The sequence below is a fragment of the Malaclemys terrapin genome, chromosome 12 (genome assembly GCF_027887155.1).
Source record: "Malaclemys terrapin pileata isolate rMalTer1 chromosome 12, rMalTer1.hap1, whole genome shotgun sequence".
Lineage (NCBI taxonomy): Eukaryota > Metazoa > Chordata > Testudines > Emydidae > Malaclemys > Malaclemys terrapin.
In genome coordinates this window covers 3,661,282-3,732,260 of record NC_071516.1, presented here as the reverse complement: position 1 = coordinate 3,732,260, position 70,979 = coordinate 3,661,282, and the positions used below count along the sequence as shown (strand labels likewise).

The window sequence follows — 70,979 nt, the reverse complement described above, 5'->3', positions numbered from 1 at the left end:
CAGGGAGATTTGCTGCCAGGGAAGGGCAAGCAGCCTGAAGGGTGAGATGCTGCCGGTGAAGGCCTCACTGGGTCTCCCGTGAATTGTTGTATTTCCCACCTGTGACCAGTTCTAGGTGGTACTAGCCTACTTCAGGCTTCTGGAAAGTGAAGGTTTCTGGTGCATTATCCTTCTGCACTCCGCTTCAAGCCAAACTTTCTGCTGCTTGCAACCCCGTTATCTGGATTATGCTGCCAGAATCCAGCATAATCCAGGGGTGAATCTAGCCCAGTGACTGTTCTTGAGTGGGAGAAGGCACCTGACTTCAGGCTCATGCATTGCAGGGTACTCCAGGCAGGCAGGATTTGGTATAACTGCACCCTGGGTTGAATGATACTGCTTAGTAGGTCTGTCTGTCTTGCACAGACAAGTCTTTATACACACATGCTCTGCAGTCTTCCCTACATAACTTTGCCAGTGCTCCTCAGCTCTGACCAGCCTCTCTCCCGTTCTGTTACATTTGCAGCATACAAACAAAGAAATAGATAAAAATATAGAATACTCTTTCTTGAAGGTTGCAATGTATCACTACTTTATTTCTTAAAATCCAAAATCTTAACACACGAGAACCAAAAACAGAGAGAGACAAAGCAGACTGCTCCCTACAGCAAGGCATAACTCACCCACTTTGCTCTAGGTAGGCTGGCTTTTTGCAGACTGACTCTCTGATAGATCCAGATTGCAAGCTTCCCTACAGAGCCCCCTACCCTGCAAGCGGGACCAGGAAAACTCTTGAAATTTCAAGTGATAGCTTACAATTTTAACAGTTTTTAATCCACCACATACCCAAATCCTGGATCACCTAAACAGTGACTGTTAATTGTGCCATGTTGCATGGAATCTTGCTATTCCAGATATGCTTTCTCACCAAAATTAGTGCCCTTTCGGTGTCTGAGTTTCATTAATCTGGTAGGATATTTTTGTCAAAGGACGTTTACAGTATCTCTTTATTCATTTGGATTGGGGTTGAGTACATTGTTTGTTCATAAGGAATATGAGCACTGGAGGTGCAGTTCTAATGTGTTTGGTTTACAGTATTCTAGCTGAGAGCAAATCTGCAACAGAGAGCAGTTTGGAAAAGATGTCCATCTGCTGTCTGAGCTGTGATTTATTTATATTTTTTGGTAAAACTAGAACTGTCAGATTAATATCCATTGCTGTCGTGGCCTCAGTAAATGCCACCAATCATCTTCTACAACTGTAAAATCAGCCTTAGTAAGCTAAGTACCCACTCGGGCTGCCTTTGCCAAATACATGAGAGACAGGCTAGAAGGTGCTGAATGTGGCCCAGGTTATGCTACAAAACCAGCCATGTGTAAACATAGCTGTGAAAACAGGGCTGTGGCCAAGCGATGGTCTCATATGATTTATTCTTGACGGCAGCCTTTTTGTCTGCACTGACAAACACGAAACACTCCCCTCTCCCCGCCAATTCACGGATGCAGGTCCATTGGTGGCACCAGCAGTGGAGGCTGGTCATGTAGACGGGGCTTTTACCAGCGTGTTCTCTTCTTGCCTGATCCCTGTCTACACTATGGCATTTGCTGTTGCCATGGTGATGCTGCACCTGTGGTGTGAATTTATGGTGATAATCTACCTGGGTAAATGAGGCCTATCAGCGGAGAAACCCAGTTCTCTAATGTGGTTCTAGGGTTTTTTTGTTTGCTTGTTTTTCTGCACACAGAGACAAGAATAAGCCCTGGTATAACAAGGTTTGACCTCAATCACCGCGGAGTTATTCGGTGGTAAAGTCAGCAGAACAGAAATGTTTTCTTTAAAAATACATAAATAAATAAAGGGACCCAAGAGCATCCTAAAGCTCAGAAACCAAAAGGAAAAGAAACCTCACTCTCCAGATAGATATGAGATTTCAAAATAGCCATGTGTATAATATTAATATATAATATATAAACTATTTTAATATCACGATTGATTGGTGCAAATGCTGCAAATAGTTATTACTAGAGGTTGATCCACCTGAAGGTACCATTGATATAGTGAGAACACAAGTCCCTGTTCTGTTTCAAGGTCCATGATATCAAGTGTGCAGAGGAAAAACTAAGAGTACAAAACTCAGGTCCTGGCAGGTAAGTGAAAAAGCCAATGACTTTAACCTAAATCTTTAAAATCAGCATTCATTTGTAATTATGAAACCCAAACACACACTATGTTACTATTTTGGGAGTCTTAAAATCTTTACTTCCTAAATTTAATAAGAAAGAGAGTGCTTTTCTCCTTACCTGGCACTTGGATAAGAACAGAACAGAGCATTGTCTTTCGATAACTCTGCTGTGACATGTATACTGAGACATCTAGGGTTAAAATTCTCCAGTAGAGAGAGCCAGAGATACATGCATGCATGCAAATGTACAACCACTGTGCTAGGGTGATTGCATATGCAGATTGGGTAAATGAGCGCTCATGCAGATAAATGAGTGCTCTCGTGACAAGTGAGATGCCTACCTGGCAGCTTGCACGTGCATTTACCCAAGCATGTGTTGTAAATGTGCATGCTGCCCTTTGTGGGGCACCTCGAGGCAGGATTTCCAAAGGAGACTGCAGGAATTAAGCAGCTGCTGTGGAAATTGAATGGGATTTGAGTTCCTGTCTGCTTTAGGATCTTTTGAAAATCCCAGCCCTGCACTTTGAAAATGTGGCCCTTATTTCCATGGAAAGTGACAATGACCCTGTGACAGCATTTTATCCCGTCATACCAAATGACAGAGGTAGATTTACTAGGTTTTTGAGTGGACATCAGTGTAATCAATCTATCTGAGATATGTCACTCACACTCACACTCACACTCACACTCACACACTCTCTCTCTCTCTCTCTCTCTCTAGCATCTGAGCACTTCACACTCTTCAATGGCTTTATCCTCACAGTACCCTGTGAGATAGGGCAGTGCTAACACACACACACACACACACACACACACTCTCTCTCTCTCTCTCTCTCTCTCTAGCATCTGAGCACTTCACACTCTTCAATGGCTTTATCCTCACAGTACCCTGTGAGATAGGGCAGTGCTATTATACCTGCTGGATAGATGGGGAACAGAGGCAGAGAGAGACTAAGGACCAGTTTTTCAAAGGGATTTAGGTGTGTAAAGATGTGGATAGGTGCTTGGCTGTAGTTTCAAAAGCACCTAGGGGCCTAACTCCCATCTGCATTGATAGGTGCCTAAATACCTTTGAAAATGTGATCCTAAGTGACTTGCCCAAGGTCACACAAGCTAGTTTGTGGTGGAGCTGGGAACTGAACCATGATCTCCCAAGTCTCAGGCCCTAACCAGTGGACCATCCTTCCTCTCTCAATAATAATGATAGCAGTAAATATGCTGATCGTCACTACCTGCACCATTAGTTTGTTGCTACATTGAGTGTCCTACAAGCAAGGCCCTGCCTACCTATGAAAATAGATTTTTAAAATTAAAGAAAAGCCTGTTGCTTTTAGTTCCAAATTGACCTGAGTGCCTGACACATTCTGATTGTAGTGACTGAAAGGTGATACCTGCTTCCATCTGTCTGGCAAAGAGTGTGTTCCGCATAGCTGGCAGGAAGACACAAGAGGGTGTGGCAGAAGGACCAGAATAACCCTGCCAGAGATACTCTAACACCTAACTCCGGCAGCTGATTGTCTATCTGTGGCACTCCTAGGTGGAGTGATACCCGATGGTATCGTTACACCCTGCAGCAACTAGGTTTTGTTGGGTTTATTTTTCCCCAGCATAATGTAATTTGTTTTGCTTCTTCAGACTTGGAGTTTTGGTCCAGCATCCCCCAGGCTCAGGGGACCAGATTCTCTGCTGACAATGCATCTGTGCCAATGTCCACCAGCTGCGAGACAAACTCCGAATGCTCAGTGAGCAGGCAGAGCCTACCTCGTGTGAATCCCATGGTGGTAATTCACAGGGGTGATGTCAAGGTACAAAAAACGTAGTGTAATTTTTCTTTTTCTTTTCTGTGATTATCAATAGCTGAGGTTAGTGCAATGTGAAGGACTGTAACAGTAGATCTATATTTTGTTGGTGAACCTCTCCTTTTGGCATTTCATTCAGCACAAACAGTGCAACAGAACTGGTCAGTTCCACTCTCCGGTTCTAGTCTAGCCTTGCAAAATTCTGCTTGGGCTGAGCAGAATAAGTGTCTGACAGGAGTAAAACAGGGTCCTTGTCACAAACACCATGGTACAGGCAGGTGAGCAGACTTTGTGGCTGCGCAGGTCTCATACACTTTCCTAACAATCTTGGGTGTTTGAGTCCCTTTCCAGTTCCCCTGCACTATCACAGCATTTGCAGAACAGGGTGTCTTTGGTCTTGCGGATAGGTTCCTCTGTCATCTAAGGGGGTATACTCTCCGCTCCATACGCAGGACCTAGCCACGCTGCTTACTGTACAGTAAGTTACAGGGAGGATGGCGGCACATGCTTAAATATCCACTCCAAGGGCTTGTCTCCAAGCCAAAGATGCACCGCTTTAATGACACCTCTCTAGTTAAATCTGCACCACCCCCTAGTGAGGATGCAGTTATGTCGGTATGAAAGAGCTTATAGTGGTATAGCTTACGCTCGCGACTCTGCTGGTAGAGCAGTCTCTTCCGAGAGTAAGGATGGCTCAGAGGTTAGGGTGCTGGCCTAGCACTTGGGAGACCTTGATTCAAATACTGGCTCTGCCATAGACTCTTGGGCAGGTACCTTAGTGTCTTTGGCCCTCAATTCCCATCTGTACAAAGGGGACCCTAGCCCTCCCTTACAATACGGGGTGATGTGAGATTCAGTCTCCTGCGGAGCATGAGGTGCTCAGATATCCCAATGAGGGGGGCTACATAAGTACCTAAGATAAAACAGACTGTTTGGGAATAAAAGGCCTGGATAAAACTATCCCATGCTAGGGGCTGTACTGCTTTAACTAGGGGGGGTAAAAGAATCACACCCCTAATCAAAATAGGCCAGGCCAAAGACCTGCCTCAGCAAAGCACCGGTAACTATGGACTTAAGTCTCAGTGATTTCAATGACATTTAATCAGGGGGTGCTGTTCTTCCCCCCCCCCCTTCCAATGCATGCAGTAGGGTGGAATTCCTCTGGCCCATACAGAGGTGTCTGGCTCCCAGGAGTGACCTAGTCGTGAACAACAGCCTGTAAATAACGAGCGCCACTCTATTTGCATAAGAGACCGATGAGGCTGACAGCGTGACGTTGACTCACTCAAACCCTTGATTACATTTCTTTGACAGCTGGGAAACGCGCCAGGTTTCGTTTCTCCTGCTGAAGTCTTGCTGGCCTTGATTACAAACCAGGAGCAACCCCCAGCTACTACACTAGTCTACAAATAACAGGCCCCAGGGCCCATGGGCTGCCGGCTAAGATGTATGTTCAGTTTCCTAGCAGCTTGCAGCATATGCTGCCATCAGCAGGATGGTATTGATGGGGGAGGAGGACTGCAAAGTCCCCCTCGCCCTCCCATCCTCCTCCTCCAGCTCTGGCAGGTGGAACCTTGCCCTGGCAAGTCTGTTCTCCTTCGCTATTCAGTATTCAGCACTTAGGAGCTGCTGGGTTCTCTTTACTGTCTTGCAACATTGTGCTCTCGTATCAAACACAGAAACAGCCTGCGTAAGAACTGAGGAAATGCTGCGTCCCTCATCCCTGGGTCTCCGCAAACAAAATCCCTCCATCTGGGAGGGGTGGCAGGGAAAACTACATCAACACAGCTTCGGAGGCTGCCTGTTTTCTAGCTGCTCAGTGTGAGGAATGGAAACAGAAACTTCGAACTTCCTGGAGTGTTTCTTTTGCTTCGTGTTTCATAACAACCAAATTCTGACTCGCAGTGACTCAAGGTCTTTTTTCAGAATCTCTCTCCCCACCCCCTTCTTTATGAAATCACCCGTCAGGAGGTAGCTACTCCCCTGCTTGTTCTGTTTTCAAGAACTGAACTGTTGAGCATCAAGCTCGGAACTGTGCAGCATTTCCGTATACCTTTGCAGCCATGGTGGAGTGGTCCTTTAGTGTTTTCTCTCTTGGTTCCTATGGCCACAGTCCTGTTGAGCACACAGCTGGCCAAACAGCAAGACACCTCAGCCATTCACTTGCTTTCACTTTGTGCCTCTCTGGGTTTCGGGCGGTGTTTGTAGCCAGCTTTTGAAGCAAACATGAAGACAACGTTGTCAATGCCAAAGATTTGAAATAATGAGTCAGGCCTCCCCACCCCTGAGTTATGGGACTAGCTTTAAAAAAAAATGTGATTTCTTAATAAATGCTGGGGGTAGGGTGACCAGCCGTCCCGATTTTATAGAGACAGTCCTGATTTTGGGGGATTTTTCTTATATAGAAAAAAGCACCTTTTTCCCCCCTATCCCCTGTCCTGATTGTTTACACTTGCTATCTGGTCACCCTAGTTGTGGGGATGTGGGGGAAATTTTTCTTCTGTTTTCTTGGGCCTATACAAGTCACTTTTCCAAGCTTTTCTCCCGCATAAGGAGGCCTAGAAACTTTTGTTTTTTAAAGAAAGCTGAGATTCTTCCCTAATCCCATGACTCCAGGAGCTGGGGTTTTAAAAAAAACCACCCAAGATTGTGCGCTTCATGATAAAATCATGAGCGCTCTCAACATTGCTGAGGCCTTGCACGGTTTGCAGCCATAATCCCCCCCAGGAGGAGCGCCACTGGAGGCAGCATGAGTGGAAGCTATTGCATGTGCAGGACTGGGATGACGTTGCTGCTGGTGGAACTGCCCCAGCTACAACAAGCAGAACGCTGTCGGGGAATCTCATTTTGACATGGCTGGCTCCTGGACTGGTTCCATGGGGTAGGGGGTGCTGGCGGCTGGACTGTCTCCCCAGCCCAGGAAGGATGCATGCCGCACCCAGAGTCTGTTCGGGCCCTTTCTTTGTTCTTCAAACACAAAGCAACACCACAAGCTATTCCACTGACCCAAGCAGGCTGCAGGAACCTGGAGGCCTTTCCCCTTGTATCTCTCCCCACCTCCAGGACCTGCCATAGGAAACAACCTCCTTCCTGCAGCCTTTAAGGGAGCACTTCTAGCTCTTTATAGGACTCACCTGACCCCTTCCCAGCTGGGTTTAATAATCTTTTCTCCCAGCCCCAAACAGCTGTCCTTACATGGCCTCTGGCTGTGAACAACCAAGGGGCAGTCCACCCTGCTACAGGGGGCCTTAACACTGTTCCTGAATTAAGCACCATTCTGGACCATCGATAAGATCCTGTCTACAGGGGCCACCCTTGGTGGAAAGGGTTCCCATGACATAGCTCTGCTGGTTGGCTGGGCCTTATACATGAGAACTATGTCCCTCATTCTGGACTATTTTGTTTTTGAGTGGGACCACAGTTGGGCCTGCACGTCCCTGCATGATACATAATCACGTGTCTGTGACTGGCTATTTACACAAACTCCTCCGCCATAGCTCAGCTGATAGTGGGGTGTGTATTTTGCACTTAGTTTGTTTGATTATTCCCCTCCTCCAGGCAGTTACAGACAGGAAAGTTACTGCAAGGATGATACAGTGGGATTGTGTATTTATTCCGCTACTAGATCGGCTTTGCTCCCTTTATAAGTCCAGAAAGGAATTTTCATTGCTTCTCATTCTCCAGGGACCAGAGAGCCCAGCCACCCTCTTTCTGCCTCTTGCATCATCTCTCTTCATGAAGTTGCACAATAGGAACTTCTCAGCTGTTTTTTTGTTAATGACGCGCAGGGCAGGATGGAATCCAGCTCTCTCTGTCATAGCTGTGTTGATGCTGCAGGGCTAACAGGCGTAAACAATTAAACATTTAGTGCCGGCAGTACAGTGAGCAGCCAGGACCTGAAGGTGCACAGGAAGCAGCTATCATTGGGGTCACGGCAGTTGGCGTTTTCTTCAGTAACTTTTCTGATCATTATGATTTGTATTGAGGTGGCAGCTAAAGGCTGCTCTGACCCAGGCCCCCTTTGCACTAAATTCTGTAAACAACACCCAGGTCCCAACAGTGGGAAGGAGGAAAACATTAAACTCTAAAGGCACTCTGTGCCCAAACCTGCCAGGGACCGGGCACCTCCTGAAGTGGGAATTGAGGGGATTTAGCTCCTCTCAGGATCCAGCCCAAAATTGTTTTGTGATTAAAAGTTTTACAGATCCTGCTATGAACAGGCATGTTGACACTGAGGCTTGTGCTCAATTCGAAGAAATAACTTCGGCTTGGATTTGAACTTTCCTCTGCAACCTTGTGCAATAGTGCTGGTGGCACTAAGAAATGGAAAACGAAACTGATTTATCCACAGAAGGGAAACTGATTGGACCTTGTCTACATGCAAAAACGATCACTTTACCTGCACTGGCATAATTAAACTGCTACAATCCACTTAGTGTGGATGCAATTACACCAGTAAAAGGTGCTTTGAATTGGGTCCCTGAAATTATTTATTATCTTAGAAGGAGAACCAATTGTCTTGAAGAGAGGCTGTAGGACTAGACAGGAGGGTGTTAAACTAGTAACAAAAGGAGAGGGTGAAAAGAGGGAACAAAAAAGCATTCTTTACAACAAAATCAAGATGTTACAAACAAAATTAATTAAGACACCAAAATAGGTGAAGAGAAGAAATTCTTAAGTTGCCTATACACCAATGCTAGGCAGACAGAAATTCCGGGGGCCAGGGCCATCATCTCTGAGGGGGGGCGTGGCAAATCTGTCACTTCCGGCACCACCCATGCCAGCCTGCAGGGCCCCCCAAAGTGCAATGCCCAGAGCGGTGCCTGGAGAGGTGCCCAGAACGGCCCTTTTAAATCACCTGGGCCCCTGGGCAATTGCCCCATTTAACCCCCCTGTCGGCCGGCCTGATGCTAAGAGCCTGGGTAATAAACAAGAGGAATTGGAATTGCATATTTATGAGTATAAATTTGATCTAGTTGGTATTACTGCTAGGAAGGTTCATCTTCAAAAGGGGAGTGGGAGTGGCATTCTATGTCAAAATGGCATTAGCTTTTCTGAGTCACTTATAACTTGGAAGCAAGTATCAGAGGGGGAGCCGTGTTAGTCTGAATCTGTAAAAAGCAACAGAGGGTCCTGTGGCACCTTTAAGACTAACAGAAGTATTGGGAGCAAATGATCTTGAATGCTTATGGATCAATGTCCCAATAGATACCCCATCTTGTGGTTTATTAGTTGGCATCCACTACAGACCACCAAATCACATTAGAGAACAGGATGACTGGCTCATAAGGAGCCTATCTATAATGTGTAGGGGGGGAAAGCTGCATTATTTTGGGGGGCTTCAATCTGAGTGACACATGCTACTGGTCTCATGCTGCCAGAACAAAACATCCTCGGATTTTCTCACTATTCTAGATTTTATATATTAGATGTCTCTTGACAGATAAAAAAGGAACTGATCATACAACTACAAATTAATGGTAGCTTAGGTACACGTGAACATGACTTGATCACATGTGTTCTGTGCAAACAGAATAAAGTCCAAACCAGTAATATATATACTTGGTGCTTCAAAAGGGTCAATTTAAAAAAGCTGAAAACAATTATGAGCCAAAGCAGTTGAGAAAAAGAATTTAAACTGAAAAATGTGATTGATAATTGGGAACCATTTCAGAACATTTTACTAGATGCTCAAAAAGCCACACACACAAAAAAAAAAACTGACTTAGAAGGGCAGTGGAAGCAGATATATATAAAAATACCTCTACCCCAATATAACGCGACCCAATGTAACACGAATTCGGATATAACGCAGTAAAGCAGTGCTCCGGGGGGGCAGGGCTGCGCACTCTGGTGGATCAAAGCAAGTTCAATATAACGCGGTTTCACCTATAACGTGGTAAGATTTTTTGGCTCCCGAGGACAGCATTATATCGGGGTAGAGGTGTGTGTGTGTGTATGTGTGTATATATACATATATATATATATATATAATAAACAACTGGAAGAAAGGGGAAGGTGAAAGCAATTAATTTAAATCAGAAGCTCTGAATTGTAAAAAATTGATAAGGGAAGCAAAAGGACAGGAGGAGAACTCAATCATCAGCAGAGTTACGGACAATACAAAGAAGTTTTTAAAGTATATTAGGAACAAAAGGAATCATAACAATGGTCCACTATTAGATGGAAATGGTAGAATGTTCAGTACTAATGCAGAAAAAGCAGAAGTGATCAATAAATATTTCTGTTCTGTGCTTGGGGAAAGAAGCTAGATGATTTAGTCATAATTGATGAAAATTACTACTTTCCATTCCAACAGGAACTCGGGTGGATGTTAAACAGCAACTACTAGACGTTTAAAATCAGCAGGTCTGGATAACTTACATCCAAGAAAGTTAAAAGAGCTGGCTGAGGAGCTCGCTGGACCATGAATGTTAATTTTCAAGAAGTCTTGGAACGCTGGGGAAGTTTCACAAGACTGGAAGAAAGGTATGTTGTGCCAGTATTTAAAAAGGGTACAAGGGACAACTCAGGCAATTAAAGGCCTGTTAGTCTGACATTGATCCCGGACAAAGTAATGGAACGGCTGATATGGGACTCGATTGATAAAAATTAATTATAAGTAATATAACTAATGCCATTCAACATGGCTTATGGAAAATAGACCTAGTCAGCTAACGTGATTTTTGTTATGAGATTACAAGGTAAGGTAATAGCGTTGATGTAATATATTTAGACTGCTGTAAGGCATTTGACTTGGTGACACAACATTTTGATTAAGAAATTAAAATGATACAAACTCAAATGACACCCAATGGCATACTAGGGTCCAATCCAGACCAATGAGTAGTTGGGTCACCCCTGCCTGCCCTGTACCTGGGGTGCCCTTTGCAATGCCTTTGATGCTGTAGCCTCCAGCCCGGACTGCTCACAAACCGTCTCCAGCCTGTAAATCGCTCCCAGCTATGTCTGTGTGTACTGCAACCAGGCAGCCACACCCTGACTCCTACCAACTGTAAAGATTACCATGGGGTGACCCCTCCTCTCTGTCCCTGTCTGTCTCTGGCATCTCACCCAAGTCAAAGAAAAACAGCCATTGGACCTGGTGGCAGGGAGAGCGTGGCCCTGACCTGAGAGTTTGGTCACTAAGCTGCTGGAGCATGTGGTGAGAAACTTTGCTTGAATCGAATACAGTTTAAGTTAAGCCCTCGTAAATGTTTTATCGTTATTTTCTTGTAACTATTTCTGACTTTCAATGCCTCAATACTTTTACTCTCTTCAAATCTCTCTTTGTGGTTGTTAAACTTGTTTTATTGTTTTATATAATTCAGCGTGTTCAGGTTGAACTGTCTGGGTGACTCCATTTGGGGTAGCAAGTTGTGTGCATATTGTTCCTTACAGGAACAACGGACATAATGTAGTCATACTGTCCAGGAGAGGGCTGGGCAGAACAGGACATACATTTCTGGGGGGAAATCTGGGACTAACAGTGTGCTGGGCTCACACGCATTAAATGAATTACACCTCAGCTAACTGATAGGTCTCAAATGTAACCATAAGCGGCGAATCAGCATCAGGCAGGTGTGTTTTCAATGGGGCCCTGAAGGGATCAGTTCTTGGCCCTATGCTATTTAACATTTTTATTAATGACCTGGAAGAAAACACAAAATCATCACTGATAAAGTTTGCAGATGAGACAAAGTTTGGGGGAATTGTAAATAATGAAGAGGACAGGTCTCTAATACAGAGTGACCCGGATTAATTGGTAAGCTGGGTGCAAGCAAACAATATGTGTTTTAATGCAGCCAAATGTAAAGTCACACATCGAGGAACAAAGAATGTAAGCCATAGAATCATAGAAGATTAGGGTTGGAAGAGACCTCAGGAAGTCACTTAGTCCAACCCTCTCTTCAAAGCAGGACCAACCCCAACTAAATCATCCCAGCCAGGGCTTTGTCAAGCCGGGCCTTAAAAACCTCTAAGGAAGGAGATTCCACCACCTCCCTAGGTAACCCATTCCAGTGCTTCACCACCCTCCTAGTGAAATGGTGTTTCCTATTATCCAATCTAGACCTCCCCCACTGCAACTTGAGGCCATTACTCCTTGTTCTGTCATCTGCCGCCATTGAGAATAGCCGAGCTCCATCCTCTTTGGAATCCCCCTTCAGGTAGTTGAAGGCTGCTATCAAATACCCCCTCACTCTTCTCTTCTGCAGACTAAGTAAGCGCAGTTCCCTCAGCCTCTCCTCATAAGTCATGTGCTCCAGCCCCCTAATCATTTTCGTTGCCCTCCGCTGGACTCCCTCCAATTTGTTCACATCCCTTCTGTAGTGGGGGGCCCAAAACTGGACACAATACTCCAGGTGTGGCCTCATCAGTGCCGAATAGAGGGGAATAATCACTTCCCTCGATCTGCTGGCAATGCTCCTACTAATGCAGCCCAATATGCCATTGGCCTTCTTGGCAACAAGGGCACACTGTTGACTTATATCCAGCTTCTCGTCCACTGCAATCCCCAGGTCCTTTTCTGCAGAACTGCTGCTTAGCCAGTTGGTCCCCAGCCTGTTGCGGTGCATGGGATTCTTCCGTCCTAAGTGCAGGCCTCTGCACTTGTCCTTGTTGAACCTCATCAGATTTCTTTTGGCCCAATTCTGCAATTTGTCTAGGTCACTCTGGACCCTATCCCTACCCTCCAGCATATCTACCTCTCCCCCTCACTTAGAGTTAGGGTGACCAGACAGCAAATGTGAAAAATCGGGACGGGGGGAGGGGGGTGTAATAGGAGCCTATATAAGAAAAAGATGCAAAAATCGGGACTCTCCCTATAAAATCGGGACATCTGGTCACCCTACTTAGTCATCCCTGAACTTGCTGAGGGTGCAATCCATCCCATCATCCAGATCATTAATGAAGATGTTGAACAAAACCGGCCCCAGGACCAACCCTTGGGGCACTCCGCTTGATACCAGATGCCAACTAGACATCGAGCTGTTGATCACTACTCGTTGAGCCCGACGATCTAGCTTTCTATCCACTTTATAGTCCATTCATCCAATCCATACTTCTTTAACTTGCTGGCAAGAATATTGTGGGAGACCGTATCAAAAGCTTTGCTAAAGTCAAGGTATGTCACATTTTAAGGAAAACTTGCCTTAAAGTGATAGAGCTCCTTCAGTCTATTTTGTTTAACAAAGACCGAAGATTAAGGGCTGGCTTAATCACAGTCCATAAGCACCTACATAGGGCACCAATATTTAACAGTGGGCTCTTCGCTCTAGTAAACAAAGGTTTGAACAAGATCCAAGGGCTGGAAGTGGAAGCGAGACAAATTCAGACTGGAAAAAAGGTGCAACATTTGAACAGTGAGGGTAACTAACCACTGGATCAACTCACCACGGGTTGTGATGGGTTCTCTAGCACTGGCCATTGTTCGATCAAGATTGGATTTGCTCTAGGGCAACAGGAATTAGTTCAGGGAGGGTCTAATGCAGGTGGTCAGACTGAGCTCTTCTGGCCTCGGAATCTATGGATCAAACCTCCCAGGTTCTGGACCCCAGGGACCATTTGTAACAAGCTGGCAGTGGCAGGGGTCCTGGATTCCATTCCCCGTCAGCCAGCCCAGGCATTGTACCTGCCCGGTGCTTCAGTTCAGGGCGTGGGGGAGCTCTGGCTAGGCAGGGGTGTATTCAGCTCTGTGGGGGGCAGTGCCTATGCAGGGACTGTGTGGGTGCAAAAAGAAGAACAGGAGTACTTGTGGCACCTTAGAGACTAACAAATTTATTAGAGCATAAGCTTTCGTGGACTACAGCCCACTTCTTCGGATGTGTGGGTGCAGCAAGTTGGGTGTTTTCTGCCCCCTCAGGGCCAGGTTATTTTTGATGGAAAGGCAAGGAGGGCAGCGGTAAAGAGGAGGGGGAGGGGAAGAAGCTGCCTGGAGCAATGGGTTGGATGCAGGAGGGAAGGAGGAACAGGAGGGCTGTGCAGGAAGGAGACTGGGTGCTGCTGGCTCTGACTTGGCCTCACCCTAGGCAGGAAAGGAGATGGGGGTAGTCAGCCTGGAGTGAAGTGGGCTGGTTGGTGCTGGAGACAGGTGGAGGGTGGCTGTGTATGCAGAGGGTGGTGCTGACTGTGTCTCTTCCTGGGGCATGGAGGGGGGCCTGTGCATGCAGGGGATGGGGCTGGCTCTGCCCTCCGGGCTGGAGGGAAGCTGCTGGGTGGGTGGGTTTGCTGTGGTATGCAGGGGGCTGTGCTGGGGGGGCTGGCTGTGCATGGAGGGGGCAGTGCTGGTTCTGCCCTCAGGCTGGAGGGAGGCAGGGGGTGGTGGCTATGCATGCAGGGGGCGGTACTGGGGGGGGATGGCTGTGTATGCAGGGGTGCTGGAGGGGGGGTGGCTGTGTATTCAGGGCTTGTGGCTTGGGGGCGTGGCTATTCATTCAGGGGGCAGTGCTGGGGGGCGAGGCTGTGCATGCAGGGGTACTGGAGGGGGGGTGGCTCTGCATGGAGGGGGCGGTGCAGGGGGGCGAGGCTGTGCATGCAGGGGTGCTGGAGGGGGGGTGGCTCTGCATGGAGGGGGCAGTGCAGGGGGGCGTGGCTGTGCATGGAGGGGCAGTTCTGGGGGGGCTGTGCATGCACAGGGCGGTATATGGGGGGGGGTGTATGCAAGCGGCATGGCTGTGCATGCATGGGGCGGGGCTGGCTCTGCCGCCCCCCCCCCGGGGCTGGAGGGGGCCGGCCGGGCTCCCACGGGGCCGCGGTGATGTAATTTCCGCGAGGCGCTGCCATAGGTTTGAATGCAGCGAGGGCCCAGAAACGAAACCGATCGCGGCGCAGCCCGGCTTATAGGGCGCCGGCCGGAGTCAGCCCCCGCTCAGCCAGTCGCAGCCCGCGGGCCAGGACGCGGCCGGAGCCGGAGCGCAGCCGGGCAGAAGGACACAAAGTTTCCTTCCCTCCATGCGGCCGCCGGGGTAAGAAGCGGGGCGGCCCCAGGCGGGGCGCGCCGGGCACGGCTCGGGGACCCCGGGCAGGGGAGTTTGCAAAGTCCCAGCTGGGGGGGGAGCCGAGCCTCTCTCGTTTTCCCCCCGTCCCTCCAGGCGCCCCCTGCCCGGGCCAGCCTGGTTGGGTCCCCGCTGCCCCCCGCGGAATTCCCACCCGGGACCGGCTGACCCGCGTGGGCGTTCCCCGAGTGGGGGGGTGTTGGGGGCACGGGGAAGCGGCGCCCTTGTTTCTGTCCGACACCTCCTTCCCCAGCCCGTGGGGTCCCTTCTCCGGAGCGACGTGGGATGGGGAAGCGAGAAGTGACCGCGGGCGTTCATTGGAGCCCGGGCGGGGCTGTCCCCAGAGCCGGGCCAGCTGCGGGAACTTGGAGGAAGTTTGTGATCTGTTTCCCCCGCGGGCTGGTGCCGGAGGGGTCCTGAGTTAGATGCAGCCCTGAAACCTTCCCGTGTGGCTTTAGGGAGAGAGGTCGGAGCGAGCGGGAGTGGGGGAGGTTGTTTGTTTTGGTCAGCAGAGAAGCCTGGACTCGGGGCAGGCGCCTGTCTGTGATATTGTCCAAGCTAAGTTCGTGCGCCAGGCAGCGTGCTGAGGGGAGGCGATGGTCGGCTTTGTCTAGGGTGGGCTGGGGTTGGATACTGCTGTAGGCAGGTGGGTACAAACCCTAGTGTAGGCTGTCTGCACTGGTATGAAAAGTAACTAGCGCTGGTGTCTGTACTAGGAATTTGCACCAATAGGATATGGTGCAATAAAACCCCAGTGTAGGAGTCTCTTAGAGATGTGTGACACTTTCTGTCTCAATTGGATACCTGTAGTTTTGGGGTCCTGTCAGATCCAACTGACTTATTACAGTTAATATCTGGGTTTATTTTTCAGCCACCTCTTTTAAGTTCTTAGAAACAAAAGAGAAGTAATTTTTTTGTTTGTTTTTGTGGTGGCCTCACAAACTACACAGACGCTCTGCCCGGAAGTGAAAACCCTGACTGCTTGTATCAGGATTTCATGGGGAGCAGGTGTCTAGATGAGACTGTGGAGTTCCAGAAATGCACCTGTCAGTGGGGTGTGTGGTAGAGGTGAGGTTTGCACCCAAAGATGGAGTGAGCTGCTACTACCAAAATCAATGGTGGCACAAAGAGAAGGGGCTGTGTTCTGTGGGTATACCAGCTTTGCCTGAGTGCAGAGATGGGGAGGGCACATCTGGTATTATGACCCATGTAACTCACCCCTGATTAAGGGGGGTTAACGGCTCTCTTTGGAGTAACACATTAGAGAATCAGTGGTAAATAATTAATCAAGGCAAAGCCTAACTATAAAGACACAAGGCCAAATTCTTTTCTCAGTCTCTTTGGAATTATGGTTAAAGCCCTGTGCGGATAAATTTGTATCCGCATCCGATCTGCGAAAATGTCCTGTGGATACCTGCATCCACGGATGCAGGTATCTGCGGATATAAAGTGGATATCTGTGGATTTGCAGGGCTGTTATCATAGTTGGTTTGTCAGAGTGTGCTGAAGAGCAGAATTGGGTCCCTTAAATACAACTAATATGTTTCTCTACACGCGTGTGGGAGGCGGTGCCTTAAATTCAGGGATCTCTGTTTCCTAGGAAGTTATTTATTATTCATATTAACTTAGCACCTAGAGGCCTGAATCAGAATGGAGACTCGTGCTAGGTGCTGTACAGACATAATGTATACAGCCCTGATCCCAAGAGTGTGCTGGTTTTGGAGTTGTTTTTTAAAGCAGCGGATGAGGTAGAGGTGAGCAAGCTGAATATTGCACATTGGACTCTATGAGCTGCACGGGAAAAGGGCTGGAGCAGTGGCAAAGGGAGCAGTTCAGTGGAGTAGGGCTTCATGCAAGGAGGAAATATAACCTATGAGAAATAAGTCCAACTGTTAATCCTAATGAGGCAGGCACGCTCTACACGTATGTGCTGGACTTTGGTAAGGGGTGTAATAAACCAGCCTCCTCTATGTCGGGATCTGTGACTTGCATCTAAACCTGAGATCAACAGTGAACCTGCTTAGAAATATAGGGCCATGCTTTCTAGTGTTCTCCCACAAAAGGGCGAGTGCACTTCTAGAGGCATTTGAAAACTCTCTGCAATGTTGCTTGCAACGCTTGGGTGCCGATGGGTTAGTGAATGTTCTTGGTGGTTGGGTTCTGATAGCACCCCTCACTGCTTAGAACAGTCCGGATTGATGATAACCTAAACAATGGCTTGGCGAAAATATGTCCCAATGATGATAGCATATGACCGCTCTTTACGGTGCCCAGTGCCCTGGATCTCTTTGCAGCTGGGAGAGTTCCCTTCACAGCCCACAGGGCCAGAAATGTCTTTTCAAAACAAAAGCTAATCTCTTAGGCCAAAATGTTCATGCTTGGGTGTTTAACGTTAGACCTTCCCCCAACTCTGTAGTGAGGGGCGGGTGGGGGGGAGGAGTGTAACAAGGCTGGTTCTGGTGGGACCCAACTCAGAGTGCCAATTCAGGACAAATTGCAGCCCTAGGCAAACCAAACCAGCCAAACAGAGAAGACTTCGGTCTCACCTCACTGGCTAACTACAAGTCACACAAGCAATTCTCTTAGACACTCCAGTTTCCCAATACCACTCGTTATGGGGAGGAATGGTTATGAAAACCAATACCCCAGTAAAAGGTTCTCCCGATCCCAAAGGGCCAGGTCCCAGACCCAGGTCGATATACAAGTCAGATCTTACCCACAAATCATGTTGCCAATCCTTTAGAATCGAAAGGTTTATTCATAAAAGGAAAAAGATAGAGATGAGAGCTAGAATTGGTGAAATGGAATCAATTCCATACAGTAATGGCAAAGTTCTTGGTTCAGGCTTGTAGCAGTGATGGAATAAACTGCAGGTTCAAATCAAGTCTCTGGAACATCCACAGCTAGGATGGTTCATCAGTCCTTTGTGTAGAGCTTCCGTTTGTAGCAAAGTCCCTCCAGAGGTAAGAAGCAGGATTGAAGACCAGATGGAGGCGCTGCAGCAGCCTTTTATAGTCTCTTGTCATGAAGCCTCTTTCTTTGTCTCAAAGACCAGCATTCGGGCACGTGGCAAGAAAAAACCTTAGAGTTCTGTCCATAGGCATGTTCCTGCATACTTTGCTGAGTCACAAGGTGTATCTGCCTTCTCTCAATGGGTCAGTTGTATAACTGGTAGTCCTTAATGGGCCATCAAGCAGGCTAGGCAGAGCTGACACCAACTTGTCTGGGGTGTTACCCAGAAGCATAGCATAAGTTTGAAATACAGACAATAAATAAATAAATGGAGATATCCTATCTCCTAGAACTGGAAGGGACCTTGAAAGGTCATGGAGTCCAGCCCCCTGCCTTCACTAGCAGGACCAAGTACTGATTTTGCCCCAGATCCCTAAGAGGCCCTTCAAGGATTGAACTCACAACCTTGGGTTTAGCAGGCCAATGCTCAAACCACCGAGCTATCCCTCCCAGTATAGAGCCAATACTTATAACTTTAAATACAAAAATGATGTGTGCATACAGATAGCATAATCATAACCAGCAAACCATAACCTTGTCTTAGACACCTTACTTGACCCCTTTATACCAGATTTCGTGCCACTACAGGACCTTGGTTGCAACAATGAACTATACGGTCCCAGAGAAGAATATGCATCCGAAGAAGTGGGCTGTAGTCCACGAAAGCTTATGCTCTAATAAATTTGTTAGTCTCTAAGGTGCCACAAGTACTCCTGTTCTTTATACGGTCCCAGATTACGTCAATAACATCACAAGGAGGTCTAACTTTTATAGCTTTGCAAAGGAGGCCAGTACCGTTATCTCTATGGGGAAACTGAGGCTCAGGAAAGTGAAGGTCACCCAGCAGGCCAGTGGCATAGCTGGGACTAGAACCCAAATCCCTCAAGTCCCAGTCTAGGGTCTTACCCACGAGACCAGACAGACTTTGAGGCAGTAGGTGCTGAAAACTTCAGTCTCCGTGAGCTCCATGCAGTGGGGAGTTCAGCGCCCCTAGAAGAAATCTGGTCATTGTTATTTAAGGGCCTGTCTTTAGATCATTTTAAAGGCCCTGAAGGAAATAAAAGATAAATTTTGGTAGCAGAGTGAACCTGAACCATGCATCCAGCCAGACATGCTGGAGAACATCGGGTCTGATTCGGCAAAGCACTTGAACATCTCCTTAATTCACCCTGACTTCAATGGAACTTAAACGCACGTTTCAGGTTTGAACGTGGACCTAGGTGCTTCGCTGAACTGTGGTCACTGTGAGCACACAGTATCCAAAGTCCAGGGACCTGTACGTTCTCCCTGTAACTGCTACTGGTTTTTGTTGTCGAAGAGACCAAACTTTAGTTTTAAAATTAATGAACACGTCCAGCCCTTCTGACTGGGGCAGAGCTGTCAGGATGGAAGCTGACCTGGTATGGCCCTAATGCCTCAGTCAAACAATAGCAAATTCAGAGATGTGAACTATTATCCAAGCACCCAGTTCAGCTCAACGCCAACCACCCCGATTAGCCCCTTTTGGAAATGCTAATTGTTGTGGGGGGAAAAAAAAAGTTAGATGTAAGAACTGATTTATAGAATCTCAGGGTTGGAAGGGACCTCAGGAGGTCATCTAGTCTAACCCCCTGCTCAAAGCAGGACCAATCCCCAGACAGATTTTTGCCCCAATCCCTAAATGGCCCCCTCAAGGATTGAACTCCCAACCCTGGGTTTAGCAGGCCAATCCTCAAACTTGTTGTGAAGTGGGGCAGTTGAACTCAATTGGTACTGAAGCATTCTCAGTGCCACTATCTTTATGCCCAAAAGCTCCCCTCCCCTGCACTGTGTAGGAGTCCTGTGTTCTCCCAAGAAGGACTTCCACAGGTTCGCTCTGGAATGGTCCCCCTGCAGCCAGGGGCGCGCCCTGGTAAGTCTGCAGCAAGGGCAACAGAAATTGGAGACCGCTTTAGCAAGTCTGCAGCTTTTGGCATTGTGTAGTCTGCATTAACAAGGAGCCCACTACTCGCTGCAGAATTCCAGAGGCATGGAGTGCATTCTGCCCTTTCTGGCCCTGTGTTGTACTTAAAGTACTGCACAGGATCTTTTCAGGGGGAATAAGGCAAAACGCCACATTTATTAGTAATACATGTATTCATTAACACTGTATCATATGCATATAATATATTACACTTACACACACACACACACACACACAAACACACTCCGTCTTGTTGTTACCAATTAGTTGCTCCCCTTAACTTCACTGGCCAGGTGAGTTAGATGGGGGAGAGGGTGGAGCCGGGCTTCTGCCAATCCAGATCGATGCTCCCATGTTGACAAGACGAGACCCGGGGTCCTCTGCAAGACACCTTACTTTTATAAAAACAACAAGGAGTCTGGTGGCACCTTAAAGACTAACAGATTTATATGGGCATAAGCTTTTGTGAGTAAAAACCTCACTTCTTCGGTGCATCCGAAGAAGTGAGGTTTTTACTCACGAAAGCTTATGCCCATATAAATCTGTTAGTCTTTAAGGTGCCACCAGACTCCTTGTTGTTTTTGTAGATACAGACTAACACGGCTACCCCCTGATACTTACTTTTATAGCAGCTTTCCTCTTATGCAAATCTATACCAGATTCAAACTCTGTGTTTGTGTCCATTGGTCCTTTGTGCTGCTTTCTTTTGAGTGTTGTCCCAATGCTGCAAAGAGGGTGTTTCCAAAAGAAGGTGCTTGCTTCTAACCCCCGAGGCCGTCGGTATGTCTGCTTGTCTTTAATGAGCCCACTTGACACGTTTTATTGTCCTTGGGTCTGGCTCCCAGCCCCTCTCCAACAGTTGAGGGTGTCTGGAGGTGCTGCCTTTCATGCCTTGCTCATCCACACCTCGTTCATTCAACAGGGCAATTGATTAAGAGTGGGGGGGGAGAGCTCTTGTTCTACTGCTAGCAAAAAGAAATTTTTCTTCTATCTTATTCTATCCTTAGGGGCTATAATATTATACCAAGGGCAATGCAAAGTTTCTAAATGAGGCTTTGATACAAAGTCCCATAAAAACAGAGGTCATACGTGGTAGACCCACCACAAGGTTATATGAAGAGGCACAATGTAAAGTCATATGAAAATTATCAGAGATTGATCTACACCTGCGCGTGGTACAGAATTGCCATGGCCTGAAATGCTCTGAAGACTCAGGCTGTGTCTACACTGGAAACGGTACAGCAGCGCAGCTGCACCACTACAGCACTGTCGTGTAGACACATGCCACAGCGACAGAAGGGGTTCTTCCATCCCTGTAAATCCACCACTCTGAGCGGTGGTAGCTGGGTTGACGGAAGAATTCTTCTGTCCACCCAGATGTGTCTATGCTGGGGCTTAATTACAGCACGCAGGTTTTCACAGCCCGGAGCGATATAGTTAGGCTGACCTAACTCTGTAGTGTAGCCCAGCCCTCATGCCTCAAGCTGCCCTCTGGCAGCAGGGGTGTGTGGGTGGGGCATAACAATCTGGAAAAACAAAAACAGTAACCGAAACCCATTTTTCACTGTAGCCCTTTGCAGCTGGGTAGCGAGGCTGCTGGGGCTAGATCTGGTGAGGCACTGATCACCTTCTGCAAGGTAGTGACCACCCTTCTCTCCCATCTAAGCTATGTCTACCGTGCAAAGACTATGCCAGCATAGTCCTTGGTGCAGACTCAGCCATGGTCCTAATCTGTGCTGCAAATGGAAGCTCTGTTGAAGAGGAGTTCCCTGACTGTTGTAACTGTGATGTATGTGGGCCATTGGCGTCTCGACAGGGCGAGCAAAGGGCTTTCTGTTCAGTGCAGTAAAATCAGCTGTATTCCATGAACCTAAGTATGATTGGTTAAAAGAATATAGTCTCCATGCACCATACAGTAAAAGAGGCTCTGTTAAAACAATGGAGCTACCTAATTGAAACCTTTTTCTCTACCAGTCATGGCTCTCTAAATGCTGGATGCCTTGAGATGAGCAGACCTGCCAGTGGGAATGTGTTGCCTCCTTTGACTTCTAGCAAACCGGTGACTCCTGTTGGGAGGAACGTTACTGACTCCGGAGTTACTAACCCGAACCCGAGAGTCCTGCCCCCTGATACAAAGAGAGGTTTCCTTTCGTGCCAGGTTACTGATCCTTCCTCCCAGGGCACGTGTCACATTGTCTGGAGTGGCTCACGAGCACGAGTGTCGCCTTCAGGGCAGACTGTCAGAAGACAGGGCAGACACCCCAAGCTGGCGGGGTGTTCTATAATTCGATTTCACCTGCCCAGTAACAACTGTGAGCTCCTGGATCACAGTAACTGTCTTTCCATGGAGTCACAGACGTCCCATTAGGCTCTCCTGTCTGTCTTGATGACCAGGCAAGCTGGGCTTAGTGATAAATGGTCACTTAGACCAAAAATTACAAAATAGTGACCAGTCACAAGAGACCAGTCACTTACCCCAGATCAGTTGGTGCCCTAGATCAGCGTTTCTCAAATGTGGCCACCAGGGGCTTTTCTTGCAGTCCCAGTCTCCTGGGTGGTAATTGGGGTGGGGGTAAAGGGGAGAGCAGTGGCCCCTCCCCCATGGCCGCAGGCAGGGGTTGGGCCCTGCACCCGCTGGAGCCAGCCAGTGAGAGTCCCTCTCCTTCCTGGGGGTAATGGGGCTCAGGCTTCTGGCTTCAGCCCTGAGGTAGTGGGCGGCAGGCTCTGGTCGCGTGCTGGCAGGTGCCGGACGCAGGGCTTTGGCTGCGCAGTGGTGGGCTCTGTCCCCTAACTGCAGGGCTCCATCTTCCAGCTGCAGGGCTCACTAGCCCACTCGTCGACTGGCCCCTGCTACCTCCCTCCCCACCTCCCCATCCAAGCCTTAATTTGTCCCACAGCTTGCCAGGGTTGAGTAAACCTGTTGTGAAAAGTGCTATTTGTATGTTTGTTAATATCACGTTTCACTGCCTCCCAGATAACTAACCTGTCTGCATCTGTGAAAAGTGATATTAATAAACGTACAAATAGCACTTTTCACAAACGCAGACTTACTAGCTAGCAAGTCTAAAAAGAAAATGCAACCAAAAAGGCAAAAGAAACAACAACAACAAAATACAAGAACATGCAAAGCGCCTTATTTGTGTTTCTATTCTGTTTAGATCCAGTAAAGAAATAGGGACAACTGTACGTTGTTTTTATTATTCAGTCTGTGGAAAAACCCCTACATACATAAATTACTGTGATTTGGACATGTATACAGTATGTGCATATTTATTTTTTCCTAAAGTTAATTAAGTATTTTAGCAGCCACCCGCAAGAGTTGATGGCCACACTCTGATGCCACCAAAAAAATTGTTGTGAGAATCCCTGCCCTAGATCTTACACCAAAGACACCACCTGTAGCCAATCCTGTAATAAACTGTCTAAAGGGTTATTAACTAGGAAAAGAAATGAGTTCTTTACAGGTGAAAGCAAGCGAACATCTACATACAAATGAGTTGCAATCCAGCTCCTAAGAGTGACTGAATTGTAGTGATCTCTCAATTTGACATGTCTTTTAGGGCAGACCCAGGGATAACCCTGAGCGATCTCTTGTTTCAGCAGTGGTTTTCAGCCTGTTATCCACAGATCCCTGGGGGTCTGCAGACTATTTCTTAAGATTTCCAAAGGGGTCCCCACCTCCATTTGAAATTTTGCAGGGGTCTGCACATGAAAAAAGGTTGAAAACCCCTGAGCTAGTCTCTCTGGCCCTGTGAGAGTTCAAACAGCAAAGAGATTAAAAATCATCATGTGAGCTATTTTTATTTTCCTCTTCCAGCATTCAAATGGCTGTGACGAGGCCTTCTGCACAAGTGGATGGGGCAATTAACAAAGCTTTTGTCTTATGATGGCCCACTTAATTTTTCAGAGCCTTCCTGAACAGGTGAGGGAATGAGTCCCGTGCCTGGGTTCACAAGTTCAGAGCAAACATTTTCAAAGTTATAAAGCGAAACTTACATATTTCCTTATTTGCAGAGTTGTTGTTGCTGTGTCAGTCCCAGGATAAGAGCGAGACAAGGCGGGTGAGGTAATATCTTGTCTCTCTCGTATTTTCTTATAGCGTGGAATTCAGACATCCCAAGTGAGATTAATGCATGCAGCAGCTTAAAGCATTTCATAGAGTCTAATCACTAAATAATTCTAACAATACAGTCACACCTGTCACAGGTGAGCTGGTTTGTTTTCCAGCTATGGGTTCGTCAGTTCTTAGCTCACACCTACGGCCTTGGGCAAGAGCTGGCACTTGGCTTACCAGCATCACAGCGTGACTCTGCAATTTGTTCAGTTAAATAATAATAGCAATAATATTACTTGGCACTTAACATCTTGATTGCCGCCACAAACAATAAATAACTTTCCTAACAACGTGCTAGGAAGGGAAGTGGTGCTATTCTCACTTTATGTGCAGGGAAATTGAGACATGGGGGTCCAATCCATCCTTGGCATAAGTCAATTGAAACGGTAGCATTCCATCTGGAAAGAATTTGGCCCATGGGAAGATTTGTGGCTTTAGCTTTTCCAGCCCGCTGTGGTAATTGTGTTGGGCCTGACTTCCAGAGCACCCAGGAAGCCAGGTTGGGTGCAAGTCGCTGTGTGCCCCATTGCTGCACGCATACCAGATTTGCAGGAGACAATTAAGTGTGCCAATATGAAAATCAGGCCCGAAAGCCATATATTGCCTGATCTATGTACAAGGAACTTGCTGGGTCAGTGGGAGCATTGCGTGTGGCCGCAGGGCAGCAGATGATCTCTGGTTATGTCATAAGGCTCGCGGGTAACCCCGGTGGATGCTGTCAGAGATGGCAGGCCGAGGACTCGATGAGGCTGGGAAGGTGCCTTGCTTGTGTGTAGGATTACTCTGGCCTAGGATCAAGCACTTTTTTTTCTTAGGAATGACCTTAGAGCTGATGCAGATGAGATATATCTTTAAAATGCAGCAGCAGGTTGACCAGCAAACTGATGGCTCAGGGAGCCTGGCTGTTGGGGAAAAGCTGTGAATTCCCAGGCCTTGTTTCTCTAACATTGGCTAATCAATAGGCAGAAGACCTTGAGCATCCTCCTATCACAGTGAGCTGCCTTGGGTTCAGGGACTCCAGATCTGTGTCACTGTTGCATTGTCTTTGCTTTGCTATTAGCATATCAGCAGGTTATCTGGTTATCCAGAGGCCCCAGAAGAGCCCAGACAAAGCCTTGCAGCTGCTCCTCTGAGGCAGGATAGTCTCTGGAGCTGCAGATACGTTTGTCCAACACAGATTTGGATTCTCTTGTTTATTTTTTTTTATTTTCCAGAATTTTTTTTTAGCCAGAAATGCTGGTCCCACATCAGTCAAGGATTGACCTAGGACCAAGTGAACTTTGCTGGGTCCCAAAGGAGCTTGACTTGCCGCTACATTGCAGCATTTAATCCCGAATTTCTAGCGTAGAGTTTTATCTGATGTTTAGACTTGAGTAAATTTTAGGTTTTCAACTACATGTCCACCCTAGATAGAAGTCCCTAGAGCTTGGAGCCAAGTGAAACAATGCAGAACTGCCTTGATCTTCTCTCCAAACGCACTTTGTCCTGATGGACTCCATTGCTGGGAGCTTTCTTGGTGAAATTTTAACAAAATTGGTAACAAAAATAAAAAGCGGCGGTGCAGTGGTGAGGGGAGGGGAATGTCCTCAATGAGATACTGACGAGCGGGGGGGAAAAAAGAGACTGCAGGCTGTTGGAGAGTTACTGTAAGGACCCACACATGGTGTTTGTATTTCAAGATGAACGTCCTTCCTGGTCAGGGGGGTTTTGTTCTCTGGTAACTGGAGAGATTGATGTTGTGCTGCTATACCATCCTGATCTCCCATCAGCTTGCTTCCTGGTCATGTGGCTCCATTTTCCTATCAGACCATTCCACACATACCCCAACCACGGAGCTCTGAACTCACTATGTTAATCCTCTCCTCCCACGTGGTCCAGCCCCACCGCTTCTGCATGCTCTCTGTGCACATGGTACTACATTGTGATGGATGGTCCATCACTGGCACTTTTAAATTAAGGTTGCATAGGCTGTGGCGCCAAGGGGGCCACCGGGGCCATGGCCCAGCCGCTTCTTGGTCCCAACTTGGAGCAGGAGATCCGGCGGTTCTGGGGCAGGATGGGGGTGGGGTGTCACAGAAGGACGGTGGCTGGAGCAGTGACAGGAGCTGCTGTGGGGTGAGTGCAGGGTGTACTCCAATTTCTGCCAGAGGCAGGACCTCTGAGACACACACACTCTCTCTCTCTCTCTCTCTCTCTCTAAATGGTTTCAAATGGGAATTATTGCAGGGAAGTCCAGAGGCCGGTGGTGTACAAGAGGCTCAGAATTGTCCCTTCTGGCTTTCTAATCGAACTCCCTGAAATCTCCAGTCCACATGGCACGTCGCCCATGAGCCTGTCCCAGTACTGTTGTTTAACACTTGTCGTGATCGCACCTGGCTAACCAGGTCAGTGCCTCCTAGGGGCCGGGCCCGGTGCACACAGTAAATGACAGCCCCGCCCCAAAGCATGCACATGCTCCTAATCCCTCCTTGGCTTTTCCCACGCTGAGCCGCTACTCTCCTGTGCCCCTGAGGAATTTCTCCTTGCTGCGCGTGGACGGGGAGCTTGGTTACACTCCCAGCGCCGTTACTTGTCCTGGCCTTGGGGAGCTCAGGAAACGGACTAGTCTAGTAGCTCGCTGTTACCGTTGGCAGACTAAGCAATCGTTCTAGCACTGCTAGAGCGAATTTCTGAGAAACCCGTGGAGGTCAGCCCGTCTGCTGCTTTAATCCCGGTATGAGTATGACTGCAGGGTAGGAAAGCAGCATCTGAAGGGGATTTCACCCAGCTGGGGAAGCCAGGAGTGCCTGGGCACTAATCTCCGCTCTAATCCCAAAACCTGTCCGCATTGGTGTCCCTGGAGCACAGGTGAGGAGGATCATATCTATTCACCTTACAGGGGTGGTGTGAGGGTTGATCAGTGACCGGACCACAGTGCGAAGGGTGCTGAGGATTAGAGCTATTCTGAATTATTATTTCTATCCCAGCAGCGTCCCCACCAAGCGCTCTCTGTGCTACATGCTGCGTATACAGCTGGGAAGAGACAGTCCCTGCCACAAAGAGCTTGCAGTGTATAGTATACTCCTCGTTTTCCAAAGCCCTATTATCCAAACCTCTGCCCTGTCCATTCTAGTGGGGGGCAAGAGAGGGATTCGGGTCATATGGAGGTTTGGATAAGAGAGCAGAGTCCCCGGGCTGGAGGTGGGGGGTCTCCCCCGCTGAATGGCTCCTCTGACAGTGCATGGAGCCCTCTGCAGCCCTGCTGTGATGGGAGGGCTCCTGCCCTCTCCGTTACCTGAACTCCTGATTATCTGAATAAAATCCATGTCCCCGCTGCTGTTCGGATAGTCGGGAGCATTCTGCATCTAGATGGGCAAAGGGTGGGAAAAGCGAAGTCTTGTTATCCCCATTGTGCTGATGGGTGGATAGACGTGGAGAAGTGAAATCATGTGCCCATGGTCACCCAGGAAGTCTGTGCCAGAGCAGGGATTGAACCAGATCTCCTCAACCCCAAGAGCATCCTTCTCCTGATCAGTATGGTCCGAGAAACGGCCTTTTGAGTGTTCCCTTGTGCTCCTTGCAACCCACCATCCACACCAGCTTGGAAAATAACGTCTCTTCTTTTACATCTGTGTTGCTGCAGTGTCCAGCGGCTCCTCCAGGAAACAAAGCCGAGTTGTGCGTGGTGCTGAACAGTCATATGATTATTTATTATGTAGCCTAATCGGCAAATGGGCGTTGATTCTACTTAACATGCGGTGGCCTGAGAGGCTGCTGCCTCCAGATCAAGTACAGGAGTGAAATTGTTATTAAATTGAGGAGCATGCGAGAAACAATCCAATCCATGTTCTCTGACTAGCAATGGTATACATTTTATATCTGCGAAACTGACAACATCGTGAACTCTGTAATATAGCAAAGGAGACGGAGCCAATACAGAATGTCCAGCACCTGCATTACTCACATCCTCCTGGTGAAGAACCCCAAACTAGGCCAGGTGATCTGTGCGTAGTCATCAGGCTAGTGCATTTCAGTGTATCCCACTGCCCACAGGAAGGGATACACCAATTCCTGCTCCACCCTGCTCGTATTCAACGTTGGTTTCAGCCTCTTTTCCTTAGACATACTTCCACATCACAATAATATTGGGGTTCCTAATTCCCATAGGTTAACTAACCCATGGCATCCTAATCACTAGCATTTATGTCTGTCGGTTGCTATGGTATTTCTGCAGTTAGTATATGTACGTTTTGGTTAAACTCCTCAGCCGTTAAAACTTTTCCTTAGAACGCACTGCAACAAGGGAAGTCCATCAATTAGTTCCTCCTTTTAACTGAAAGCTTTAGGCCTTGATTTAGTCGTGCTAAGCTAGCTGTCCTACAGGCCTGAGGCCTGTAAGTCCTTGCTTTACGGCCTTACTCCGTATTTACACTTCTCTGCGGTATCTAGGTGTGTTTTTCACAGTGCTTTGTTTTGCCATCACACCCTAGGAGTCCTGGTTGTGGCCCAGGACCCCTTGCGCTAGGCGCGGTACGACTGCAGATGAGAAAGACGGTCCCTGCTTCAAAGAGTTGACAATCGACATCTAAGGAGACAACAGATGGCTACAGGGATAAATATACAAACCCTGTACAGTAAGAGACAGGGTGCCATCCCTGCTAAATAAAGGCATGCAGCTTGTAGGTACAGCCTTCCAGTGTGAGATTTGATAGTTTAATTCTGTGTGTTGTCTGCAAAGGTTTTGAAACACACACACACACAGAGATGAGTCAGGGGTGATTTATTTCTAGACACAGCGTAGGTGACTGAATCTGAACGGAGAAATTCTAATGATGCACTGACTTTCTTCTGGGTAGTTTAGCAACTCCTTTCTGCTTCAGTAAGTGATCTCGCATCGGGCTGTGATTTCGCTGCATCTTAGAAGCTAAAGAGGATTGGGCCTGATGAGTGTGTGATAGGAAAACCTTGGAGTGCTGCAGGATATCTGGGGTTTCTGTAGGTCACCGCCTGCCTTCTGAGTCAGTGCTGAACTGATGCCAGGGTGCTAGAGAGGCATTTGGATAGGGGTAAGATGAAGGTCTTGATCAAAAATACTGGGGCGCTTTCAACATCTGTAACGGGGGGGCTGGCCATTGTATCCTGGGGAAATTCTAACATGAGTAGGTTCTGTTACCTGAATCCCTCTGCAATTTCAGTTGGATGGTGGGCTATGTCTCATCCCAAACTTTTGCCTGGTTCTTCTGTGCGCTGTTAAAGAGCTGCTGTGTTCCACCCCAGAGGTGGGTGAAAGGAGCCTTGCTTGTGAAAATGCTTTGCAATGAGAAGCTTCTCTATAAACGAATGCAAGATCTTGCACTCGGCTTCATTCTTTGCAATAGCTTCAGCCCTTTCTCTGGAGATTCCACCCCTTGAGGTGCTAACAAGAGGCTGGAGGTGCCATTGATGTGGGTTTTCGCCATAGAACTCAGGTTTTGTCTGGCCTGTGGTGCCAGAAGGATTGATTTTATTTAAGAGACAGGCACATGCCTGGCCCTGTACCAGCTGTCTACCCCAGGTGCTTTGTCTTGTGGTCAAGGTGGGCAGGGGATGGGCCTTCCCCTTGTGAGCAGTGCCCCATAATACTGTCAGCAGTGCAGCTCCGCAACCCCCATCATTCTCCAATTTCCTCCTGAGCTCTGAAGTATCGCTTATGGGACGCTCCCAGCCACTGGTTACCCAGGCAACAGCCCGCAAAAGGCTTCCAACCCGTTACCCATGGGGCTGTGCACTGAGCAGTGAGTCACCTCTCCCACAGCTGGACTCTGAGCGCTTAGCAGCCCGGCAGGGTGTTTGCTCAGCTGGCTGTCTAGATCTTGTTGGTTTCTGCTGGTGCGCCCATCACCTTCTTCGCTAGGTCTTGGATGCAGCAGTTCAGGATCATTGCTGTGATCGTCAAGCTCGCTTTCGGTGGAAGCAATAGGATCGTGGGGTGGGGTGGGATGGGTTGATGGGACAAAGAGGCAGCAGGACCCCGAGGCAGTTAGCACAGAAAGGAAACCTTTGAGCACTTAGTGCCTAGATTGGGGGGGACCTGAGGGCAGGTAGGCTGCAGCTAAGCACAGAGGTGCCGGTGGAATGAAGGAACAGCAGTGAAGGCTTCAGTGGGATATACCTGTCTCCCGTGGTGGTCCACTGGGGCAGTGTTTCCCAAACGGAGGAGGAGCAGGCAGGCGGATTTCAGGGGTTGCAGACAGAGGAGAGGGTCACTGTGGGTGGGGGAAGTTGCAGGACCCCAGAGCTTCCCCATTCCCCTTCCATCCCCATCCCAAGTTGGTGCTGTTGCCTCCCATGTGACCTCTAAGGCTACAGTGCTGCAGGCTGCCAGCCCAGGCTTCCTCAATCTGCCCTTGGGGCACCAATCACTGCTCTGCCGCCCCCAGCAGCATGCAGGCTTCCGGTGCGGTGCCTGGGGGAATGGGGAGGGCAGGGACAAAAGGCGGGGGAGGAAGTCAGCAAAACATATGGAAAAGGGAGAGAGAGAGGATGACGTGCCCCAAGCAGGACGGGACAGCGAGGCTGCAGAGATGGCAGCAAGTTGGTCACGGGGAGGGCCCCACACGGCCATCCAGCAAGGGAGGCTGGAGCCATGCCTTGAATGTCTGTAACTTGTGGGTTCACCGATGGGCTGGAGGCAGCAGTCACTGAATGAAGGGGCCCTTCTGTCTGTTTTGTAGGACTGTGTGGTACATGTCCTGCAGGACAACACATTTCCCCCCCCGCCCCAGTGGGGCAGAAATCTGGCAGAGTTAATGCCCTAACAGCAAGACATCTGGTTTCACAAGAATCTGACCAAGTGCTGAGTGGGTGGTTTTGTTTGGTTTTGCTGTGGCCAAGATGATGCATTTTTCTTTGCTCACTTCAGGAAATCGAGGAGCTGGGATGGGTTCGTTTAATACCTCAAAGTGCACGCAGCAGAGAGAGAGGCTAATCTCCCTTATACCTCACTTGTTTGTTTCTCTCTAGGTTTTTTAACTTGCGTGGATGGCCAGGAAGGGCACACTGAGCTAGGACCCTGCCTGCTCCTTGGAGCCTTCCTGAGCATCTGATCTGCTTTTAGAGATTTGTAGCTGTTTTTACTTGGCCGCTGGGGAAAATGCCTGCCGTTAACGGCCTCGTCCCCCTGACGCTGGACGGCCTGCAGAAGCGGCTGGAGCTGTGTCTGGTGTGCTCCAAGTGCAGCGTGAGGGAGAACGAGAGCACCTACGGGCGGAGAGAGGTCGAGCATCGCTGCATGCATGAGATCCTCCTGGCCCAGTGCAGAAGCAAGAGGAGCCAGCTATGGAAGAAGGTGGGCAGGAGGCCGGGCTTCCCAAACCCAGCACGTTACGAGGTCTGCAGATACTACTCCCCCGGCTCAGGGTGCCACAGGCACAGGAACCAGTGCACCTTTGCCACCAGCAAGGAGGAGGCGATGGTGTGGAACTTCGAGAGAGAGCACGAACTGGAGCGGCGTGTGCTGAAAGCCATGGTGCTCCAGGCACAGACGGCAGGCAGTACAAAAGGCCTCCCAAGCCAGGAAGCGCCCAGCGCTGCAGGGGAAATCCGGAGCGAGTTTGGGGGGCAGTTCCAGGAGATCTGCAAACTCTGCTTTTACCAAAGTCCCCAGAGAATATCCTCCGGGGGGCTGGCTGGGCTCTGTGAGGAGCACGGTGCTGGGAACGCTCTCCTGGTCCATGTGGTTACCGACGGAAGGAGGAAGAAGCAGTACACTGCAATCAGGCCGTGGCCGGAGTTCATGTCGCAGCTCCGCTACTGCCTGTTCGTCTCCAGAGGCAACCCGTGCAAGCACGGGGCCCAGCGGTGTAACTACGCGCACAGCGAGGTGGAGATGGCGGTGTGGGAGGCTGAGCAGAAGCGCGGCCTGGTGCGCTCGGACCTGCTGCCAGCCGTGGCAACGGGCAGCGAGAACGGCGACAAGCCAGCGCAGCCGCAAGTCCAGTTCTACTGCCGGGCCTGCTTGGTGACCTTCAGCTCCCAGGAGAGCTTCGAGAACCACTGCTCCCTGGTGGAGCACGCGCAGATGGTCTCGGCTGACACCATGATCCAGTGGGCTCACCGCACGCCTCCCTATGGGCTGATCACATTCACATTGTGCAACAGGTAAGGGGGCAGCCTTGCGCAGCCGGCCGTGCCTAGCAGGCAATGAGCAAACTGCATGGGGGGGCACAGCGGGCTGATGCCCTGCAGAGGGGGCACAGCGGGCTGATGACTTGATTCTAGATCATCTGTCTAGAGAAACAACCCAGCTGGCCTAATGTTTGGTGTCCCTTTGGGGTGTGACAGTTCTTGTGGGTACAGAACCTGCCCTGTATTTGGGGGAGAAAGGGTTAAAAATCTCTCCCTGAACCAAGCAGGGACTTTGGGTGTATGGTTTCCTAGCAGAGCAAAATTAAGCAGGATCCATCTTGGGGTGGTTCCTTGTTAGGACAGGGAGGATACAAGGGGGTAAGTTTGAGGGAAGTTAATTTTCAAGTGCCTCCTTGGCTTGGGCTCTTGTTGACCTCAAGAGAAGAGGGTGAAGAACCTGCCTGGGGCATCTCTGGGTAGTCGGGACCTATAACGCCGCACTGGTGCAGCACCAGCCGGGCTGGCAATGGGGGAAGCGATCGTGCACACAGGGTGCAGGTGGTGTTACTGTCACGTCACCTAACTCTGGCCAGAGCAAGTTGAGATGACGACAGAAGACAAAATGCTTGACTGGTTACTACCAGTGGGGCACTGCTGGTCCCAGTTCTGCCAGCACTGTGGCCTGCTAGGAATCCCCAGTTAATCCTTGTGCAGGAGGCGGGGGACGCCTCATTCCCCGTGCAGTCTCAGGCTGTTCAGAGTATCCTGTGTGCTTTGTTTTGCATGTGGAATTTATTCCCCCACAGAGGGGACATCTGCGAATATGGTGAACGGTGCACCAAGGCCCATTCCGTAGAGGAGCTGCAGGAGTGGATCCAGAGAGCGAAGGCTGTCGAGAGGAACAGGAAATCTGCCAAGAGAGACGGGCTCCTCTCCTACCAGGACCGTCTCATTGCTGAGTACAAGGAGTGCCGCAACGAGGTGTTCATTGTACGTCACCGTCTGCTGGCTGGACGCTGGCTGTGGGGCACCTGAATGATCTGGCTGATTGGAAGGGTTTTGAGTTTGCTTAAAGCTGAATCCTGATAAAGGGCCTTGCGAAAACCTGGCGGCAGCATTAACACATGCAAAATCCCTGCATTTGCACTAGCTGGCTGCATGCAGGAGTTCCTGGCTGCCCTGTGTGCACTTGCACGTTTGAAGGGGGTGTTTTCAGAGGCTCTTGTAAAAGTGCATCCCAATATCTCTCCACCTGCATCAGCAGTATGGGCCGATCACCCCCGCGGCCTGATCTTACATAATGCTTCCCTTGCAGGGTGTGCACCCCGGGGGCTAATGCATGTGAGCCTGGAAGCGAAGTGGACTAGAAATTAAAGTGAATATCGAGTTCAGACCATTTTCATTGTAGACCATGAGAGAGGCAGAAAGCAAATGAAGGGGATAAATGGTGAAATGTAAATTAGATCTTAAAAATGTATTTGAGACTTAATCTTGAATGTGTGTGCTGCCCCTGCTCTCCAGCCCCCACGCGCCCCACGCTGCCCTTTTCCAGGCTCCTCTGAGGCAGGAGTAGGCCTGTTAAAGAACACACCCTGTGTATCAAGCTGTCCTGCTCTGCCGTGTGTCCTTCCACCTTTCCAAGCGCTCGCTGGCTACACTGGCGAGAAGCACGGGGGCTCGAATCTCTCACCCTGCCCTTTCGGCCGCCCTGCTACAGCGGACCGTGCTGGGGCTTACTGGCAGGCGCTGTGAGTGTGCGATCGCAAGGTGAAACACGTGGCTCTTCTTGTCTCCTTTCCATCAGCTTTCTGAGCAGGTTGATGGCGTCATGGTTACCTGCGAGCAGCCCATGCGGGTGCATTCAGAGGACAGGAAGATGCGATACTGGTGGAAGTTCAAAGTTCACTCCCAGGTAAGTCGGATTCTCTGTAAAGAAAGTCCAGAGGTTTGAAACCAGCTCTGTCCCCCCATATAGTTCGCTCTTCCCGCCGGTAGAGAATTGCCTGCTCTTCCGCCCCCAGGGGCTGCTGAAGAGAGTCTCTGCACAGTTAAGGAGTGGGAGGAGGTTGGGGCATGCAGATGAGGCTCTGTTCCCGGAGCCCTGGGGCCTGCTGAGCAGAGAGCGGGAGAGAGCTCCTGTCCAGAGGTGTTACAGTTGTGACCTGGGGTGTGTTGGGCCGGGGCTCTGAAAGCAGGGCTGGGGACGGGCCGAGCATTTATCGGGCAGGTGGGTCTGGCTGTGCTGATCGAGCCCCGTTACTGCCTGCTGTGGTGCTCAGGACAAAATAAAACGTTCTTCCGCCTGCACAGGCTTTGTGGGGAGGGAATGTGGCTGGGGAGGGATCTTGTCTTGCTCGTTCCATCTCTGCTCCTTTTGCTTGCTCTTTGCTAGGTCCCAGGACTGACCCTTTATGGACAATTCCTTAAGAGGTTAATAGGGATGAAACCCCACAGAGGTCCTTAGGAATCACTCTAAACCCCTCTAGAACTGAAGAGGGAATGGGGCCATTTTGTAGATTCCAGTAGGAATTCTCCCCCTGCTATGGAATTCCATAGGGGTGATTGGGGGGGAAAACCTCATTCCCTGTTTAGTTTTATTGGGCTTTCACAGAGGGGGTGGCCAGACGGCGGGTCTCATGCAGGGAGATTCTCTTCACCGGATATTCTGTTCCCTTCTAACTGGCAGATGCCGCTGAGGCACGTGGCGTTACTGAAGAGAGATCCCGGAGCCACCTTCTTCCTAGCAGGGGACGGGTTCCCGCGGGGCCTCACCTACATCCGGGGGGAACGATTAAAGGCTCTGCCATCACCGCAGCTCTCGTGCCTGGTGGAGGTCTGCATGGAGTGCTGCACGTTCGGAGTTTATGAGCAGTGGGTTGTCTTTGACTTCGGCAGCCGCCCCGTCCTAGTGCGGAAAATCCAGGCCAAGATCGGCAAGCGGGAGCTCCCCCGGCACGTCCCGGCTGGCACGGAGGGCAGCCGCTTTGTGAACTTTCAGTGCTGGCACAGCGGCAACCGGGTGATCGTTCCTAGCGTGGAGATGACCAGTGACGAGGTGGACCTGCTAGCCAAGTACAAAGCACCAGCGCTCTCCCTGGAGTTCCGGCCCGGCAGCGCTGCGAACACACCCATCACCCACCTCAACTACAGGGAGAGGATGCACGACTTCCTGTTCCGAGAGGAGGAAGCGGAGCAGACCCTGATTGACAAGTAAGTGTCCCGGCAGTAGTGGCAGATCCGTAAGGGTGAAGGACTCATCCTCTTCAGGGGCCTGCCTTCCTTCTATCTGCAGTGGTCCCAGTGCCAATTCTGTCCCTTGGTCCCTGGTGCTATTTCAAGTCTAGTCCCCATATTCCCCCCCGTGCCAATTGTGCAGGAATGGTCCCAAGGGACGGCTGCAGGTCAGACTGTCACAGAGAAGTGGGGTGCTGTCATGGAAGGTGACGTGTGGAACAGGAGAGAGAATGATAATATAGGGCTAGATTCTGCTCTGTGGGGTGTAAACAGGGCAAGAGTCTGTAAGCTTTAGACATACCCTGGATGTGGACCTAGAGAGAGGTCTGAATGAAAGCTGGTACCCAGGTGGTGGTGGTGCCCACACAGATCGGAAAAGGAAGTAGCAGGCAGGTCAGGGGGAAGATGAAGAGTTCTGCTTTAGCCTGTTGAGCGTGAGCTGATGACTGGACATCCTGAAGGAGAAGTCGGAGAGACCAGTGGCGGCTTTAGTATGGACAGAATCAGATAGGTCCAGAGGACAGAGGTAGATCTGTGGGTTGGTAGAGATGGCAGTGGAATTTGGGTTTGCAGATGAGACTACCCAGAGATAGGGTGTAGAGTCCTCTGAAGGAAACAGTGGACGAATAATTGGAGAGAGAGGAGGAGAACCAGGAGAGGAAAAGTCCTGGAAGCCAAGGGAGGACAGGATTTTAAGACGAGCGTGGTTGACTGTGTTGAAGGAGGCTGACAGGATAAGGAGGATGATGATGGAGAGCTGGCTCTGAGATTTGGCTAGGAAGAGGTCAGTAGAGACTTCAAGAGCAGTTTGCATGGAGTGCATGGGGCGGAAGACAGCTTGCAGAGAGTCTAGGTTGGAACCTGAGGAGAGGAACGCCAGCCAGCAGTTGTAGACCGTGTGTCCAGTGAGCTCGAGACGAAAGGGAGATGGGGCAGGAGTTGGAGAGAGAAGTGGGGTCGAGGGAGGGCTTTTTAAGAGGGTAGAGACTAGAGCATGTTTGTATTGTGAGGGGAAGGAGCCAGAGGAGAGGGGATGAGTGGGCCCAGGGGAGGTCAGGAGATGGGATCACTGGGGTAAGTAGAGGGGTTAGAGGAGGAGAAATGTCTGTGACGGGGAGAAGGCAAAGCGAGCTGTGGGAGGGGAATGGCCTCTTCCAGGGCCTGTCTTCATCTGGAGTGCAATGGTTGGTCACTCTCCCCGTCCCAGTTCAAACAGCAAGGCAAAAATCTCCTGCCCTGAGTCTCCAGAGAGCACCAGCTGTGCATTCCATGTCTTGGCTACCGCCGGGGCTCTGGTTTGTGCTGAGCACTAGCCAGCCGTGGGTGGAGGGTTTCAGTGCTGCTACTTGGGGAGAAACAAAGGGAGCTGTGCTGTGCACCCCGCCAGACCCACTACGAGGAGCCCACCCTGAAGGAAGTGGATGCACCTGGCATGTCTATGCTCCTTGTTGCACCAGCTCGATGTAGGGCGCCTAGGGTGTCGCTCTCCTTACCAGCAACCTGCAGGAATTACATACGCAGGCAGCTCTCTAAGCCTGTTTTTGGAGATGTCCCATAGGAGTTTAGTGCTGTTGAGTTTCTTGGGGATTGACAACCTGTTTGCCAAACTGCCGTTCTTTAAGTGGAACTTTTCAGTAAGTGACGTGACCAAGTCTCCAAAGCAGCTGCTCCCGCAGGCGCCGCAAGTCTGCATGCTATCATTTTAAACCGTGTCATTTAATTTAAAAACGCTGCTCAGCCTGATCTCTGGTTGATCTAGGGGAGCACAGAGAGAGTCTTGTCGCCAGGGGACAGAGGGCCGATGCCCTGGTCCTTTGGGGGGAGAGGATGGGGTGAAGAGGTGGGGAATCGGGAGGGGATCCTCGTGATGCAGGCAGTCCCTCCCGCGTAGGGGGGGATATTGCTGATGAATTGACGTGTGCAGTCAGCACTGTTAGCTGTGGTGCCTTCTTCGTCTCAGGCTCAACCTCCAGGTCACCATCTCCCTGACCCCGATGCTGCAGACCCTGTCCATGGGGATGAAGTTCGCCCTCTCTGGTGAACTCTTTGCTGAAGTGCCGACCCCTTGTGCCCTAACGCCGGACACCAACGAGGGGTACCTGCTGAGCCGGTCTGTGAGCACCGCTTTCCTGGCACCTGACCCGCCCACGGACAACCGGGTGTACGAGGTCAAGGTGGAAAGCAAGGCCATCACCGAGAAGAGCATCTGGCTCCTCGTCCCCCGGAGATGCTGCTCTGAGCTTGGCTTCCAGCAGGGCACCTCCTGCAAGGTGGAGATCCAGTTCCAGATCGACCGGCTGCAGTTCCGGCTGTGGCACTACGCGGTGGACCAGCTGCTGGACGAGCGGCTGATCCTGCCCGACGTTGCAGCCTGTTCCATCCCTCACTCCCCCACGCTACCGCTGAGCGGGAACAAGAAGCAGATGCAGGCCATCTCCTTCATCACCGGCCAGGCCACCAGCACCAGGCAGGTCCCTCCTCTTCTGATCTATGGGCCTTTCGGCACAGGGAAGACCTTCACCTTGGCCATGGCCACCAGGGAAATCATCAAGCAGCCCAACACGCGAGTGCTGATCTGTACTCACACCAACAGGTAACTTGCTAGCTTTGCCGTGGCTTTTCTCCAAGGGAAGACACTGGGAGGCCGTAGACTGAAGGCTGGGTGCTCAGCTGTGCCAGATTCACACGTGATGGGGATGTGAGGGTTTTCCTAAGGAAACTAAATTGTGTTTCGATGCCAAGCGTTCTGCAAACAGTCCAAACGTTTGGTCCGCTTTTGAAATACGCCAACATTATTTCTTAAAGAAAAACATTCCTTTGTTCTTGGTAGAAATCTGAGCTTAGATGGGGGGCAGGAAGATGTGGGTGGAAGGAGACCAGGATACATTCCTGATGGGGACCTTGATTCTAAGCTAGAGAGAGATGTGTTTTATGGTGTGCTACAGTCATTCCCTGCTGGGTCCTCTTCCCCCACCTCCCCACAACACCGTGGGTAACAGTTACACACCAGGTGAAATGGAAACCCCTTCGCTTCTGCACCTTAATTTCCCCTCTTGGCCTTGCCCAGGTGACTTCATTCTTGTATTTGCCCTCTGATGTTGACTCTTTCCAAAAGCTGTTGTGCTGCTGTGTATATGTCAATATTGATTCTGCAGGTCCCATAAAGAGGAGAGTTAGGGGGAGGGAAAGTCGAGATGCACGCAAACGTGGTAGGCTCTGAACTGACCTTTGTTATTCCGAGATTTTAAAATGAAAGCGACAATGCGTGAAGGAATGCACAGTGGAGGGTCCGTTTCCTTTCCTATGGGGACCATTATTTCCTTAATATTTTTTTGAAAGGTATAATAAAAAGAGATGACTTTCAATCTTAGCCTGTGTCCTGCCCTGTGGCTGCACTGGGACTTGTTCTACTCTCTGAGATGTTTGCACATACTCCACCAGCACAGGATTCTAGGAAGGTTGGTTATGGGACGAAGAATGCCTGGGGCCATACTTTCATACCTGGGACCCGACACATCCTTGTGCCCACGTGATCCCTGGGCATGTGGCGTTGTGACTGAGGGCCCAAGTGTATGTATTCAGAAGGCCCTTGGTAAGTGAGGCTCTAGGCACTGCGCAGCCACTGATTAGATCTTAAATCGCACTCCTGAAAACGTGCGCACGGGCTCATTGTGTGCGCAATGCGGATAACTGAGTGTGTATCCCATACGCTAGTTTCTGCACGTACGTGAGCATCGCCTGCAGGTTGTAAATCAGGGGCCAGAGCTCTGGAAACTGTGACTGAGTATATTCCTTGTCCAAAGGGTCCGTTCCCAAATGAATAAACAATGGGACAGACTACCCCAGTGCGTCTGGGATGAAGGGCTTGTCTGAGACTCCCACTCACATTCCCTTGCCATGCTGCCTGGACCGTGAGTGCCTACCTGAAGGCAGACACCCCAAACTGGTAGAGTGTTCTTTAATTAGACTTCACCGAGCCAGTAACAAGTGTGAGCTCCTGGATCACTATAACAGTCTTGCCCTGGAGTCCCAGACTGTCTCCCCTCGATCTTTCCACCCAGGCAAGCTGGACTTAGTGATAAATGGTCATTTACACCAAAAATCACAAATATCCAGGTTACTCCCAGTCCCAAGAGACCAGTCACTTACCCCAGGTCAATTGGTGCCCTAGATCTTACACCAAAGACAACACCTGTATCCAATCCTGTAATTATCTAAAGGGTTATTAACTAGGAAAAGCAAATGAGTTATTTACAGGTGAAAGTAAGCAAACATCTACACACAAATGAGTTAGAATCCAGCCCCTAAGAGTGACCGATTTGTAGTGATCTGTCCATTCACAATGTCTTTCAGGGCAGACCCTGGGATAACTCTGAGAGATCTCTTGCTTCAGTTTAGTCTCTGGCCCTGTGAGAGTTCAAACAGCAAAGAGATGAAAAATCATCATGTCAGCTATTTTTATTTCCCTCTTCCAGCATTCAGATGTCTGGGATGAGGCCTTCTGCACCTACTTCTCCGTGGGTGGATGGGGAAATTAACAAGTCTTATGATGGCCCACTTAATTTTTGAGAGCCCTCCTGGATGGGCGGGGGGACAATTCCCATGCCTGGGTTCACAAGCTTAGAGCAAACCTTTTCAAAGTAATATTTCCTTATAGCATGGAATACAGACATTACCAATGAGATTAATGCATGGAGGACCTTACAAGCATTTCATAGTCTGAACACTAAATACGTTCTTAGAGGACCATTACCTATTTTGAATAACACTAACATACGGGGGAGCTGGTTTGCTTTCCAGCTATGAGTTTGTCAGCTCTTAGCTCACACCTATGGCCTTGGCCAGAGCTGGCACTTGGTTTACCAGCATCACACTCCTGTTTTCTCTCACTTCCAGTGCGGCTGACATCTACATCCGTGAGTACTTCCACGAGTATGTCACAAACGGGCACCCCAGGGCAGTCCCGCTGAGGATCAAATACACAGACCGTTCCATCAGCATGACCGACCCCGTCACTCAGCTGTACTGCTGCCTTTCTCCAGACCAGAGGACCTTCAGGCAACCCACTCAAGCAGAGATCGACAGGCACCGCATTATCATCACCACATCCATGCTGTCCAAGAACCTGAGGGTGCCCCCTGGATATTTCACCCACATCTTGATAGATGAGGCAGCTCAGATGCTGGAATGCGAAGCTCTGATCCCGCTCTCGTATGCTACTTTTGAGACTCGAGTTGTCCTAGCTGGGGACCACATGCAAGTGACCCCTAAGTTGTTCTGCCTGGGAGGTGAGCAGTCGGCCGACCACACCCTGCTGAACCGCCTCTTCCAGTACTACCAGAAGGAGAAACACGAAGTAGCTCTGAAAAGCAGGATCATCTTCAACGAGAACTACCGCTCCACTGCGGGCATCATCGAGTTTGTCTCCAAGCATTTCTACGTCAGCAAAGGCAACACCATCCATGCCAGCGGCAACGTCCCGCCCCACCCTGAGCTCCACCCACTCATGTTTTGCCACGTGCCAGGCTCCACCGAGCGGGATATGGCCATGACGTCCTGGTACAACGTCGCCGAAATCATGCAGGTGATCGAGAAAGTGCAAGAGATGCACCAGAAGTGGCCAGATGAATGGGGAGCCCGGGACCTGAAGAGAATCTGCGTGGTCTCCCACGGCATGCAGGTAGGCAGGAGGGCTCCAGGGAGAGCCGATGTGTTGTCGATCCATCGTTCTGCACTGGAGCTGCATGGGACGCATTGTTGTCTGTAAATGCCAAACGTTGGACTCGGTTTGTTTTCTGTAAACACCCTTCTCTACTGTTGCTGGCAAACCCTGGCTGCTGGAAGCGTGAATTTACTTTTGTCCAGTGCATTTTGCTAAGGGGGTGTTCACAGCATATGGAAGTGCAAGGGACGGGTGGAGCAGGGGTGCCTGATAAGGGGACAGTTTTAGGTAGGGCAGAGAGTCTGTAGCACAGCAAATCTGCTGAAGTCCTTTTCAGCCCAACTGGCAATCCAGAATTTTCCTGCCCTTCTCCTTGATGTCATTCCTCCCCTGAGCCTCAGGGGTCCATTTTGTTCTTGAAGTCTCTCGAATGTGATTCCCACTGCCCGCCCGCAGCTGCAGGTTACCCCGGTGAGTCTGTGTGTGTCCTGGGCTCCTGGGTAGAGCTCGCAGAGCTGAGGGGCAGGGTCTTAGCAGGATGCACCAAGGTTGGCTTGCCCGGCCTTCCCGGATGGCTGGTGAGCCTTGGATTGTTAAACAAGATGCTCTTGCGTTGTGTGTTGCTAGGGAGCCCCTTCGGTAGTGATGGTGGAAATAAAACAAGCCTGAGCCCCTCAAATCTTCTTCTCACCTAGTGGCCGTGTGATACCTGCTCTCTGGAGATCAGGGGCTGGGTGCAGGTTGGGGGGAGCTGGGGAGCTGCTCCCTGGGTTGTAACTTTGTGCCTCCCTTTCCCACCAGGTCAGTGCAATAAGGCAGGAGCTGAGGAAGAAGCACCTGGGAGAGGTGGCAGTGGAAAACTTTGAAAACTTACCAGGTTTGTATCTTGCTGAGTGGCTGTTTTTGCTTTGGCAGGAATGGAATCCATTCTCAGTGGCAGGAAAAAGGAGCCATTCTACTCCGGGCTCTCCCTCTAGGCTAGCGAGAACTCGCGTGGTCACACCAGTGAAAAGCTGGGAGAATATTCCCACGCTGCTGGGCGCTGCAGACGGGTAAAGGGGCAACCTGGACTGAATGCTGGACGACTAGCCGAGGCGCCTCTGGCACCTTCAGTATCCTCCTCTGTAAACCGCAGAGGGGAGAGCAGCTGCAGCAGATGTGTCCATATGGATATGGGGCAGCCGCACGGGCATACGGTGCCATTCTGTTCCGTCTAGGTTCTTATCCTGTGCCCACCATACAACTGCTGGCTGAGCCGTGTGTGTGTATGTGTGCGCGCGCGATGTTGGGTGCCCCGCTTCAGATACCTTTTGAAGGGACCCTGCTGAGCACCATACTCTGAGAACTGGACCCCTTTAAGGTACCTAAATTGGGTACCCAGAATCACTCGTCACTTTAAAATTTTTATACAGGATACGATAAGCGCTTGCACACTTTCTTCCCCTCCCTCCTCACCCCCCGCAAGAAATCGGTGAGTCGCTTTTAGCCCCTTTCCATGTTGCTGCTGGTCTAGAAAGCTCTGCCTTTCTTTTCAGTCCTTGCCAGCAGTGCTGGAGATCTCTTCCTGTCCCCCACATTACCCACCTCCCCATCACTACCTTGTTATGCCCAGGCATCAGCGGCATGCAGTGATGGCTACAGGAGTTAGGGGCCCAGAACTGATCTGGCTAGTTTAAAATGGTTCCCGGTCATTTTTTACACGTGAATCGGGTTTTAAACTGGAAACCGGGCTCCTGAAGTACGTCTGTATCCTAGTCTCAGCCCATGAAATTAGTTGGGTATCTCTTTATTTCCTGAGATGCATGAAAAACCTGGACATAGGCACTGATCCCTTTTATAATCCCGGCCTGCAGCCATACAAGCAGAGATGCCCATACATGTCAGAGCCCCGGAGACTGGGTATCGTGGTATGATTCATATCTATATTCAAAATTCCCAGGATTCCAAGGGAGAGTCTGGTAATGATGTAAAGGAAGGCGATACATTGTAACCAACAGGGCATCCATGTGAAAAGGCCTCTGGGTACTGACACAGTATAACTGACACATGACTTCCCAGTGAGGCTGCTTGCTGAAATGTGACTCTGCCATGGGAGCTGAAGGAAGAGGGTTTTGGTTTGTTTTTTTAACTCTCAAGCCAGAGAAGATTGATCTAGTTCTTTATTGGTTTTTTGGTTTTATGGCGCAGCGGAGACCTCTTGTGGTGGAATTAATGAATGCCTGGTGTGTGTTTTCCATCTCTACATCCCTCCTTCTTGACAAACCATTTTCAGCCTCTGGCTGGTTTATGAACTCATTGACTGGCTGTTTGTTATCCCTAGTGTTCATGGTTACCGGAGCCAGATGGCATTGTTTCTACTCTGACTGGATGATCAAAACTTTTTTTTTTAAACAGGTGAATACTTCCCTTCCTGCACAAAACCTCTGGTTCCCATTGGGGTTTTTGGAAAGAAAAGCCCGTTCCCAAATGTCCCTGTGAACAAACCCCATTCCCACGTGTGTTCACAAGGAGCGGATAACAAGGGGCAGAACACTGTCAAATCGAAGAGTGGCTTGAAATCCGAATGTTAATCCACGAACACTGCTCTTGTATTAGTCACCTTGCTCTGCCTCTTGCTTTATCTCGGACTCCTCATGTGGTGCCTGGGGGTTGGTCTGTGTGTGAGGCCCCTGTGATACCAAGGACTCTGTTTCATTGGGCTAAATCTCAAGTCACTCTTATAACTTAGGGACATGATCACATGTGGGTGTTTTTAGCCTGTCACTCCTGGGGGTCCACATGCAGCGCTGTGTAAGCATGGACACCTCCCAAAGACGCATGCTCCACCCAGAGAGTCCTTCTCACTCAGTTCCCGTAGGTAACCTTTTTCCTCTCTCTCCTCTTGTTCCATGCAGGGAGGGAGTTTCGGGTCATCATCATCAGCACAGTTCACACCAAGGAAAGCCTGCTCAGCTCCGCCTCCCCCAACATGGAGTTCTTCAACGAAGCCAGGGTGCTGAACACCATCATGACGAGGGCCCAGTCGCAGGTCATCGTGGTGGGAGATGCTGTGGCCTTGTGCTCCTATGGCCAGTGCAGCAAGGTCTGGAAGCGCTTCCTCCAGGAGTGCATTGAGAAGGGCAGCGTGACTCCGGAAACGCTGACGCTGGAGCAGATTAAGCAGGCAGTGTCCGACAAGCAGAGCTGGATCCGGGGAAGCACGGAGCTGCTTGAGGAGGACGACAGCGACACGGATTCCTGGACCTCCGAATTGGATAACACAAATCCCGATGATCCCATTCTCCAGGAGCTCCTGGATGAGAGCAAGAACGTCCAGGTGACTGTTTCCGAAGAAGGGTTGCTGAACGTGAGCTCCGAGGCGTCGGCCCAGCAGAACGGTCGGCTGGAATATGTCAACTTCTCCTCTCCCACAATGCAGGAGTATCTTCGCATGCACCCCAAAATGTACAAGAGGTGTGAGCTGGTCAAAGAGGGGTTTGACAGAGCATCTGCCTTCGCCTTCGAAGACTCGCCTCCGCTCAACATTCAGATCAAAGGCAGAGTTCGCTGTGGCATGGCTTTCACTGGCGACCAAGTGCTAGTGGAGCTCCTGCAGACCAGCGCCCCTGAGGGCGGCACCCTCCGTCCCCAGGGGAGAGTGGTGGGGGTGCTAACGCAGGCCGAGCGACAGCGGGCCTTCGTCTGCATGATGGACGAGTATGACCCCCGCGTGATGATCCCCATCGACCACACCATCACCAAAATATTCGTCCCAGGGCTGAAAGAAAAACCCAATGTCGTCCCCATCCGCAAACTGGTAAAGGGGAAGTACCAGGTGGTTAGGTGTGAGAAGATAAACCAGGAGATGAAAAGAAGTCAGCTCTTCTATGTCCAAATTATCTCCTGGCGGGAAGGTTTTTACTACCCTCTGGGCATAGTAACAGACATCCTGCCCATGGCTTTGACTCTGGAAGAAGGCTTGAAGATACTTGATTTGGAGTACGGTCTGGCAAAAAAGTACCCAAGCGAGGTGACCACGGAGCTGGCCAAAATTACCTCCAGCAAATCCAACCCTCCCAAGGAGAATCGGAGGGACTGCCGGGGCTACCTGACCTTCACTGTCGACCCCCCAGGCGCTAAAGATTTGGATGATGCCATAAGTGTCCGAGATGAGGGCAATTGTTATGAGATTGGGATCCACATCGCAGACGTGGCTGGCTTTGTTCCCAAAGACAGTGCTTTGGATATGGAGGCGAAGAAACGAGGCACTACTTACTATGCCCCTTGTAAGGAGCCGCTGTGCATGTTCCCACCCCGGATCAGCCAAGACCTCTGCAGCCTCCTGCCACAAAAGGATCGCCACGTGATCTCCCTGTTTGTCACTGTAGAAAAGACAACAGACAGGGTGATGAAAGGGAACTTCACTGTGTCCACAATCCACTCGGACCGGCAGCTGTCCTACGAGGAGGCAGAGAGCATCATTAAGAACCATTACAGTGGGGAACCGAAGGCCCTTCGCTTTGACACCCTTGAGGACTGTATAGCTGTGGCTTATCACTTCTCCAGGGTCCACCGACAGTTCAGGCTGCAGGAAGACTGTTACTACGACCGGCTGGATGAGGAAAGTACCCCAGGCAACAGGGGATCCCACCAGATGATAGAGGAGTTCATGATCATGTTCAACAGCTTCGTGGCCGAGTTTCTAACCAACAAAGACCACACCAAGAACGTCACTCCTCTCCGGTGTCAAATGGAACCCAACCCCCAGCAGGTGGCTCAGATGAAGAACAAATACAGCCACATCATCCCTTTGTCTATCCACCTCTCGCACCACCTGGGAGCTCTGCCTGCTGGCCCAGCCCCTGCTGGGCGGGGTGAGTTCAGCCTCCTGACCCCACTGTGGGAGCATCTCCAGTCAGCTGTGGACGCTCGTGATGTCCACAAGATGCTCGACCTCATTGCTACCGATGACATTCACCCGAAGCTCGCCCCCATCGTCCTGGAGTTCAGGAGGCTGCTGAGCCGCTCCTATTTCAGTCGCTCCAACTCGACGGCTCAGTCTAAGGCAGGACATTATTCCTTGCACGTCGACTCTTACACCTGGGCCTCCTCCCCCATCCGCCGATACCTGGACGTCGTGGTCCAGCGGCACCTTCGTTCCGTGCTCTGCAAGAAGCCAGTGCTGTACTCCTTGGAGGACATCGAATTTCTCTGCCATGACTTCAACAGGAAGAACTTACGGGCAGCAACCTACGAGAAGAGGGCCCACTCCCTGCAGATGGCCACCCGGCTGAGGTGCCAAGTCCGGCAGAAGATCGCGTTCGTTGTGAGTGTTGAGGGAATTGATAGGTTCTTTAAAGCCTTGTTCCCGCTGAACAATGAGACCCTTCCGGATCCCCAAGTGATCAACTACCGGGCTCTGCAGTTAGTGGAACAGCCCTCGTTTAGCCAAGAGCGGAACAGCATGAGGCTGACGTGGAGGCGGCGAATGTACTCCGTGGCGAGCTCCAAGGAGCACACCCCACGGTCCTTGCCGCTTCGGGACCGCCACATCACCCTCTTCAGCGCTCAGGTGTGGGAAGACGTGCTGGCGGCCATCAGAAAGGAAGAGTTCGAGAGCGTGATTGCTCTCCTCAGGCGGGGCCGGGCTACGCGCCAGAGGCAGGTGGGGAGAATGGAGAGAAGCGACTGCTCGCACTACGTGGGGCTGTCTCTAGAACTGAGCGCCGGGGATGCCGTGCAGCTGCAGCTCACCACCGGGGTCCATCGGGGATTTCTGGTGCCTTTTGTGCAGCTGTGGAGCGTGACGCCGGGTTTTGACGTCTGTCTGGAGCACACGGAAAAGCCCATCAACTGCTTCTCGAATTACGCCACGCAGGCGTCCAAGGACAAGTACAAGAATCCATCGGACTATAGCAGGGTGTGGCAGCCGCTCAGTGCTATGGAATCTGCTTCGTGTGCTGTGGCAGAAAATGACTCCATTGTCCTGCAGGATGTCAAAATAACCTGGGACAAGCAAAGAAACAGCAAAGAGCAGCTGCAGGGGACTTTCTCCTTAACCAAAAGCTTCCTAGAGGAGTGCGCCATTGATGTAGACTTCAACCACTGTTACTTGTGCATCCGGCTAGAGGGCCTGACGCTCAGTGGACGCCGTAATGACGAGGCGTGTCTTAGCCACAGCCTCCAGAAACTCAGCTTGTCCAACGAGAGCACGGCAGGTGGCAGCTTCGTGGTTGATCCAGCTACATACACTTGGGTAGCCCATGGGCTGCCCGAAGAGTGTAGTGACAATGAGAAGCTGGACAGAAGTGGACTGAAGACTGTGAATTTTTACATCCATTTTATGTCCATGGAGACGGTTCCTGCGGAGATCTCCCAGGACTCAGCCAGGTTTACGGTGGAGATCATTCCAAAGATGCTTCCAGATGTGTAAGTATGGGTGCGATAGTCAATGCATAGCTGGTGATTTCAGTCATTTCCAAACCAAAGCCGATACGGGGCTAGCTTTCCCCATGCCGCCTTCCCAAACAGAATGGAGCCCTTCTGAGGAGTGTACCTGGTCCACTGAAAATCCTCATGTCCCTACACAAATCAGCCAGGCCCTTGGGCGCTCTGTGTTTTGGGTTGTCACTTTTTCAGCCATTCCCGAAACACCCCGCTCCCTGCAGTCCTAGCTGTCTTAAAGAGCAAAGGATTGAGGGGCTAGGAAAAGAGGCAGCCCTTGGGTGACAGCTCCGACTTCTGTTACTGTAGCAAGTCACCTCACTCTTGCTACAGCATCTTTCACAAACCACTCAGCTTGAAAGGCTGTTCATGGTTTCTTTAGTAGCCCCGTGCCCCCCGATTTCTTCTTCTCCTTTATGCTGGTTCCTTTGCAACTGTGCCTTGTTGAGACAGCCACTCTTCGGGCAGATCCATGGCCTGCCTTTCGAATCAGCCTCATTAACGGGCTGGGCGGCCAATCTCCCTCGAGATAGCTCTAGCAGAAGAAGAGGAGCTCTGTGTGGCTCAAAAGCTTGTCTCTCTCGCCAACAGTTGATCCAATAAGATACCGCCTCACCCACCTCATCTTGCTAATATCCTGGGATCGACCCAGCTACAACTACATGTAGTTCTGGAGTGACCTCTCCCTTGGTGCCTTGAGGCTCAGGAACAGTTGGGGGCTAATCACCCTGTTTCACTTATAAAACAGCTGGGATGTGATCTGTGCTCCCTGCTGCTCTGTGAAATACAGTCCTCTGGGTCAGCGGTGCAAAGTAACACTAATCCAACATGACTTCTTCACAACTTGCTTTTAGCGCTCTGCTTCGAGCCTTTGTTGAACAAACAAAGCAAAGTGGGAGGCTAACGAAAGGCAGTTCCACAAAGCTGCGTGTCACGTTTTTCACCAGGTGGGGCTATGTTTCAGTAACTCTCTGTTTTCCCTTCTATCAGCCGGAAAGAGAATGCAATCTGGAAACTACAATATGCCTCAAAGCTCGCCAAGAGCATAGCGCTGGGCCGGGAGCCTCCCCAGACAGGTAGGTGCAAACGTTCATCGGGTGCACAGGCTTCTCTTGCTCAGTTCCCAAAGGAAATGGGCAACGGTTAAGACCATACTTGGTGATGATAATAAAACGATCTGGCTCCTACTTGACTTCTCATGCTTTGAGAACTATGTATCATTCTTCCCATGGAGAAACTGAGGCACGGGGCAGGGAAGTGACTTTCCTAAGATCACCCAACAGGCCAATGGCAGAGCCAGGAACTGAACCTAGGTCTTCTGAGTTCCAGTCCAGTATCCTATCCACTAGGCCACACTGCCACTTCCATTGTGCTTATACCACTCTTGTTGGAGCCCTTGGGAGCCATTAACTAATGCCCCTGTGAGGCAGCTGAATAAGAGTTATCCGTATGCTGTGAATGGGGAAACCGAGGCGGAAAAAGTAAAAAATCTCCCTCAGTTCCTGCAGGGGTCTCTTAGCTGATGTGAGTGTTGAGATCTTACAGGTCCCGGATATATGCACAGTCCTGGTTCTAGGTTCGACAGAGGTTACCTTTGTTAATGGGTAGCCAATAAGCAGGTCGTTCGTGACAGGGCTGCGTCAGCTCCCTTGTATTGTGGCTACCTGCTTCTACCTAGGTACGTCCTTGGGAGTCCCAGCTGTCAGCCCAGGCCCTTATGATAGAGAAGCGAGTGTGCTCCCAGAGAGAACTCTGCTGTTCTCCGCATCTGCCTCTTCTCTGTTCCCTGGCTAGGGGTTCCCCTTTCCAAAAGGGAATGGAGTCACAGGACCTAGCCGCCATATTAGAGCAGCTAAAATTTAACCCTCTGGATCTTTACAAGTGATTCGGTGGCAGAGGGAGTTGGTGTCAAAGTAGGATTAAATTTGGGAGTTCTTGGCTTGGACCATGCCATGCTCAGTGACACTGCAACGTGTGCTGCTTGTTTGGTGCCCTCTGTAATCTCAGTTTAAAGTTGTTGTGCGTTCTTGTCTTTATTTTTTTAAATGTAGCAGAGAAAAAATCCAAACTCCAGACACAAAAAACCTTTGATATCCCTGGGAGCCTGAGGAAGCTCAACCAAAGTCAAAACAAGGCAATCCTAGATGCTCTGAGAAAACCCTTCACTCTCATCCAGGGACCACCAGGTGAGACAAGAGGGGGTACCTGCATGCGTTTGTATGGGTGATAGGACTTTTTATGGAAGCTGCTTGAGGCCTGGCCTGCCATTCCCCCAGAGTCCTCTGCTCGTGACATTCATGCCAAGGCCTTGAGGTGACGTGTTCTTTGTGGGACCACACGCAAGCGAGACAGAAGTAGGGTGGTGCAATGGCACTCAGGGCTGTGAAAATCCATTCAGTTCTAAATTCTCAAACACGCCAGCCTGGAAGTCCCTCTGCTCCACTCGCCAACGACGGGGTGTCGGAACATTCTCAGCAGACCTTGTTTCACCCAGGCACGGGGAAGACGGTGGTTGGCGTCCATATTGTCTACTGGTTCAACAAGCTGAATGAGGAGAGGCTGGAGAAGGAACCATCTCTGGACAATGCGGAAAAAGCAAGAAAATGCATCCTGTACTGTGGCCCATCCAACAAGTCTGTCGACGTTGTTGCAGGTAACTTGGCATCCTGACTGCTGGGGGTCACATGATACAGGCTTTTTATTTACCCCTTTTTTGGGGGAACTGGGAGTGAAGAGGGGGAGAAATCCTAGCGTACGTCTTAGGCTGAAGTTCTTAGATGCAAACAAGGCAGTGGCAGATCAGAAGTTGCAGAGGGGGTGGGAATAGTACATCTGGCAAAGCGAGATAATGCATGTTCTTAAATAGCAGATAGTCCCTATGCTCAGGGTGCCTGGTGCAGCTTGCATTGAAGTCTGGGATTGCTCCAGCATCCCTTTGTTCTATAAAAGACCCCTCACTGACCTGCTCTCAAAGGAGCTTGGAGATCTGTGCCTTTTGAGTGTAAGGCTGTATATTGGGACCCTGAAGCTAAAAGGGCTTGTTGCTGGGGGGGGGGGGGCATCTTAGAAGAGCAGGAGTCCCGTTGTCACTCAGTGGAGTCTATTCCACTCCCTCCCCAGAGATGCTGTTGAAGATGAAGGGGAACCTGAAGCCTCTGAGGGTTTATGGCGAGGCGCTGGAGTCGATGGAATTCCCCTACCCCGGGAGCAGCCGGCACTTCTCCCGGAAAGCCCTGCGGGATGCAAAACCTAAGCCGGAGCTCAGGTAGGACAACGCAACCCCAAGCAGATTAAAGCGAGAGTGTATCCTGAGTTCAGCCCACCCTGGAGCCGAGGAAGCTATCCTATAGTCTGCTCAGGAGAGGGCAAATACATCATATTGCCGTACACGGGGGATTGCAGGTTGGGAGTGGGAACTGTGGGCAGGAGGGTCTCTGGGCTAGAATCTGAATCCTTCCAGCACCATCAGATGCCACTTAGATCATGAACAAGGCTCCACCATCTCTGCCTATGCCAGGCCACTCTCTGTGTGTCTTCTCTGTTAAGTCCCCTACGTTTTCCCTCTCTGAGTATGTTCAGTGGAGGGTTTTCTGTCGATTGGCCCCTTTTGTGTGTCCCTCCAGCTGCCCACCAGCCCTGGCAGATGCTTGGACATAGCTGGGACATGTATTTAGAATGAAGCCGTCTTCTTTTCTGGATAACTTCAGAAATAGGTTACTGAGCTCTCTGACAAATGTTGACATTTGTTATCAATTCATTCAGTTTACTAACTGGAATAGAAAGAAGAAAATCTTTTGGCCCATCTAGGGAGAAATAAGCATAGGGCCTGAGAAAATGTAAAAGGTGGGATGTATTTCCTTAAAGATGCTGCTGGCGTATAACCAAGCTGGTACACTCCATTGTAGTGGGACATCTCCCAATGTGGGTGGATGTGGGTGTGTATAATGTTTATATTGAAAAATCCCCCCTTTTTTTTTTTTTAATTTCAGTGAAATAATTTTGCATCACCGAATCCGGCAGCCATCCAATCCTTTCTGGCGAAAAATCCGTGACTTTGATGCAAAAGTGAAAAGAGGAGAGCAGATATCAGAAGAGGAGGTTAAGAAGTGAGTGAAGAGACCCACGTGAGAGGTCTGGCTATCGTTGGCTGTCATGGAGCTGTATTCGTGTGAAATAGCCGGTACCTGTATGCACCACAGTGCAGTCACTCAAATCCCCATCAGGGAGAGGTTTAGGAGGCAGTTGCTGGGCCAGAACATCAGCTGGTGTAAGTCAGCATAGCTGCATGGAAGTCAATGGAGTGTTGCTGATTTACACCAGCTGAGAATCTGGCCCTCTGAGCTGTTGCCGAGATGGGAAATTTGAAACTAAAGAACAAACCACATCATGTTCCTGAGGTTGCTTTTGGGGGGGGGAGAAATACAACCAAATCCCGTTGAAACTATAGCACAGAATATGCTGTGTAGACCGTCACTCTCTGAATCCTCCGAGAGAATATGCATCAGATGAAGCAGTTTCTATTGTGAACTGAGCATAAAGGGATACTTCCTCAGGGTAACCCTGCAAGCTGTGAGTGCTTCTAGAGTTATTTCTGCTAAGAGGGCTCCTCTTGTGTGGTTCATGAGACGCTGGGCTGTTGGACTGAAAAATGAAGCTACCAGGACTAGGGATGTAGAAGAATTTTGGACTATGTTTGTTCCCTGAAGCTATAGGTTCCACGGATTTCAGACTGCAGGGTGTCTCCAATGGGGCCTGTCAGAAACCCTTTATGGAGCAGTCCATGCTGGGGTGGGGTGGGGTGGGGTATAACCCTTTGGGAAGGTGTATCCCATTTCCGGAGTAGGAACTGAGCCGAGGTGAAAGTTTCACAAGTGCTGCCACTAGTGCAGAGTCTGACATCCTTCACCTTAACCTACAGGTACAAAAACCTGTTGTCAGACGCCCGTGTGCATGAGCTGCAACTCCACAATGTCATCCTGTGCACATGCTCCGCTGCCTCTGCCAACAGCCTTGTGGACAACCTGAACGTCAAGCAGATCCTCATTGATGAGTGCGCCATGTCCACTGAGCCAGAGACCCTCATACCCCTGGTCAGCTACGGGAAGGCAGAAAAGGTGAGTCCCTCCCAGTGGTAAGTCATTAGGGCGCTGTCAGTTGCCCCTGGAATTACTCCCTGCTCAGAGGATCTCTCCATTGGCTCTGCACTCGCTCTAGATCAGTGGTTCTCAAACTAGGGCCGCCGCTTGTTCAGGGAAAGCCCCTGGCGGGCCGGGCCGGTTTGTTTACCTGCCGCATCCGCAGGTTCGGCCTATCGCAGCTCCCACTGGCCGCAGTTCGCCACTCCAGGCCAATGGGGGCTGCAGGAAGTGGCGGTCAGCATGTCCCTTGGCCCGTGCTGCTTCCTGCAGTCCCCATTGGCCGAGAACAGCAAACTGCGGTCACTGGGAGCTGTGATCAGCCGAACCTGTGGATGTGGCAGGTAAACAAACCGGCCTGGCCCGCCAGGGGCTTTCCCTGAACAAGCGGCGGCCCTAGTTTGAGAACCACTGCTCTAGACCGTACCTCGCTACTCATTGAAGTTTACAGTTGTATTTCAAGGCTGTCCCTGATGGCCCCTGTGGTGATGCATGCACTCTTGTGGTGTCTCCTCCTCGTGTTCGGCAGCGTGGAGCACCAAGCAGGAGCCCTGGGATGCTGGGTGTTCTGCCCCACTATAAATCACCCTTTTAACTTGCAAGTGAGGCTCAATTCCAGTCAAACTGTGTGATGCATCCCAGGCTCGGAGGTGTACATTGTACATCTGCATTCACACCCCTCTGCATAAACACACCTACCCAAATACATCATGCGCGCACACGTCAATATATTGTATAAACACCCACAGTTTATGGGGGTCTATTATGATGGTGACAACTGCAGTATAAAACTGGTCCGTATGCTCTCTAGCTAATTCCTTGACCTAAGGATCTCCTCTCAGCCCCACAAGTGCAATCTTTTAAACATGCTAAATCCATATTTTGGCTTGACTCTCCTAAAAGCACATTTGGAGCTGGAGAGAGAAGTAGATGGAAGATGTGAATGCTATTTTGGCCTTCTCTGGAAGCATTTGTCACTGCAACCAGAAAACGTGCTGGCCCGGATAGACAATCTCAATGTGATGAGATGTGCTGTGGTTGTCATATTGACCCACGTGGCCCTGGCCCTGAAGTTCGAGAAGATAATGGAGATTCTGGCAGGCTTTTGCTCAGTAAAGTGTCTTCAATAACAAATGACACCTAGACTGTAAACTAGGGACTGTGTTCTTTGGTGGGACCCTGATCCTGGATTGGGGTTCGTAGGTGCTGCCCGAATAGGAATAAATAGTAGTAATGTATGTGCCTTCACACACACGTCTCCAACAAGTTAACTGGAAGGAGTGGGGTGGGAGAGGCAGAGAACCGGAGCCTATGTGTTCATGCATGTATTCCAGGTTGTTTTGCTTGGGGACCATAAACAGTTGCGGCCTGTGGTCCACAACGATTTCTGCAAGAGCCTTGGCATGGAGATGTCCCTCTTTGAACGCTACCGGGACCAAGCCCAGATGCTGGACACGCAGTACCGCATGGTAGGAGTCCCGTGGTGGTCTTTCTCCTGCCCCCCGCCATAGGAAATGCTGTTGGCTTGCTCCAGCCCGTTGGGATGCGGATATTCTGCTGTAACATCTCCTCTGCCCGGGATGCTCCTCTGTTAATCCAGAGTCTGCTCTGAGTATTTACCTTTAGGGGAGCCTTCCTAGATATTGTTTTAGTCAGGACAGGCTACTCTCCACTGCAGAAGAGCTTTCTGAAAATGGGTTTCTCAGCTTCCCTAGTACGTTGGCCACCTCTTCACTAGTTCTTCTCGCCTCTTAGATCGCCAGCTGACAAAGGGCAGGTACAGGGTCACAGGGGGTTGCTGATCTGTTTAGTTTAACCCTTTAGTCAATCTGACTGGCATATTGTTAGCCAGTAAATACATTCCTATCACTGATACCCTCCTCCATACTCCTATTTGTTACCTACACCCACAGGTTGTCTTGTCATAAATTAGACTTTAATTTCTTGCATCTGAAGAAGTGAGGTTTTTACCCACGAAAGCTTATGCCCAAATAAATCTGTTAGTCTTTAAGGTGCCACCAGACTCCTTGTTGTTCTTATGGAAAGACAATCCCTGTCTCAATGTGCCTAGTATAATTGGGCCCTGATCCTGACTCAGGCCTTCGGGTGCTGTCACAATACAAATAATTCATAGGTCCTAATGCTGGAAAGGACCAATGTGATAATCGAATCCGACCTCCTGGATAATGCGGGCTCTGAGATGGCTCTGAATTCATTAATTAGCAATAGCCACCTTCAAAGGGTTAAATACTGGAGGAATTGCTGCCTTATAGAATGCACAAGTGTTGATCTCGCTGACCCAGGCAAAACGGCAGTCACTGCGCTGCTTGAGCGGACGCTGCCTTCTGGGTTAACTGTCAGAAGAGCTTTTCTGTAAAACATTGGGCATATTCTAAATAGCAGATGGGCAAAATGTTGGTTGGCCTCTGATTTTGCCCATGCAATTGATTGATATGGGAATACACAACTCAAGGGGCTGGGCACCCAGTTGTCACGTGCAGAATGCGTATCTACACACCTGCTCTCTTGTCCATATCTATCTGTATACAGGTGACACTGAATTGCTTGTCCTTTCCATAGGGGGCAGCATTTTGGAGGCTATTAAGAATGGCTGTGTGGCCGGTTGTATGAAGAGATATGGCTTGAGAAATTGGTGGTAGACAGCCTGCTTAAAGAGGTACTGTGGGACCCGGAGCTGTCACTTTTGTTACTCACCCAAGGTTCTCTCCTTTTGATCTGTCAGCAAAAGGACATCTGCAGGTTCCCATCCCAGGAATTTTACAAGAGCAAGCTGACGACCTGCCCTGAGCTTAAACGCCCTACCAGCGCACTTGAACACAGACGCAAAAGCGGCTGTGCAATCATCTTCGGGCACATAGAGGGGAAGGAGCAGAGTCTGATGGTCTCCACCGAGGAGGGGAACGAGAATTCCAGGGCTAACCTGGAAGAAGTGGAACAGGTGGTGAGTAGCCAGCAGGACATTTTTTGCTGGCAGACGGTGAGGGTGGAGTAAGGCAGCACTTGGACTTACAGACATATTGTTCGGCATCTGGTATTGTTTGCTTGCTGGGTGGGTCCCATTTAATAGTTATCCAGCCTGAAATGCTCTTCAGCCCATCAGCTGCAAACATTGACGGTGTTCAGTCTATGCAACCCAGCTGCCATTTTGTCATTGAAAGGAGTTGCTAAGAGACGCATAAGATCTAAACATGAATAAGGTCAATGCATCCATTGAAACAGCCCGGCCCTCTCTGTGCCCTCTTCACGAGCTGCTTTTTGTCTTGGACCCACATTCAGTCTGCCAGGGAGTCTCATGCTTCTTGCCAGCCACCCCTGTTTTCCGCACCGCGGACAAGCTCTGGCCCCACCTTCCTGTGTGCTAGAGACAGTCTTGGTATCAATCAGCCATTCGTGAAATACCACAGGGCGTCCCGGTGAGCTGTAGAAGAAGGTTTCTGTGCATGGAGCGTATCTTGCTAGGGAAGGACGGACTCGCATGGTAATGGGAGAGTGAGGGTTAGGACTCAGCTGGGGGGAGGGATAGGGCTGGTCCTGTCTCCCCGTCCCTCAGGCTGCTCCCCTATTCCCTCTGTCTATCAAGTCCCTGATACGGCCAGACTACCACTACCTCTTAGCCATGCTCTCTTCCCTGGTGGCTGGCAGCAGCAGAGGGAGCACTGAGAGTAGATGAGTCTTCCCTGCCCTCAGTGACCGGTTGGTGTCCATGGGGCCCTGGTGGAGGTACTGGAGCTGACAGGAGCTCATGGGGAATTTCATGGACTGTCCCAGGCAGCCCCTGGCATTCACTTATTTTCACACGTCCAGTGAGAGGCCCAGGCCCAGGCTTGGTCTGGCCAGTGGGGCTGGACCACGTTGTTCAGGAAAGCCCGGCGTACAGCACTATTTGGTGAGCACGAGCCAGTGCACACGCTGGTCATGGGGAAAGCATTAGTGGTGTTAACAACTGCTGCCTTTAAACGCTGCTGTAGCCAGCACAGCTCTGGTCTGCCTTGGACGGGGCAGCGTTGGTCAGGGCTTGCTGAAATATCCAGCACTAGTTCAAAGATGTATGGTCCTGTTGATGTCGCAGCCAGCAAGGGCTCTCTGCAGTGTGTCAGTGTGAAGCCCTCGCTCACCCTTAGTTAATGTGGCTACCAGCACAAAACCAAGATGTGATCGTCCTGCATCTATTTTTTTTTTTCTTTTTAATTGTCTTGGGTCTGGGTTGACACAGTGATGTCAGCAAGGAGTTGTGCTATGCCTCGCTGAGCCCTCGGAGACCCATGGGTAGGGCTGGGAAAACCAGGCCGAGTTTCCTTGCTTTAACGTTCAAATCTCTGGCTTTGCTGCCCAAGACTAGCTCGACACCAATCTCTTCCTCCACCCCCTTGGTCTCTGCGCCTTGTGGACAGAGATTGGGGAGAGGCTGAGATGAGCGGTGCAACCACATACCAGAACAATGTTGGTGAAAGGGGCCATGTGGACAAGAAGCCAGAGTGCATCACTGAGTGGGGTATCAACGGGATGGCATAAAGCTGGAGGGAACCTCGTGTCTTCTCTTCCTCCTTTCTTACCAGTCTGAAGCCCGAGGGACCTGTTCTCTGTCCCTCCACAGTGATTCCACCGATGTGTGGAATGAAGGAAAAGGCTGTTTTCCCCCACCCCAAACGAGCAAGAGCTCACGTTGTGTCCCCCCCTCAGGTGAGGATAGCAAAGCAGCTGACCCTGGATGGCACCATCAAGCCAGTGAGTGTTGCCATCCTGAGCCCGTACAATGCCCAGGTGTCGGAGATCAACAAACGTCTCACCCAGGAGGGTATCCGCGGGATGACCGTTTGCACCATCATGAAAAGTCAAGGTAAGGTCCATAGGGAACGGCAGAGTTCTCTATTTCAGCTGGTGTGAAGTAAGGTCATTACCCTTCTCCACCCTCCTGTGGGGTACAGCACCTTGTCACACAGAATCACCAAATCTCATGGGTCACGGCTTGCTTCAGCCGCCGGGAGAGACCCCACGGAGCTGGCTTTCTGGGCGATTCTTGGTCTCAATCTGCAGCGAGGGGAGCCCTTGAAATACCTATATAAAGAAATCCTCCAAATCTTTGTGTCTCAGAAAACCAGCCACGTGGATGGAGCGCAATTGTTGAACATAAGTGAAGAAGTTAAATGTGAATGACGCTTGGAGGGGAGGTCGGGGTTGCTAAAGTGAGCATTCTTCATAGAGCCAGGGTCTGCAGTAAGGCAGCTGCTCTCGTAAAAATGACGATGGGATACAGTAATGGCTCCAAATGCTGTAGGAACACAGCTGTAAACTGCGATAGTCTAGACTCTTGCTGTAGAGGAATGGATGTTATTCCAGTAGGGAAGCGTAACTGGACACTTTCTGGCTGAATGCCTTTAACTTCACCATCAATAAAACTGGTGCAATTCCTTCTCTCTAGGGAGTGAATGGAAGTACGTGATCCTGACCACTGTACGCTCCTGCTCTCGATCGGATATTGATAGGAAACCCACCAAAAGCTGGCAGAAGAAGTACCTGGGATTTGTTATTGACCCAAACCAGGTCAATGTAGCCATCACTCGGGCTCAAGAGGGGCTCTGCATTATAGGTGAGTCTCCTGGGAAGGTGCATGAAGCTAGGGTGGGAGAAGAAACGCTGTAAAAGGAAGTGGGGATCCGAACTTAAAGGCAAAAGAAGATGGTCTGTCTTCGTTTTTCTATCCTTTACAATGTCAATGATTTTGAAGTTCGAGTGGCTGGGAACCAACCCATGTATTGGAACTACCCTTCAGAGTGGAGAGCAGTGATCATATGCGTCTCTCGCATGTTGTTAACATACATTCAGAGTGTATTGCTTTATTTCTCTGTTGTTTTAATCATATTCTTTCTTTGCATGCTGGATCTCTAGTCCAGCAGAATTTTACCTGTTGGTATTTCTCTGTTGATCACGTGGACAGGATATGTTTACAGTTATGTGGCAATGGTTGGGCCCTGGCTGGGGACTTTGGGGCTGAAGGAAATGTCCCCCGGGTTATCCAGCACAGTTTGGCTTTTTTCTCTAGGCCCAGAGGTTACAGACAGGTCCGCCAAGTGTTCTGTGGAAACAGATTAGCCTTTTCTGCTCACTGTTGTTTTTCCCTTCTACCAACAGGAAACCGTTATCTCCTAGAATCCAACCCTTTGTGGAGAAGACTGCTGGAGCATTACAAACGGATGGGTTGCAGCACTTTGGCTCACGACATTTGGGTCAGAAAGAAGTCAGCCCTTCACTGATGTGAATGGATCACAACTGGATAAACCAGTCCCTGCCTGAAATGTTTGATGGGTACATTGGGGAACAATGCTGTGTTCAGGCCTCTTTTCTACCCGTCAGACATTAACCAGTCACCAAAAGGCACCAGGGATTGGCAAGCTGCACTGTCCTTGCATGTTGACCACTTACCTTAAGCTTTTTTTAATGAAAAGGCAACCTTGGATCAAGACTTTCAGCATTTGCAAACCAAAAAGCTTTGGAAGTTGAGCGTGCAGGGGGAGATTGTGCTGTTTTGTGGAAGCCAAGAGATCCTCAGTGGAATTCCCATCCTGACTTTTTGTGACAGCAGCTATTCTTTGGGGACCAAGTGGATATTTCCACTTCATCAGGAGGTGAAGGATGGTGTGTGATGGACCTACAGCTGAGCTGTAGGATCAAGGCTGCCGAGTGCTACCACTAATTCTGAAACCAAGGCCAGGAAACTACTAAGGCGATCTCATTTCTCAAAGCAGAAAAAACAATCTGTTTTATTTTAAATGAAGGAAGAAACTGGGAGAAAACCAAAAAAAAATATTCTTGGCCTTTAAGAATTGATAAATCTCACTTAGCCAAGGCCAAGTATTTTTATAAATAGACATATTGACTCTTAGTGCAAAGGAGGTTGTGGTGACCAGTATAAAGCGAATGAAGACTGTGGGGGAGAAGCTCTACCAGCAGATTTTGACATTGCAAAGATATTTTTAAGCTGCCCACCTAGTTTTACTTGAAAATGTTTCCTCGTGTAAAGAATGTTTCCTCTTTTTTTTTTTTAAAAAGCTGCTTCTAACTTATTGACTTTTAACTCAGTGAACTTTGCTTTGCAATCAAAGGCCCATACTTTTGGCCATGTGATGTGTATATATTTTTAAAATAGCCAAATTGCTGTGAACTGGGAGGTGTAAATCACTAGAGAACAGGACACTAACAGGAACAGGAATTATTTTTCCCAATAATTCAGTTCTGATCATGCCTGCGTAGTGGCGAAACGGTGCTCGGCGCTGAGCCTTGTTAAGCTGGAGCGGCTTACGTAGGCCTGGTATTTCTGGGGGACAGCACATTTATCTCATTATTCCAGTTCTGACTATACGTGTGCCTGCCTCAGCGCTCCCTGAGACCAAACACATGGACACCTGTAGATGTCCGTGTAAGACTGATCCAAGCTGCCATTACAACATTTTTTTTTTAATCAAATGAAAACAAGGTGGGCCAAGTGCCGTCCCTGGTGTAACTACTGACCTTTGTGACTTCAACAAGAGTTATAGCCGGGATGAATGAATGCTGTGTTTGCAGGGCTCCTTTCCCAATGTGAAGGAATGTGCAATAAGAAAACCTGAACACCCAGCATGTAATGTCCTACTCCATTTCCGTGGGCCTTCCTGTTCGGTTTGAGTCATGTGCAGCCATGGAAAGGACCCAACCTGTGCAGAAGGTTCTCATTCCTCTACTTCTTGTTTTGAAACTGCTTGCTTGCCCTCCATGTAATAGACCTGGTTTCTGGTGAAAGAACACACACATCTGCTAGTACTGCAGCATATGGGTCCAAGTCCCATGTCTGAGGAAAGAATGTAGACAGCTTCCTCATTATTTTTAAGGGGCACTGGATAAAGGCTGGTCATAGAATCTGAGGCCAGAAGGGATCACCAGCTCATCCAGACTGACCTCTTGTGTATCACAGGCCACTGCACACTAAGCCCAACCACCAAAGTTTTTCAGCCCTCAAGAGACTAAACTATTATGTGCCACAGGCAGAGAACGGGTGAGTTCTTAGGCCTGACAGTTGTCCCACATTGAATCCTCTTATCCCAAGGATTCCAGATGGGCCTTGTTTTTGCAAACTAATTGTTTTTACGGCTCCAGAATAAACTCTGGACAGAGATCGCTTTGTGGACTAGTGAAACAAATGGTGAAAGCCCGTATGGGAATCCTTAAGTTAAACACTTCAGTATGGTGCACATATCCCAGCAGAGAGAACATTGTATTGCTAACACACTCATCGTGGTCCCTTTAAGCCCAGTGGGCCTTATTCTCCTCCCTCTAGTATACATCCAGAGTTTCTCCGTGGAAAGAATGCAGGTTACACAAGTGTACAACAGATATAAATGGGAGGAGAATCAGATGCACTGTAGGGGCTTAGTTTGATACTGCTGAGCATTATTTAGCCGTGTTACCTTGGCATGTACCATTTTCCACTTGTTTGTATTTAAAAAAACAAAATACCCCCCGCCCCACCAAACTACTACACCTTGTGAGGTAAAGTCTAGAGTGAAGTACTTTGTTCAGTCACTGTTCTCTTACAAGGCAACAGATCAGCATCCTCCCGGAAACTTACTCTGAAAGAGATCGGTCTCATAACTTGTGTTCGAAAATGCTGCCCTGTGGCCTACCAACTACAGTGAGATCGCAGCTCAGACTGCTGGGTTGCATGGATGTTGTAAATAGGTAGTTGCATAATTGATCATGTAGCCTTTGTAGCCAGGGGTTAGTAGGAAGGGCAATGAGTGTAAATAGTCTTTTGTAGAGACTATTCCTGATAACTGAATACTGCGTTAGGGATATTGTGCTTCTGGATATACAGAATCAGAGAAGTTCATATGGAAAAGACTCATTGAATGTAGTCCAGCTTCTGATGCATAGAGAGATTTGAATCAGTTATTTATGATGGAAGGATTTTTACATAAAACTATTGACATAAAGACAAACCTTTTTTATTGGGGGGGGGAGGAAAAAAGCCCCCACTATAATTCCAGTGGCATGTGTCTGGAACGATGGTGTGCAGTTTGTCGGCCACATCACAAGCGCCACATCTTAGAGTTTGATTAAAAACAAGGCTTGTGAATGGTAAAATAGGAGATCAGAATGGTTTCCTAGGGAGATGCTGTGAGTGGGAAATATCCTGTCATCATAAACATCAGGAGTTGAACTCCAGCTGGTGCTGACCATAGGTGCATGCCCAAAGAACAGCACAATGGCTGCAGTTTGGGCGGAAAGTTGTCCATCCCAGTCCTGAAACCCCTGAAAAGTCATGCACAGCCCACTATGCCGTGCGTCTGACAGCAGTCCTGGCGGGGTGGGTATGGGCTGCAGCTAAGAGGTTGGAGTACAATCTAAGCACAGCACCCTCACCACCCCCACTCCATACAGCTTGTTCTTTCTGCAGGATTGGGGTGAGGGGCTGTCTTTGGGTTCTCAGCCAGAAGACAAGCACGTGTGAAAATTGCCTTTGTGGTACATATCCATTCATACTGGAGAGTAGCATCACTTTCCCCACCACTGCCTAGACTTTGACCCTATGTGAGTTCACGAAAGGTGATCTGCATGTAGAGTAAACAGTGTCTCGGGCTTCAGTCTGCCTGATGGTTGTGATTTTAGCACTCGCCCGTGGGTCTGCTCCTGCTCGTAGTAAAACCAATAGAAAAATCCTCCGTAGGAATAGACATGGGCCCGTGGTGCTGTTCCTGAGGAGCCGTTCAGCTGTGTAGAATATGATCCACTGCAATAAATCAGTTTTTAAATGGAAATAAAATGTTACGGGTTGTGAAATGCAAATTAAGGAACCTTAAATGGGGCAGGTTTTTTATCTTGTGTGTGTGTCTGTACCATGTGACTTGTAACAGATTTGGAGCAACATTTTGGATACAAATATTTTTATCTGCGGCTAATGTTTTTAAATAAGAACCTCAACATTCTTGTTTCATATTTAAGCCATAATTGTAAAGATGATTGAATTTATTAAATGAAAAATGTTTATTTATGGGAATGAAGTGTGTGTGTGTCCATGCGTGAGTCGAATCTGTGCTATATTTAATTGAAAGGATTCTACCGAACTGAATCTGGACAGAAAACAGATGGGAAAAGAGGAAGTTAGCATTAACCCCAAACAGAAGAAACTGTTTTACAGAGGTTGATCCCTGGAGATTTTTCCCTCTCCTGTTTTAAGTCAAAAAAGGATCTTTTCATGCACTATAGAGCATTACCATGGGACGGGAAATGAGAGGGCAACTACATGGCAGAGACTGGAGGAAGGAACCTGGGGATGGAGACTGGGCAGTGGTGAGCGATCATGGGGATTGGGATTCAGGTGAGTATGTGCGTGTAAAAAGAGCACTGTTGCTGTGACAAGGGGCAATGAGGAAAGGACACAAGGAGTCGGGGGTAGGGGGAAGGGCAATGAAAAGTGAGGACATTGTGTGGGAAGAAGGCACTGGGTCAGCTGTTGATTTGTAGGAAGGCACCGGACAGTGGATAAACTTTCCCTAAATTGTTTTGTGTCAGACACAATGTGGTCATCTTTTACCCACTGCTATAGTCTGCTTAGCTTACTCACTACAAGGGGTAGCTGGCCTTCATTGGCAACGGATGGCACGAAGGGTGGGTGGAGGCACAAGGGGTGGTGGTGACTGTTAAACTGTGTTGTTTTCAGCCCATAAAGATGTATATGAGGCACTTTGTAAAATTACAATTTAAGACAGAACAAGCTCAATTTTTATGCAAAAACCTTTAAAAATACATTTTAAATTTTACTTATTCAACTTCTTTGAATTGATAAAATTAGAAAAGTCTTGTCTGCTGTTTCATCCGTCAGGGTTCGCACATGGTGCTCTCCATGTCTTCCTCAGGGTAAGGTTTTGTCTTCAATGTGATGGTATCACGCCACTGTTCATAAACGAGTGTGTAAACCTCTGCCCTTTTAACTGTGAATCTGTATGATCTGTCAGACAGCAGGTTCCGGATTTCACACATGTTGGACGTGACCGGCATTATTCCACACTGGATCCTCTCTTGCTGGGTTCGGGGCTCCAGTAGCTTAAACCTGAGTTCATACTGTTCAGGCTGTGACTGTTGACTTGTGATAAACCACTTGAGGCTCACCCAGTCCTCATGTGCCACCGATTCCTTTCGATCAAACATCACTGGCATCTTGGTACTCAGAACAAGCCTAATGTGTGGGATTTTGGTAGCCCCAACATCCGACACCAGACGATGCTTGACATACAGCCGTCCAGGCACTAGCATGGCAAGGAAATTATCCATCAGCTCAGACAGATTTGACAGCTTTTGCTTGACCAGGTCCCACCTGGCAAGGAATGTTACCATGTCATAGGTCTCCAGGAAGTGGACCAGCTCCTCCCGCCCCTGTTCCAATTGTTCTAACAGGTCAGTTAAGAGCAACAGCTGGATTTTGGTTTGGACTGTTCCAACCTTCTTCATCCTCTGGAATCTCCAGAGGTCAATCAGCTGGAACATAGTGGTGGGCAGCATGAGGTGGTTCTGGTCTCCCAGTGCCAAATGTTTGGGCAGAATTTCAATGTAATAAGAGCACTTTTTCAGAAGCTCAATTCGCTTATGGTGGCGTTTCAGCAGGTGGAGACTCAAGTCAGAGTGCAGGAACTCGAGCACAATGTTCTTCCTCTCCGTGTACATCTTCCAGGTTTCATTCTCCTGGTCCTCCTCTTCGTTGTACAAAATACTCTGCAGATTGTTTTCTATCTCATTCAAATACACATCCATGGTTCCAAAACTCATAGTTGCTGTGCAGGAAAGCAACAATAACATCATTTAAGAACCAAAGGAAAAGCAGTCAACATGGAGCATACCATGATGGTGACTGCTGTTTCCTTATACTTCTTTAACATTAATTATAAATTATCTTAGAAATTAGAGATGGGATAAGAACTGTTAGACTCAATCAGGCTCCCTGCCAATGCAAGAACATTTCTTTCTAACATTATGATTTTGAGTGCTTTGTTTAGTCTAGTCCTAAATATCCCAATCAACTGGGCTCCTGCTATTTCCCTTGAGAGACTATATCTTAGTTTAATAGATAAGAACAGCCACACGGGGTCAGACCAATGGTCCATTTAGCCCAATATCCTGTCTTCTGACAGTGGCCAATGCCAGATGCTTCAGAGAGAATGAGCAGGACAATTAGCGAGTGATCCATCCCCTGTTGTCCATACCTAGCTTCTAGCAATCAGGGTCTAGGGACTCTCAGAGCGTGGGGTTGCGTCCCTGACCATCTTGGCTAATAGCCATTGATGGACCTATCTTCCATGAACTCATCTAATTGTTTGGTTATTTTTTTAACCCCACCATAGCTTTGGCCTTCACAACATTCTCTGGCAAAGAGTTCTATAGGTTGACTGTGTGTTGTGTGAAGAAATACTTCCTTTGGTTTGTTTTAAACCTGCTGCCTATTAATGTCAATAGGTGACCCCTGATTCTTGTGTTATGTGAAGGGGTAAATAACTGATCCTGATACTCACATTTTCCCCTTATCTCATTAGTTCTAATGAGACCCTTTTATACCACCCTAAGTTCTCTCTTTCTCCATTCTTGCTGGTCATTCACATCTCTTATAGCTGCAGATGTCTACATCCCTCCCTTAAAAAGAACAGGAGTACTTGTGGCACCTTGGAGACTAACAAATTTATTAGAGCATAAGCTTTCGTGGACTACAGCCCACTTCTTCGGATGCATATAGAATGGAACATATAATGAGGAGATATATATACACACATACAGAGAGCATAAACAGGTGGGAGTTGTCTTACCAACTCTGAGAGGCCAATTAATTAAGAGAAAAAAAACAAAAAAAAACTTTTGAAGTGATAATCAAGCTAGCCGAGTACAGACAGTGTGATAAGAAGTGTGAGAGTACTTACAAGGGGAGATAGAGTCAACGTTTGTAATGGCTCAGCCATTCCCAGTCCTTATTCAAACCGGAGTTGATTGTGTCTAGTTTGCATATCAATTCTAGCTCTGCAGTCTCTCTTTGGAGTCTGTTTTTGAAGTTTTTCTGTTGTAATATAGCCACCCGCAGGTCTGTCACTGAATGACCAGACAGGTTAAAGTGTTCTCCCACTGGTTTTTGAGTATTTTGATTCCTGATGTCAGATTTGTGTCCATTAATTCTTTTGCGTAGAGACTGTCCGGTTTGGCCAATGTACATGGCAGAGGGGCATTGCTGGCACATGATGGCATATATCACATTGGTAGATGTGCAGGTGAACGAGCCCCTGATGGTATGGCTGATGTGATTAGGTCCTATGATGATGTCACTTGAATAGATATGTGGACAGAGTTGGCATCGGGGTTTGTTACAAGGATAGGTTCCTGGGTTAGTGGTTTTGTTCAGTGATGTGTGGTTGCTGGTGAGTATTTGCTTTAGGTTGGGGGGTTGTCTGTAAGCGAGGACAGGTCTGTCTCCCAAGATCTGTGAGAGTAAATGGCATATTGTGGGGCCATGCGGGTACCCATAGCAGCGGCACAATATGCCAACATTTTTATGGCTGACTTAGAACAACGCTTCCTTAGCTCTCGTCCCCTAACGCCCCTACTCTACTTGCGCTACATTGATGACATCTTCATCATCTGGACCCATGGAAAAGAAGCCCTTGAGGAATTTCACCATGATTTCAATAATTTCCATCCCACCATCAACCTCAGCCTAGATCAATCCACACAAGCGGTCCATTTCCTGGACACTACTGTGCTAATAAGCGATGGTCACATCAATACCACCCTATACCGGAAACCTACTGACCGCTACACTTACCTACATGCCTCCAGCTTCCATCCAGGACACACCACACGATCCATTGTCTACAGCCAAGCTCTAAGATATAACCGCATTTGCTCCAATCCCTCGGATAGAGACAAGCACCTACAAGATCTCTATCAAGCATTCTTAAAACTACAATACCCACCTGCTGAAGTGAAAAAACAGATTGACAGAGCCAGACGAGTACCCAGAAGTCACCTCCTACAAGACAGGCCCAACAAAGAAAACAACAGAACACCACTAGCTGTCACCTTCAGCCCCCAACTAAAACCTCTCCAGCGCATCATCAGAGATCTACAACCTATCCTGAAAGATGATCCTTTACTCTCACAGATCTTGGGAGACAGACCTGTCCTCGCTTACAGACAACCCCCCAACCTAAAGCAAATACTCACCAGCAACCACACATCACTGAACAAAACCACTAACCCAGGAACCTATCCTTGTAACAAACCCCGATGCCAACTCTGTCCACATATCTATTCAAGTGACATCATCATAGGACCTAATCACATCAGCCATACCATCAGGGGCTCGTTCACCTGCACATCTACCAATGTGATATATGCCATCATGTGCCAGCAATGCCCCTCTGCCATGTACATTGGCCAAACCGGACAGTCTCTACGCAAAAGAATTAATGGACACAAATCTGACATCAGGAATCAAAATACTCAAAAACCAGTGGGAGAACACTTTAACCTGTCTGGTCATTCAGTGACAGACCTGCGGGTGGCTATATTACAACAGAAAAACTTCAAAAACAGACTCCAAAGAGAGACTGCAGAGCTAGAATTGATATGCAAACTAGACACAATCAACTCCGGTTTGAATAAGGACTGGGAATGGCTGAGCCATTACAAACGTTGACTCTATCTCCCCTTGTAAGTACTCTCACACTTCTTATCACACTGTCTGTACTCGGCTAGCTTGATTATCACTTCAAAAGTTTTTTTTTGTTTTTTTTCTCTTAATTAATTGGCCTCTCAGAGTTGGTAAGACAACTCCCACCTGTTTATGCTCTCTGTATGTGTGTATATATATCTCCTCATTATATGTTCCATTCTATATGCATCCGAAGAAGTGGGCTGTAGTCCACGAAAGCTTATGCTCTAATAAATTTGTTAGTCTCTAAGGTGCCACAAGTACTCCTGTTCTTCTTTTTGCGGATACAGACTAACACGGCTGTTACTCTGAATCCCTCCCTTAGTTTGCTTAGCCAAGCTATACACACATTCAGGTCTTAGGCTTTCCTTTAGGCAGCTGCAGGATCTTGGCTTCAAATCAGCTTGGCTACTGATCTTTAAAAGACCTCCAATCTATCAGTATCTTTCTGGGAGTGCAGTGGCCTGAACTGAATGGGATGGTCCCAGTGCTACCTCACCAGAGTTGTAAGGAGAGGAACTATCACATGTCCTTTCTGCTTGACAGTGCAACCCATTACTAAACGTAAACATTTTGAATGACCAATTCTTCTCCCCACCTTTTGTTTAGTTTACATTATAATGGTTCAGAATGAATTATATTCATTTGCATGTGGATGAAACGTGTAATTCCATAAGCGTTTCACCGTAACAACATGACACACAACACGTGAAGAACAATGGTGAACGAAGTAATGGTTAATCAGTCAGAAAAGAGACAATGGAAATGGCCCTTTATAACTCCACATCTGCTCTGTCTCCTTCGTTGTATCTGTTTCCTACAATGACCAAGGCCAGGGTCGTGTTTGATACCACCACTGAGCCAATGTAGCCATGGAAGACCTACCTGTATTCTCTTTTAGTTGGGGTATCTATGGCTTAGGTATCAAAAACAGAATTGTCAGCTAAATTCCGGTTCTTGAATCTTTACTGTCCGTGATAATGACTGAACCAGAATGCAGCTTGTTTTGGATGTCAGCTTGAAGCTCATATTTAGACTTGAAAACTGAACATAGTTGATATGGAAGACCAAGAAAATGTGCAATGTCAAGCTGTCGCTTCAATACCACGAAGAGGGAGCTAGTGCCACACACGGAGAATAGTTCTCAAGTAGCTATCTGACAGCCATGGCATTAGCGGCTTTTTTTTAGAGAGTTGTTTTTTATAAAGTGTTTACAGTGCATAATTCTGAAATTTTACTCTTCCTCCTCACGTTTTCTGACAAGACCGTGTTACCTAGTCAGTAGAACAGCACCAATCTGTGCCCCATTATCCCCATTTATATAATGTGGTTGGTAATACTTAACTTCATGGGGCATTAGATTATGAGGTATAATTAAATTTGTGACGTGCTTTCAGTTTTTGGATTATAGAAGTGCAAAAGTGTCACTTATTTCTCAGGGTGAGTGAGTGACTATCTTTTATTGAACCAGCTTCTACAGACAAGTTTTTGAGCTTTCAGCATGTACCGTTTGCAGACCTGAAGAAGAGCTTTGTGTAGATGGAAAGCTTCTCTTTCTCACCTGTAGAAGTTGGTCCAATAAAAAATATTCCTACATCCACCTTGTGTCTCTGATATCCTGGGACCAACACTCCATGTACTTATTTCAATGATAATCCCTTCATTCCCAGGGATACTTTTTCAAGGATATTGTCAATTCAAACATGTCCTGAATTTTTTAAACTTTATTCTTTCCACCAGAACAATGCAGGAAAACAAGGTAAAGCCAAAACTTTGACACAGATCAGCCCCAGGGCACCACAGTATAAAATGTAATATAGAGCTAGCAGTTTATTGGGTTATTTGGCCCAAAACTTTAGATGATGTAAAAACGAGCTCTTACAAAGCTAAATCCAACAGAAATATTTCTATAATTATTTCTGCATTCCATTGGACAGAGATGCTTTTAAAACACCTGCGTGGCTTTATGGAGGAGTGAGGATCTAGCTCAGGGGTAGGCAACCTGTGGCACACATGCCGAAGGCAGCCCGCGAGCTGATTTTCAGTGGCACTTACACTGCCCGGGTCTTGGCCACTGGTCCGAGGGGCTCTGCGTTTTAATGTAATTTTAAATGAAGCGTCTTAAACGTTTAAAAAATCTTATTTACTTTACATACAACAATAGTTTAGTTCTATATTATAGACTTATAGAAAGAGACCTTCTAAAAACGTTAAAATGTATGACTGGCAAGCGAAACCTTTAATTAGAGTGAATAAATGAAGATTCAGCACAGCACTTCTGAAAGGCTGCTGACCCCTGATCTAGCTGCATGCAACAATTGCAGGAATTAGGGCCTAAAAAAAATGAAAGCAGGGAAGATGCTGAAAGTGAAACTGACTATAACTGACAGTGAAATTGGCTTATGCCTTGCAGTTTGTTCAGAGAAAGGCAAAAGAAGGCAGCGGGATGAGGGAGAAGTGAATTTAGATTTTAGCAATGGGTTCAGTGTTAGTAACTGAGGCTGATGTAAATTGTTGGGAGTGAGGTGCCTAATTCCCTGAGGAGCCTTGGACAATCCCAGCCAGCAGGCCTAAGGGGGCAGTCTAGGGAGAGCCCGGTCTCAGGGTCCGGTAGTGCTGAACTGTGGCTGCTTTTGTGTTTTCTGTTGTACCCTAGAAAGAAGTAATTGTTCCTCCTCATGGGCATGACAGCGCAGGGCCCAGTCTGACCCCGATGCAACACCCTCACTCTGGGGGCAGCTGACGCTCCAGCCGTGGGGAAGGCGAGGGGCTGGAAGGGAGGCAGCTGTGGTGCCCTGCTAATGGCAGTGAGGGGATCTGGGGCTTGCCCCCCGCCGGCTGGGGAGTGCCAGGCCTCCTTGGCTTTCACCCTTTATGCCCAGAGCAGGGAGGCACAGAGAAGGGACTTCCCCGCCCCCCTCCCCCACTGCCTTGGGGGGCTCCCCCGAGCCTCTGTGCTGGCTCCTGGGAGGGGGTGTCCACCCACTCCTCTCTGCCTGCCATCCACCCCGGGAGTCCTTCCCTCTCCATGCCCCTCCCCTGGGAATTCCCCCCTTCCTGCACCTCCCCTGGGAATTCCCCCCTTCCTGCACCCTTCCTCCCTTCAGGCGTCCCCCCTTCCTGCCCCTCCCCTGGGAATTCCCCCCTTCCTGCACCCTCCCCCCCTTTTCTGCATCATCCTCTCAGGGGTCCCTCCTCCATGCCCCTCCCCCGGCCCCCTTTCTGCCCCCGGGGCCCCTCTGGCTGGTTGCCCGCGGGGGGTCTCCTGACCTGTGGCCGAGCCGGGCGGCGTGTCCCGGGCAGCTCCCCGCCGCCCCCTCTCCTGGGCCGGGCTGCCCTGGCTCCGGCCAGCCCCAGGCAGCTGCCATGGGAACCCATTGTTCGTGCAGCCCCCCCCCCGGGTTCTGGGGCCCGCCCCGTCTGCCCCCCGCGGGCAGGGCAGGGCAGGGCTGGGGGGGTTCGAGTGAGGGGGGCCTGGACAGTGGGGGGGGTAAATGGGCGAGGGGGGGGAGAGGCACAGGGAAATCAGGGGGTAGGGGGCTGGGGGAAGCACAGGCAGGGCTGGGAGAGGCAGAGGAGGGGCTGGGGAGGTGGGAGAGGCACAGCCAGGGCTGGGGAGGTCTATGGGGGGCTGGGAGAAGCAGAGAAGGGGGGCTGTGGGGGCCGGGGAGAGGCACAGGG

At 49.3% G+C, this 70,979-nt stretch overlaps 2 protein-coding genes across 2 annotated transcripts; one reads left to right on the top strand and one right to left on the bottom strand.

Moving 5' to 3' along the window:
- The first annotated feature begins 14,769 nt into the window (after window positions 1-14,769).
- HELZ2 (helicase with zinc finger 2) lies at window positions 14,770-61,350 on the top strand. The gene is made up of 20 exons (XM_054046269.1): window positions 14,770-14,924; window positions 31,004-32,140; window positions 32,914-33,097; window positions 33,912-34,019; window positions 34,794-35,317; window positions 37,302-37,934; window positions 40,238-41,021; window positions 41,805-41,880; window positions 43,898-47,411; window positions 48,417-48,502; window positions 49,478-49,612; window positions 49,921-50,079; window positions 50,547-50,691; window positions 51,416-51,532; window positions 52,345-52,540; window positions 53,896-54,030; window positions 55,305-55,523; window positions 57,263-57,419; window positions 58,002-58,169; window positions 58,712-61,350. The coding sequence occupies exons 2-20, from the start codon at window positions 31,134-31,136 to the stop codon at window positions 58,831-58,833; spliced, it is 8,469 nt and encodes a 2,822-aa protein (XP_053902244.1). The 5' UTR covers window positions 14,770-14,924; window positions 31,004-31,133; the 3' UTR covers window positions 58,834-61,350.
- Window positions 61,351-63,430: 2,080 nt separating this feature from the next.
- FNDC11 (fibronectin type III domain containing 11) lies at window positions 63,431-70,676 on the bottom strand. The gene is given in 3 exon segments (XM_054046401.1): window positions 63,431-64,380; window positions 70,569-70,595; window positions 70,598-70,676. Coding segments are annotated over 3 exon segments (1,056 nt in total).
- Between the last annotated feature and the right edge of the window lie 303 nt (window positions 70,677-70,979).

What these genes read in the sequence shown, in the direction of transcription:
- HELZ2 (XM_054046269.1), top strand. Translation starts at nt 31,134, where the DNA reads ATGCCTGCCGTTAACGGCCTCGTCCCCCTGACGCTGGACGGCCTGCAG. An exon ending in ATCTGTACTCACACCAACAG is followed by an intron (nt 37,935 to 40,237) that starts GTAACTTGCTAG and finishes TCTCACTTCCAG; the next exon opens with TGCGGCTGACATCTACATCC. An exon ending in TCTCATCCAGGGACCACCAG is followed by an intron (nt 49,613 to 49,920) that starts GTGAGACAAGAG and finishes TGTTTCACCCAG; the next exon opens with GCACGGGGAAGACGGTGGTT.